The following is a 72,089-nucleotide window of genomic DNA, read 5'->3' on the forward strand; positions in this document are numbered from 1 at the left end:
AATCAGCAGTGGGTGTGGGAAGGGGTATCCTCCACGCCAGACACCAAGGCATTAGTCCAGACCGCCCCCATCTTATCTGCAGCTGCTTCCAGACTTCTTTATTATTATTATTATTTTTTAAAGTACTAGTCTGTCTCCAAATGGCAACCCACCATTTCCCCACACCGCAGCGTGGACAAGGGACTCAGCCGACTCACTCACTCGTTTCAGAATGCAGACTGCTAGTTTCACCAAACGCACGTTCCCTGTGGCTTTAGCAGACCTTGTCTGGCTGGTGCTACTCTGGAAGTGGTGTTGTGGGTCACTTTCTGGTTTTTATCTAGTGTTTTTCACGGAGGTGTTTTTTTGCTCTGTTTCACCTAGCCGCCATCTTAGGTTCTCTCTGGTATGTAGTCTTGCTCCTGATATTAAAGGACGTGCTTCTAGAGTTGCAACTGTGACCATAATGATGTTTTGGGTCTATCATGCTAAGGAGGTAGGCACTATACCTGTACTTCATCTCTTAAAAGCAAGAATGTTGGTTTGTGTTCTACAGGGACAGATACATGTGTTTTCTTATTTCATATATTAGTATAATAATTTAGTAGTTTTCCTATTGACCTTTCCTTGCATTCCTGAGAGAAACCCCATGTAGCCCATCTGTATTGTTCTTTTACTGTATCATTGATTTGTGTATGTGTCTAGTTGTACTTTCTTCCTTACATAAAATTCTCAAAGGGAACCTTCTCTGTACCATGCTATTTGAGCAGAATCCCTCCTACTGGAGGTTAATAGCTTAACTTAGAATTTTAATTTTAAATCCAGCATCTACAAAGCAAAGAAATAGCTAGACAACAATCCATAGATTTTCCTCTTACACAGGATGGTGGGAAAACTTCCAGATTGCTCTGCACTGGGAGTGATTTCTAGGAAAATTTCAAAATGTTTCAACATCCCTGTTAAACTCTTCAACTGTTGGCTCTTTTAATAGATAAGGAGATGAGAAAGAGGAAGTCAACTGTCTAAAGGGTAGTGAAACTAAATCCTATGGTGTCTAAATTGACCAACCACATTGCTTCTCTCCCCACTAGGGTGTTCTCGTAATTTATCCTTTAAACTGGGATAATTTTGAGAGTTAAAGGTGGTAATAAATGTAATTAAAATAATATAATATTTTGAAATGTATATTTTCCTGCCAAAGCAGTTCTATTCAAAAATGTGTTTCAAAAGTAAAATTCTTTGTTATATTCATGTACGTTATGGCAACAACTTAAAACAATTATTCTTGGTATATATCTATGATAATCAGTTTTTAAACTGTATCTATAATACCATATCACTGGTATTTTTGTGAAGATTTTTTTGGTGTTATCTGTCTTTGTTTTTTTTTTCAATGTGATATTATTTTTATTTTTTCATAAATTACCTGTAATCATCTTCAAAGTTGTGTTTATAGTTAATATATTTGGAATTGTCAACAGCTTCAATTGGCATTTCTCTGTAGACCTTAATATACATTAATATTATATATTATTACATAAAGGTAATATAATATAATAATATAAAAAGAAAATACTCTCTGTAGATGTTGGATACTTACCTCAGAAAAAAGTTTGGTTCAACTTCAGATAGTATTTGAGAAAATATTTCAGTAAAATTAAAATTAGAATTAAGACTATCTTTTGGCTCTTTTAGAGTAGCTTCTTCAACAGAAAATTTTATAAAATGAAACCCATGAAATAAGTTGTCTCTCTTTATAAACCTTCTAAATGTTTCATCAGATTTCCAAGCTGCAAATTTGCAGATTGTCTCCATTTTATTCTATTCTGGAACGGAATATAAGTTTATCCAAGTAAATAAAGACTCTTAACAAGTTGAGATATTCCACATGAGGCTGATTCTTTCAAAGTCAATTGATCTGTAGTTTTCAAGATTGGTTACATAAATCATTTGTTGAACTTCGGGTTACATTTACCTACCCTCTGAGTATGTGTGTATGTGTGTGTGTCCATCAGTCTGTCTGTGTTTTTGTTTGCTGGTCTATTGCTGAAAACAGGTAATATAACTTGTTCCCGGTAAAAAATAACACAAAAAGATCTATAGTGGAAAGTAGGTCTCCCTTCCACCCGTCTTCCGGTTCATAGGTCCTCTTCCTAGAAGCAATAATTATCAACTTCTGGAGTCTCCTTCAAGAAATGTTTTCTCCATATTTAAGCATCACCCTATCTGTCTGTCTGTCTATCATCTACCTATCATTTATTATCTTCGTATCATTTCTTTATATCTCTACCTATTTATATTTTTAATATTAACAAAAATGGTGCCATTCTATCAATACTTTTGAGCCTTCACTTAAAAAAAAAGGGATATTGAAGAGTGTTGCCATCTCAGAATATATATACTAGAAACTATTTAGTAAATAAAAGAGAAATTGTATCTTAGAGCATTTTTTTAAAATCCTCTAAAGGCAAATATTTATTCAAAAATATTTTTTTTGGGAAAAAAAAAGTCATCTCCAGATAGCTATTGTTAAATTGTGCTATTAAACAATGTTATTTTATACCATGCATTTAAAACCATAAATGGTTTTATAAGGCTATCATGTTCACTGTCCACAACCTCCAGATTTTTGCTTTATCAAGAATGGTTACATTTGCTGTTGGAAAAAAAAAATTAGCCCTTTGATTTCCATTGAGCATCTCAAGTCCCTGAACTTTCAGGGTACTACAACTAAACGCTGGGTATTTGTGGTATTTTTACAATATAGATATAAATGGGATTTATTCCTTGGTACTTGCTTATGTGGACCAGATTACATTAAACAGAATTGTGAATGTAGCTTTTGGATTGGAGACTCAAGTTCTTCAATCAGGCTCTTCCCTGGTACCCTGTAGGAGTAACCCTTGTACTTTTTTCCATGAAAATATTCCTATGCCTTGACCTGGAAATAGGCAGGACAACTGTCCCTTCCACTGTGGAAGACTGGGGACCACAAATGGCCAATCAGTTTCATCAGGGTCCAGTTTAGGTCCTGTCTCAGAAATTGTGGGTGAAATTTAAATGATGTGTGCAAGTCTGAAGAGGAGGCAAACTAATTCTCAAATGGGCGAAGAGCAAATATAGATGGTCACAAAACCGGGGAATGGGGGAGGGAGGGAGGGACTAAGCAGTGGATTCGGGAATACAAAAGTGGAGAGTTCTCTTAAATGGTGTGGTGTGGTTGGCTGCCTTAAAAGCACCAGAGAGAATGTAGATATGAGATTAGAGAATAATATATATACAAATAATTTTAAAAAATATTCTGTTGTCATGCATTTGTTAATTTAATTTTTTTAAAGAACTAGTGGGTTTACAGAACAATTACACATAAAATACAGGATTCTTACACACTATACTGACAACCCCCTTCATTGGTGTGGATCATTTGTTACAATTGATGGTAGTACATTTTTACAACTGTACTACTAATTGAAGTCCATGATTTAACTAACTTAGGGCCCACTATTTGTGTACTGTGGTTCCATATATTCTTTATTTAAAAACTATTTGTTACCATATATGCAATCTAACATTTTGCCTTTTAATTGTATTCAGATATATATTTCAGTGTTGTTAATTGCATTCACAATGTTGTGTTACTATCACCACCATCCATTACTAAAACATTTCCATCATTCCAAACAGGAATCCAATATACTTTAAGACTTAACTTTCCATTCCCTATCCCCATCCCATCCCCTGGTAACCTATATTCTAGATTCTTGGCTCCATGAGTTTGCTTGTGCTAATTATTTCAAATCATTGAGATCATACAATATTTGTCATTTTGTGTCTGTCTTATTTCACTCAACCTGATGTCTTCAAGGTTTGTCCATGTTGTTGCATGTATCAGAACTTCATTTTTTTTTATGGCTGAGTAATATTCCATTGTATATATCACATTTTATCTATCTATTTATTGGTTGATGAACACCTGGGTTGTTTCCATCTTTGGGCAATTGTGAATAATGCCACTATGAACATGAGTGTGAAATATCTGTTTGAGTCCCTGCTGTCAGTTATTTTGGGTATATACCTCAGAGTGGGATTGCTGGGCCATATGGTAGTTCTATACCCAGCTTTCTGAGGAACTGACAAACTGTCTTCCACAGCAGCTGCACATTTACATTGCCACCAACAATGAATTAGTGTTCCTATTTCTCTGCATCTTCTCAAACATTATTTTTCTGTTTTTTTTTTGTTTTTAAATGGCAGCCATTCTAAAAAGTGTGAAATGTTATTTCATTGTGGTTTTGATTTGCATTTCCCTGTTGGCTAATGATTTTGAACATCCTTTCATGTGCTTTCTGGCCATTTGTATCTTTGGAGAGCTGTCTGTTCAAGTCTTTTGCTCATTTTTAAATTGAGTTGTTTGTCTTTATGTTGTTAAGTTGAAGGATTTCTTTACATATAACTGATACATGGTTTCCAAATATTTTCTCCCATTGTGTAGGTTTATGATAAAGTCCTTTGAGGATTTTTATGATAAAGTCCTTTGAGGAACAAAAGCTTTTAATTTTGATGGGGTCCCATTTACCTATTTTTTTTTCTTTTGTGATTTGGGTGTAAAATTTAAGAAATCATTGCCTAACACAAAGTCCTGAAGGCTCTTACATTAAGGTCGTTGATCATTTTGAGTTGATTTTTGTATATGGTGTGAGGTAGGGGGCTCTCTCTTTTTTTTTTTCCTAAATGGACACCTAGTTTTCTCAGCACCGTTTGTTGAAGAGACTATTCTTTCCCAATTGAGTGATCTTTGCCACCTTATCAAGAATTAGTTGGAAATAAATGCAAGGGTTGATTTCTGAACTCTCAATTCAGTTCCATTGTTCTGTGTATCCTTGTGCCAGTACAATGCTCTTTTGATTGCTGTGGCTTTGTAATAAGTTTTAGGATTGGAAAATGTGACTCCTCCAATTTCATTCTTCTTTTTCAAGGTGGCTTTAGCTATTCAGGGCTCCTTTTCCTTCCATATAAATTTGATGATTGGCTTTTCCATTTCTGCAAAGAAGGTTGTTGGAATTTTGATTGGGCTTGTAGTAAATCTATAAATTGCTTTTGGTAGTATTAACATTTAAAGATGCGTGTTTTTCCAATCCATGGACATGAAAAGTCCCTCCATTTGTTTAGGTCTTCTTTGACTTGTTTTAGCAATATTTTGTAGTTTCCTGGGTACAAGTCGTTTACATTCTTTGTTAGATTTATTCCTAGATATTTGATTCTTATAGTTGTTATTGTGAATGGAATTATTTTCTTGATTTCTTCTTCCAGTTGTTAATTGCTTGTGTGTGGAAACACTACTGGTTTTTGGATGTTGATCTTGTACCCCACCACATTACTGAATTCATTTATTAGGTCTAAGAGATTTGTTTTGGAATTTTCAGGGTTTTCTTTATATGGGATCATATAATCTACAAATAGGGAAAGTTTTACTTCTTCCTTTCCAATTTGGATGCCTTTGCTTTTTCTTTCCTAATTGCTCTGGCTAAAACTTCCAGTATAATGTTGAATAACAGTGGTGACAGTGGGCATCCTTGTCTTGTACCTGATCTCAGAAGGAAAGCTTTCAGTCTTTCACCTTTAAGTAGGATGTTAGTTGTGGGCTTTTCTTATATGCCCTTTATCATATTGAGGAAGTTTCCTTCTATTCCTAGTGTTCTAAGTGTTTTTATCAAGAAAGGGTGCTGTATTTTGTCAAATGCCTTTTCTGCACCAGTTGAGATGAACATGTGTTTTTTTATTCTTTCCTTCTGTTAATGTGTAGTCACTAATTGATTTTGTTATGTTGCACCACCCTTGCCTACTAGAGATAAATCCCACCTGATCATAGTGTATAACTTTTTTTTAAAAACATACACATTTAACTTTATTTCATCATTGTCATTTAAAGCTTGATTTTATAATACATGACATTTTTAAGAAGCGTTCTGTATCACAGAAATGAAACAGTAGAAATATCCATGGTTTCATAGGTACAAGTTATATAAATTAAAATCAAATTATTGAAAATTTTTTAGCATGGCAAAAGGACCTAACAGAGCTATGTTTCATTACTGGTGTTCATTACTTTCAGGATCTGAAGAAAGATTCTGAGTATTCAGACATCTTCGGCTGTATTTTACTTTTAAATTTCTCCTTATCTCTACTCTGATTCAAGCTACTTGACCGAAATGTATGATTTAGGAAGTGCTTTAGCTTTATAGCAAAAGTTTTCCCATCTATGATTACCACATTCAAAGAAGTGCTGACAAAATCTGCTGGTTCCCTTTTGAACAACGTGCAATATGCTTTTCTGTTAATCTATTTAGCCAGACACATTAACAAGGGAATAAATACCTTACTCTCCTCTAATGCATGGTGTTAACCCTCTGGTAAGTCACATGGAACAGTTATGCACAGTTCAGTGAAGAATGTTGGTTTTCCCTATCTAAAAAATAACCAATGAAATAAAACCTATCAACTAGAGTTGATTTAGTTTCAGGAAGACCACGTTTGAGAATTACAAGTACATTATTTTCCTCTTCTCATCTGTCAGTCATTGATAGGAATTTTGTAGGCCACCGTGCTATTTACTTTGTGAATTGTAGTAGTAAATGAATGAAGACGATCTTCCTCAGAATTCGTAATAAACTGTGGTCCTGACTCTTCCCCTTTTTCAGGTACAGCCAAATCTTTGTCAGTATAAATCAGATCAAACAAACAAGAAACTTCCAATAGTGGCAGAAATGTTACTGTAGCAGTGATGTGTCTGATCACTGAATGAATTTCATCTTGGGTAGCTTTCTGAGACTTTTCTCTTTCTGCACTCTCGTCTTTTGCAGTCTTGTCACACTTAATAACAAATGGCCATCTTTCAAAGACTTCACCACTTTCAATATTTGAGATGACTACCACCAGTTTTTGAACCGAACACTTGTATAACTAATCTTTTAGCTGTTCCATATTATTTAGGTATTTTATGAGCTCAGGATCTGTAGTTACAAGGAAGGTGAGTCCATATTTCTGCACTCGAGTAAAGGTTTCAAATGGATATATGCCGAGCTCATATAAAATGCTACTGATGCCAAAAGAGAAGAACTCCACCATGATTTTGGAGCTCCTGCGCAGGGCGATGCCCTTCTCTTGGGAGAGCTGCCATGCCGTGGTCAGGTGCAAAGATGTGCTTCCACCTGGTAAACAGCAAGCACAGCGACTCCACAGCAGATCCCCGCCACTTGTTTCAAAAGTCAGTGTATAACTTTTAATATGCTTTTGGGTTTGGTTTGCTAGTGTTTTGTTGAGGATTTTTACATCTTTATTTATTAGAAATATTGGTCTATAGTTTCCTTTCTCTGCTCTTCAAGTTTTTGGAAGAGTTTGAGCAGAATTGGAATTAAGTCGTCTTGGAATGTTGGTAGAATTCCTTTGTAAAGCCATGTGGTCCTGGAATTTTCTTTGTTAGGAGGTTTTTGATTACTGATTCAGTATCTTAACTAGTAATTGGTTTGTTGCCATCCTCTGTTTCTTCTTGAGTCAATGCAGATAGTTTGTGTGTTTCAAAGAATTTGTTCATTTCATCTAAGTTATCTAAGTTATTGGCATTTAGTTGTTCATAGTATTCTCTTATGGTACTTTTTATTTCAGCAGAGTTGGCAGTCATGCCTCCCTTTTCATTTCTGATTTTTGTTATTTATATTCTCTTTTTTTTCTTCATTAGTTTAGCTAAAGGTTTGCTGATCCTATTGCTCTTTTCAAAGAACCAACTCTTGGTTTTGTTGATTCTCTTTGTTTTTTGTTTTCTATTTATCTCTGCTCTGATCTTTGTTATTTCCTTCCTTCTGCTCATTTTGGGTTTATTTCCTCTGATTTTTCTAGTTCTTACAGTTTTTAGGTTATAACTCTGATTTGAAGTCTTTCTTCTTTTTTAATGTAAGCATTTACAGCTATAAATTTCCCTCTCAGCTCTGCCTTCGCTGCATCCCATAAGTTTTGGTAAGCTGTATTTGCATCTTCATTCATCTCAAGATATTTCCTAATTTTATTTCTGATTTCCTCTTTAACCCATTGGTTGTTTAATTTCCACACATTTGTGACTTTTCCATATCACCCTCTGTTGTTGATATCTAGCTTCATTGCATTGTCAGAGAATATGTCATTGTATGATTTCAATAATTTTTAATTTCTTGAGACTTGTTTTGTGACCCAATATATGATATATCCTAGAGAATGATCCATGCACACTTGAAAAGAATGTGTATTCTGTTATTGTTGGGGTACAGTGTTCTTTTTATGTCTGCTGGGTCTAATTGGTTTAGTGAATCATTCAAATCCTGTACCTCTTTATTGATTTTTTGACTAGATGTTCTACCCATTATTTTTTTTATCTTCATTTTATTGAGATATATTCACATACCACGCAGTCATACAAAACAAATCGTACATTCGATTGTTCACAGTACCATTACATAGTTGTACATTCATCACCTAAATCAATCCCTGACACCTTCATTAGCACACACACAAAAATAACAAGAATAATAATTAAAGTGAAAAAGAGCAATTAAAGTAAAAAAGAACACTGGGTACCTTTGTCTGTCTGTTTGTTTGTTTCCTTCCCCTATTTTTCTACTCATCCATCCATAAACTAGACAAAGTGGAGTGTGGTCCTTATGGCTTTCCCAATCCCATTGTCACCCCTCATAAGCTACATTTTTATACAATTGCCTTTGAGATTCATGGGTTCTGGGTTGTAGTTTGATAGTTTCAGGTATCCACCACCAGCTACCCCAATTCTTTAGAACCTAAAAAGTCTACCCATTATTGAGAGTGTCATGTTAAAGTCTCCTACTATTAATGTTGAATTATCAATTTCTCCCTTCAAATCTGTCAGTATTTGCTTCATATATTTTTGGGCTCTTCTGTTAGGTGCACATGTATTTATAATTGTTACATCTTCCTGTTGAATTGTCCCCTTTTTCCATATGTAATGGCCACCTTTGTCCCTTGTAACTGTTTTTGACTTGAAATCTATTTTATCTGATATTAGCATAGCCACCCCAGCTGTTTTGGTTAATACTTACATGGTATATTTTTGTTTTTCCTTTCACCCTCAACCTACTTGTATCTTTCACTTTAAGGTAAGTCTTGCAGAAAGCATCTGGTTGGGTCATACTTTTTTATTCATTCTGCCAATCTCTGCCTTTTGATTGGAGAGTTTAATCATTTTACATTTGAATTCACTACTGATAATATAGTACTTTCTTCTGCCATTTTCTTATTTAGCCTTTGTAAGTCTTATACCTCTTCTGTTCCTTATTTCTGTTCAAGCCTACTTTTATATTTATTTGCTTTTCTGCATTGTGCCATATTGAGTGACTTCTCATTTCTATCTGGAAATATTTTTCATCTGTTTTCCTTGTGGTTATCATGGGGTTAAAATTTAACATACTAAATATATAACAATCATATTTACTTTGATATAAACTTAACTTCACTGGCATGCACATACACTTTTCCTATACCTCTTTGTCCCCCCAACATTTTTTTTGTACTTATTACCACCCTTTGTACATTGTATGTCCAAGAACTAGATTTATCATTACTTTTTAATGCATTTGCATTTTAGTACCTGTAGCAAATAAGAATTGGAGTTACATACCAAACAAAACAAGACAATAAATTTATAATTATCCAAATGGTTACTTTTATCACAGGTCTTTATTTCTTTATGCTGCTTTGAACCACTGTCTAATGTCCTTTCCTTTCAGTCTGAAGAACTCCCTTTAGCATTGCTTGTAGGGCGGGTCTAGTGGTGATGAACTCTCTCACCTTTTGTTTATCTGAGAATGTCTTAATCTCTTGCTCATTTTTGAGAGACAGTCTTGCCAGATATAAGATGCTTGACTGGCAGTTGTTTTCCTTCAGCATGTTAAGTATTTCAACCCACTTCCTTATAAAATTTGGCACTCAATCTAATCATGTGTCGCTTGTATGTAATACGTTGCTTTTCTCTTGCAGCTTTCAGAACTCTTTGTCCTTTGCATTTGATGGTGTAATCAATATATGACAGGGTATATTTTTCTCCATGTTTATCCTGTTAGGTGTTCTCTGAGCTTCTTGGATGTGCATATTCACATCTTTTGATAAGTTTGCGAAGTTCTCTGTCATTATTTCTTTGACTATTCCTTCTGCCCCTTTCTCTTTCTTCTCCTTCTGGGACTCCTGTAATGCATATATCCATGTGCTGTATGGTGTCCCATAACTCTCTTAGGCTATTTTTGCCTTTAATATTTCTTTTTTCTTTCTGCTCCTCAGCCTGACTCATTTCAAGTATCATATGTTCAAGTTCATTGATGCTTTCTTCTGTGAGCTCCAATCTGCTCTTGAAACCCTTCTGGGCATTTTTCATTTCGGTTGTGGTCTTCAACTCCTGTAGTTCTGTTTGGTTCCTTTTTAGAGTTTCTATCTCTTTACTAAGTTTCTCATATTACTCATTCATTGTTTTCCTGATATCCTCTAGTTCTTGCTTTGTACTTTCCTTCATCTCCTTGAGCATTTTTAAGATCATTTTTTCAAAGTCTTTATTTGATTTGTCCACATTCTCATCTTCTTTGTTGGTGTTTTCTGTATCTTTATCCTCTGACTTTGGCTGGGTCATCATTTCAATTTGTTTGTCTTGTATTCTTTTGTTGCATTCTGTACATTTTAATATTTTAAAACGTTGACTCTGGGATTTACTCCCTGGGATGTCTGTTTCTTGATTTTGTAACCAGTTGGTGATAAGACAGAGATTTTCTTGAGCTACATCCCTCCTATCAGGAAGGTTTGCCTAAGGCAAATGCAATTGTGCATGGTTATCCCTGTATTTCTGGGCCTCTGGCTTTTCATGCGTTTTTGCTCGTTAGCTGTTTTGGAGTTCCCTTGTTTACAGGAGTTTGGTTGTCCCCTCTGCTTTCTAAGAGTCAGAACTCCCTCTCCTAGGTATTTGAAGCTGGTAGATCTTTGCCCCAGACCATCCACCTTTATAGTTTTTTTATATTCATTTTGTTGTCTCATGTAGTTTTTGCCTGAAGGACAAATTCTGGAGGAGTATCACCCCAGAGAGGACTTTCCCAAGTCTGTCTTTCCATGCCAACTCAGGGCCAGGGACTCAAGAAGAGGGTGCAGAAAGTGCTCTGGGGAGGGGATCTTCTCCTATGGCTCCCCAAGGCTGAGCTTTTCTGGCCTGCCCAGCAAATGCAGCCCTTCAGCTAACTGTTCCCCCAGCCTGAGGTAGCACTATGTCTTCAAGTCTCCACTGCCTCCACCTCTGCCAGGGAGGGTTGCAACAATGGCTGCCACTGCTTTTGTCTGGGGTGAATTGAAACAATAGTTGCTCTCAGAGCCAGGATCCAGTGATATAAATTCCTTACTCAAAAGCCGTGATCAGTGATCATCTCTGCCCACCCCTGTTCTTGGGAAAGATGATTTTTACATCCCTTTCTGTCACTGTTAAGCTACCCAAGGACTGGACCCAGTGTCCTGCCATGAGGGTGGGGGTGGGTGCTGGTAGCCGTCCATGTGGAGAGAACAATTTAAAGTTCTTTACTGTAGTTTATGAGTCTTCCTCCTGCTCTCCCCGGGATACTGTACAGTGTTCTTTTGGCCTCTGGGTGTTCAAAATAGTTGTTTCAGACAGTTCGTGCCTGTTCAATAGTTGTTTTGGTGGAAGGACTGAATCCTGGAGCTCCCTACTCCACCATCTTCTCTGGAAGTTCCAATAACATATCTTTTTGAAACAACAAATACGCTTATAATGAAATAAATTAGTTTCCAAATTTGTGAGTCAATCTATAAAAACTAAATATATTCATAAAGTACATACAAGAAAGCACTAAGCCATGGAATAAACTAGGGTTCTAGAGCAACTATAAATCTTTGTGTAGGGAATAATTTTACTTTGATAGCTTAGAAAAATATTAATGGAAGATTGTTCCCTAAAACAGGATGTAAATTCTTCAGCTGTTTGACCTAATTCACACAGCCAAAAATAATACTTGCTTAGGGTTTTTTGGGGTTTAATAGTTTAGATACAAATCTACCAGGAAAATTCATGCTCAAAAATGTGTTTCTAAAAGTCAATTGACTATTATAATTATTATAGCTAGGAACTGATGTTGTTTGTACCTGGTGATTAAAATTTATACTAACAATCCTTAGTCTTGCTAAGGCTCTTCCTCATCATCTCTTTGTTTCAAATAACACAGGATTTTAAGTCCAGGATTTTCTACTCTGTCCATATCACTTTTAAAAAATTACTATATTAAATACTGCTGACGGCCTACTTATGACTATTTTTCTTCCATTCTTGACTCTTTTCTGACAGATGTGAATTAATTCAGGTATTTTCTCTCTTCTATGTGCCCTGTGTTTAGGCAGCTGGGCCCCATAGCTAGCCCAAGGGGGAAATTATTAGACTATTCCAGTTGTTCTCAACCAGGGGTTATTTTTCCCCATCCCTGGGCATATTTAGCGATGTATAGAGACATTATTGATTGTCACAACTGGTGAGGATGCTACTGGCATATAGTGGGTAGAGGCTAGGGATTTTAAACACCTACAATGTGCAAGACAGCAAAACAAGGCATTACCCAGCACAAAATGTCAATAGCACTGAAGCTGAGAAACCCTGGTCTGTTCCAACCTAATCATCACGATTCCATTCCTAAACCAGTGCTGCTTTACCCATGAGCATGTGATACAATTCTGGTCAATGAAATATGAGGCAAATCTAAGAACAGTTTCTTCTAATTAATAAAAGTATATAAATGTTGAGGAACATCCCCCTTTTCCATTGTACCTGGTCATGTTGGGATGCAGTGCATGGACTGTGGCAGCCACCTTGCTGTCATGAGGGTAGTTAGGAAGGACAAAGTCAATGTACCGGAAAGAACCTGGTGTGTGACTGTGTATGTGTGTGTCTGTGTTTCAATTTCAGAGTTACTATTTCAACCAACCTTGGAACCATCATATTTTAAAGCTTATTCAATGAAAATAATGTTTTTCCTGTCATTTATCCCAGCTGAGTCACGGTTTTCTGTTACTTTTAGCCTCAGAAAAGTACTGGCAACCTCTAATATACTTTCTGTCTCTCTGAATTTTCTTATTCTAGATATTTCATGTAAGTGGAATCATACAATATTTGTCCTTTTGTGTCTGACTCATTTCATTTAACATAATGTTTTTAGATGAATCCATATTGTAGCATGCATCAGATACTCATTCCTCTTTATGGTTGAATAATATCATATTGTAGGTATATACCACATTTAATTTATCCTTGTCTGTTGATGGACATGTGGGTTGCCTCCACCTTTTGTCTATTGTGAATAATGATGCTATGAATGTTGGTGTACAGGTATCTGTTTAAGTCCCTGTTTTCAATTCTTTTGGGTAAATACCTATAAGTAAAATTTCTGGGTCTTGCAATAATTTTAGGGTTAACTTTCTAAGGAACTGCCAGATCATTTTCCACAGTGTTTAAGCATTTTACATTCCCAAAGCAATACAAGGGTTCCAAATTCTCCATATCCTTGGAGGTGTTATTTTCTGTGTTTTTTTTTTTTTTTTTTTTTTTTTTTTTTTCAGTTCCTAGCCATCAGCAAAAATATTTTGAAGTGTAAATGTCTATTCCTTAACTTTTCCTAAAACTTAATTAATTTGTTTAATTTAAAGACCCATGTCTGTGTTCAGTTCCTTGAAGTGTTTTTTCCTATAATGTTGCTGGTTATTAATTCTCATTCTGTTCAACTTTTTCTTTCTGGAATCCTTGTTTATTGGATTTCTGACACTAATATCTATCTGTCCTTTATAATTTTCATCTCTTTAACCTCTTCCTCAGAGGTCTGAATTTCTCAGGTTTGTTTTTTTCCTATTGATTAGCTTCCTGTAGTATTCAATTTCTCATTGTCTTCATTACAGTAAAGAAGTTGGCAGTCACATTTTTCAATTCTAAACTTCTTTTCTGTTTTCAAATTGTTCTCTGTTATGACTGCACATCTTGGTTTTATGTCTGTAAGGCACGATGCCTCTGGTTGAGGGGTGCCCAGCCAAATACTAAACTTCTGAGTGACCTTAGTTTCAAACCAGCCTCTTTGTCAGGTTCCTCAGTGGCCACCTTAGCCACTCCTCACTCCATGAAGATTTCAGGTTTTACTGTGCTTCCTGGAAACTCCAGCAGAATTTAAATTTCCCTCTCCCCATCTTCCCATGGCAGCCTAGTTTTGAGGCTCCCTGGTCCTGAGCCAGGAAGGGTATTAGTGGAAACCTGCTGTGGTTCCTCCGTTTATGTCCCTCTAGGCGTTCCTTTATCTGTACTACATCATGGGCTTATCAGTCCTTCTCTTACTCTGGTTTCATCTGTGTTATCTACAGGCAATATCCCTTGAATTTTCAGGCTGGGTAAGTCTATCTTTCTGCAGTTTCCAGGGGTGTTAAATTTTTCTCTACATTCAAAGGATAGTTTAGAAGGGATGGGTAGATTTCCTAATGCAGGCTCAGGTTGTCATCTTGAACTCAAAAGTGTCCATCAAACTCACTTTAAATGGAACTTAAAATGGAATTGGATACTTGCCCAAACTCACAGTAAGTATGTGGCAGAGCCTGGTCACAAACTCACATCTTTTGAACCCAAGTTGTGTGTTCTTTCCACTAAGGGAGCCGGTGTGTGTCGTGGTTAAGAGCAGGGGCCCCAGGAAGGCTCTACCATGGGGGTGGAGTGCACTCATGGGGACTGTTTCTCCAGTGTAAACAAATACGTACAAGGGGAATTTTCTCTTGACTGCATATATCACAGCCTGACCACTGATTTTAATCTCATATTTCACATTGCTACCTCTAACATTTTCCTCATTGCCTCAACAGTTGTCATGACAACTTATTACTTAAAGGAGTCACTTGAGGAGCAGTGGCCATGGAGCCATCGGCCCCTGCATCCAGCCTCCAGTTGTCACAACCATCAGCCTCCAGTTGTGTGTGAACTCCTGATCAGTAGCTGCTGTGACTCCAGGCAAGGAAGTTCATGCAAACAGAAATGATAATAATGTTCATCTTACAGAGTTGTAAAGGTTACCTGAGAGAGAACTGAAAATGACAGAAAATGAACATGACCCTTCCCTGACATATGGGCCTCTTCTGGACTAGGTTCTCTTACAGTTACTAGAGTTACAGTTACTAGAGAAAAGACAGAGAATAAAAGGTCAAGTTGCTTTCCTTTCTGGAAGAGAGAATGAATGCAAATAAAAAATGACAGTTGGTGATGAATGCTCAATAAACATTAGCTACTCTGATTTACTGTGGTAGCTATTACTAAAATGAGCCCATGAAGCCCAGATACTAAGTAAGAAAACTATTTTTAGCAATAGAATGGATTGAGTATATGATGTAGTAGGTATTTTCCAAAAACATTATCTTTTAAAAGGGAGACTCCTCTCAAGCTGAGACAGTCTGTTTGAAACTGTATGAGTCATAATTTTAAGTACTAATTCCATTTTTGTTTTAAACAAGTTAAATTCAGTTTTGTTCTTATTCTTTGTGGCCCATCAAATTATTCTGATAAACTGTCTGCTAAGAAACCTGAAGAGCTGAGTCAATTTGGAAACTTGATGGGCTGAGCTGGAAATACTCTCTGATTCTGACATTAGGTGTCACTACAATCAAAGGAAACACAAGCAAGCAAATGAATGATGAAGTGGGAACTTTAACATGGAGGGGTAAAGATATATATTTAAATTGTGGTACAAAGTAACACTAGAGCATGTGACATTGTTATTTGAAAACTTTCATTGTCATGGTGAAAAGGGATACCACTTTATCTTTAACATATATATAGCAGTAGCATCCATTTTCCTAAAACAGTGATTAGAAACCACTACTAACCACTTTTCATATATTGTTATTTCTTCCCCTAAAAGATGATTAAAAAACTGACAGAAGCTGCCAAGGATTTCATAGCAGAATAACACTAAAAGGTCATAAATGAGAAATTCACTAGACAAGATCACTAAATGTCTAGTTCTTCTGATAAACTTAAACCTTAAACTTTAAATCTTCTTTATTTAATTCATGAGGTGTTTCAAAACTTCCTTTGTTTAATAAAGATGTAAAGAACTGAAACATTTAATGTTCTTAAATTAGAAATTAATTTTATACTTAGAACAAAGATTTTTTTCTTGTTATTAATATTTGAGTGCTAAGTTTACAATTTACCAGGTATGTCCTCATTTGTTTATTTAAGCAAAGTCATTCATTTAAAAATGATATTTATAAACAATTGGAAGGAATGGAGCTGATCTGGTTTTTGCTAAAGCTGTGAGAGTGCAAAATACCAGAAATGGACTGGCTTTTATAAAGGGGATTTATTAGGTTACAAATTTACAATTCTAAGGCTATGAAAATGCCCCAAATAAGACATCAATAGGCCGATACCTTCTGTGAAGAAAGGCCAATGGGATCTGGGGTTCCTCTGTTACATGGACGGGCACATGGCCAGAGTCTGCTGGGCCTCTCCTGGGGTTGGCTTCTGGTTTCTGTTGCTTACTCCAAAATGTGTCTGGGCTTCTGTCTTAGTTTCTCTCTCAGCAACTGTGCATCCTTGCTTGTTTCTACCAGGGCATTTCTCTCTAAGCATCTGGAGGTCCTCTTTTAGCTTCTCTCGGGCAAACTCTGGATTTCTTCTCTTAGCTCCTTTCCTGGTTCTGCTTTCAACAGCTGTCTTCAAAATGTCTCTGGGCATTTTCTCTCTAAGCATCTCTCTGAGCTCTCTTCAAAATGTCTCTGCCTTTTATCCACTCATAGAGGGCACCAGTAAACTAAGACCCACCTTTAATGTGCTGGGTCACATCTCCATGGAAATAATCGAATCGAAAGTTCCCACCCTCAATAAATTTGTACCCGTAAGAGAGGACTAAAAGAACCTAGTGTTTTATGGGGGTATATAACAGGTTCAAACCAGCACAAGAGCCCATCTAATGTTTCCTTTTATTGTTAGTCTACATGGTGAACTGAAAAGTCAGTCTTCCCAAGGGATGTTGTATTAAATGTATCTTGCCATATGTATGAATTGGCACATGCTATTGGAATAGGTTCAGAGTTTTAACAGCTGATACAGCACAAGTACTGAGGAATCAGATGAATACCAATTCTAGTTCTAGTTAGTTTGAATTTTTTTCAGATGCTGTTCTTCTGGACACCTATATCATTATCATGCTGATTCAGAACCAAGATTACAGCTGAATTACTAGGTTATATTATTCTTTGTATGCTTAAGAACTGTTAGTTTTCTATAGCAGGAAAAAATGAAATAGCTACATATGTCTAAACCTCCCTCTGCCAAACTATAGCAACAATTATTTTCACTGCTGAAAGTGGCATACAATTTAAAAATATGTGAGCATATTCTTCGGCTTTATAACTTTAAGAGTTAATGATTATCATCATGATTAGGAACATTGTCTCTGACATCAAGTACTTATTGATGACACAAGATGTGTCTTTTCACTGCATGTGAAATTAATTTATTTTAATTGCATGATTTTTCATTGTTCGTTTACCCACTTTCACTTATGTTTTTTATCAAAATGCAGTGAAACATGTATACTTTTTGTTCCAGTACCCTGACTTTCTGTTTTTAACATGGATTTTGTATATCATGGATTTGAATAGTTTGGGTTGGTTGTACTCTTGTCATGATTAGAAATTACCTTGATTCTATGGTAGCTTTCATAATACTACCAGCAAGCTATTTCAGAAATCAAAGAATGAAAGGTCTCACAGACCCAGTTACTTTTGTTACATGGTTTATTGAATCAAACACACAAAAAGCAAGAGGCAAGACATGGTACAGATGAACATGGTTAGGATAGGATGCAAGAGGGGTGGAAGGGCCACACTACTTGCTTTGTTGCACAGTAACTGTGTGTTTCATTTGGCTCTTTCTGCCGTATCAGTCTCCCCTGCTAATGGTGTGCTTCTGAGACTGAAGTTGAAGGCAGACGAGGGGGCTCTAGAAGGAAGGTGCTCGTTGCCAATACATACTTGCTCTGTCAGAGAGAAACAGGGCAGAATGCCTGGTCAGTAGCGGTCACCAAATAGCATTGGCTTTTATTTGTGTCTGGGGGAGCAAATGTGAGGGGCCAGAATAGGTGTCTCCAATCACTGGTTGATTTAAGGATGACGTTACTGGAGGGGGCATGTGCTGAACCCATGAATATATTTATTTTTACGACTTTATTCATATTCAATTTGCATAAATAAAGTGCATCCATTGTAATTTACACTTCAAGGAGTTTTGAGGAAAGTATGTCTGCATGTAATCATCCACACAATTAAGATATAGAACATAACTTCAACAAAAATTTCCCTTCTGCCCCTTTGCAGTTGCTCCCCCAACCTTAGCCACAGGCAACCAACTAATCTGCTTTTTGTCACTATAGATTAGTTTTGTCCTATCTAAATAAAATTATGTAGACTATATTCCTTTTTGTCTAGCTTCTTTTGCTCACCACAATGTTTATGAGATTAATTCATGTTGCATGTACCAGTAGATCATTCCTTGATATTGCTGAGTACTATTTCATTGTATGGGTATACCTTAATTTGTTTACACACTCACTTGTAGAAAATTTGGGTTGTTTCTACTTTGGGGTTATTATAAATAAAGCCTGCTAAGAGTATTCAAGTGCTAGTCTGTGTGTAGATGGATATATGTTCTGTGGAATGAGTTGCTTCAATAGCGCATCATGGGAACACAGGTATGGCACAGCAGAAACCTTCAGCAAATGATCTCTTTATTACTTGCAAAGAATAAAGAGTCCAGAAAGGGCAAATAATCTCGTTGTCACTTACTCAACACAAAGAATCTAAAAGAGCAGGGGAAAAAAGTCCCATCATGGCCAGTCTCCCCAGGTGGCCCCAAACGGCCCTGGGGCAGGTGGATAGATGGCATCTCCATACTCCTCACTTTGGCACTGGAAAAGAGAGACAAGTCTGTATTGCTTGAGTGTGGTTTTTGTTTACCTCGGGGAGGGGGCCCTGCCACTGAGAATTCCTGTTCTGATAAGCATCTGAGGTTGCTTGTTCCTTGTTTTCAGGTTTAAGGGCTGGTCGGGCCTTTTCCTGAGACTTAACATCTCCTCCAGGTTGTGGAATAGCACATGACAGAAAAGGAAGTGGGGTCGTAGAAGGTAGAACTCAGCATGTGTTTGTGACTTCCCCAGAAAAGGAGGTCAGGGTAGGTGAGGTCTGGGTGGTGGCTGCTTAATAGATGTCTGTTATTTCCCTTACATGTTTTCATTTCTCTCGGGTAAAAACTTGAATTGCAGGGTCATGTGGTGAATGTATGTTTAACTGAATGAGAAACTACCAAACCGTTTTCTGAAATGACTGTACCAATTTACATAGGTATCGATTGTTCTGCATACTGGTCAACACTTGGTATTGTCAATCTTCTTAACTTGACATTCCATGGATGTTAAACGGCGTTACATTATGCTGTTAATTTGCATTTCTCCAATGACCAATGATGTTGTGTATCTTTTCATGTATTTTTTGTACATTTGCATATCTTTGGTGAAAAGTCTATTAAATTATTTTGTCTTTTTTTAAAAATTTGTTGCTTTTGTTTTTATTATTGAATTGAAAGGGTAATTTTATACTCTGGATACAACTTCTTTGTCAGAGAATACTTTCCAATGTGTAGCTTGCTTTTTCATTTTCCTAATTATGTCTTTTGGAGAGCAGAAGTTTAACTTTTCATGAAGTCCAATTTATCATTTTTTAGTTTTTTTGTGTGTTCTCTGTTTTACTTTCAATAAATCTTCACCTTTATCAATATTGCAAAAATTTTCCGTATGTATTCTTCTAAAAATTTTACGTTTTTTTACTTTTATGTTTAGGACTGTAATCCACTTTGAATTACAGTTATCTATTTGTTCCAGCACCATTTGTAGCAAAGATGAACCTTTCTCCATTGAGATACCTTGGCACATTTGTCACAAATTAATTGACCATATATATGTGGTTATATTTCTGGTCTCTCTAGTCTGTTCCATTAATTTCTACGTTCATCTTTATGCCAATATCATAATCTTTCAATTACTTCAGCTATATAATAAGTTGTGAAGTCAGGCAATGTAAATCTTCTTTCCATTAAGGATGTTTTGGCTATTCTAGGTCTTTTGTCTTTACATATAAATATCAGAATCAGTTTGCCAATTTACACAAAAAAGTCTGTGGGGGATTTGATTGAGAATGCATTGTGCCCATGGATTAATTTGGAAGGAACTGATATCTTAAAAAATTGAGACTTTTAATCTATGAATATTGTGTATCTCTTCATGCCTTCAAGTCTTCCTTAATTTCTCTCAGTGATGTTTTGTAGTTTTCAGTGTATAAATCTCGCATGCACATTTTTTTTAAAACTAATCATGATGAATTTCATATTTGTGGATGCATTTGTAAATATTTTTTTAAAATCAGCTCATTTCCAATTATTGTTAGAATATAGAAATATGATCAATTTTGGATATTGTCTTTATACCTCATGACATTGCCAAATACACTTATTAATTTTTTTCTTTAGTGATCACTGGATTTCTACCCATACATATTCCTGACATCTATGAATAAAGATAGTTTTAATTCTCTCTTTCTAATCTCTGTTTTTTTATTTCTTTTTCTTCCTTAGTGTTTCTCCAGTGCAATTTTGAACAGTTGTGGCAAAAGCAGAGATGTTTACCTTTTTCTCCATCTTAAAGCATTCAGTATTTTATGATTAAGAGTAATGTTATCTGTAGGTTTTTCATAGTTGTCTTTTTATCAAGTTGAGGAACTACCTTTTTATTTTGCTGAGAGTTTTTATCATGAATGAGTGTTAAGGTTTTTGAAATGCCCTTTTTTATGCATCTTTGAGATGATCTTTTCTTCTTTCTTCTGCTAATATGGTACATTTTCCTATGGCTGTCATGACAAAGTACTACAAACTGGGTGGCTTAAAACAACAGAAATTTATTCCCTTACAGTTCTAGAGGCAAGACATCCAAAATCAAGGTGTTGGCAAGGCCATGGTCCCTCTCAGAGTTATGGGGAAGAATTCTTCCTTGCCTGGTGTACTGTACTGGTTTGGATGTATTATGGCCCACAAAACGCCATTATCTTTGATGTAATCTTGTGAAGGCAGACATATTAGTATTGATTAGGTTGGAACCTTTGGATTAGGTTGTGTCCATGGAGATGTGACCCACCCAAATGTAGGTGATAACTCTGGATAATTTCCATGGAGGTGTGGCCCCGCCCACTCAGCATGGGCCTTGATTAGTTCACCGGAGCCCTGTAAAAGCTCAGACAGAAGGACCTTCAGCCATGAGAGAGCAACTGAGAGTGACATTTGAAGAGGAGCTGCAGATAAAAGAAGACAAAACACCCCAAGAGAAACACTTTGGAGAACACCATTTTGAAACGTCACCTGGGAGCAAGCAGACACCAGCCACATACCTTCCCAGCTAACAGAGGTTTTCCGGACACCATTGGCCATCCTCCAGTGAAGGTACCAGATTGCTGATGCCTTACCTTGGACACTTTATGGCCTTAAGACTGTAACTGTGTAACCAAATAAACCCCCTTTTATAAAAGCCAATCCATTTCTTGTTTTACAAAACAGCAGCATTAGCAAACTGGAACACCTGGTCTTTGTCTCTGGTGGCCTCAGGCATTCCTTCACTTGTGGCAGCATACTCCAAACTCTGCCTCCATCTTCACATGACCATCTTCTCCCTGTGTGTCTGTGCCTTCATGTGGTATCCTCCTCTCTGTGTCTCCTTTTTCTTATAAGGACACCAGTCATATTGGATTAAGGGCCCACCCTACTCAGCATGACTTCATCTTAATTTAACTAATTACCTATGCAACAGCCCTCTTTCCAAATAAGATCACATTCCAAGCTAATGGGGGTTAGCATTTTAACCTATCTTTTGTAGGGAGGACCCAATTCAACCCTTAAAATATGGTAAATGACATTGAGTTTCAAATGTTAAACCAATCTTGAATTCCTGCTAATATATTTATAGGGACTTTTGCATCTGTATTTACAGGGGGATTTTGATCAGTAATTTTATTTCCTTGTAATGGCTTTTCTGGTATTGGTACAGAATAATACAGCCTCATAAAAAGAATTGAGAAATGTTCCCTCTTCCTCTATTTTGTGAATGATTTTGTGAACAATTGGTACTATTTCCTTATTTTAAATATTTCATAGAATTCACCATAAAGTCATCTGGATTGGAATTGTCTTTGTGGAAGGCTTAAATTTTTTAAACTTTCATTTTGAAATAACATATATTCACAAGAAGTTGCAAAGATAGTACAGAGAGTTTGCATCCAGTTCCTCCTATTGGTTACATCTTACTTAACTAATAGTACAATATCAAAACCTAGAGACTGACATTGGTGCAAAGTGTGTTTATGGTCCTATGTCATTTTATTACATGTGTATATTTATGTAACTGCTACTACAATCAAGATACAGAACTGTTCCATCACTAAAATGTTTCCCTCATGCTATCCCTTTATAGTCACACCCACCCCCTTCCCCCATCCATTCCTAACTCATGATAACCACTAATTTCTTCTCCATCTTTACATTTTGTTATTTCAAGAATGTTATGTAAAAAGAATCATACAGTATGTGACCGCTTGAGATTGACTTTGTTTTGCTCCACATAATGACCTTGAGATCCATTCAAGTTGTTGCATGTGTCAATAGTTTGCAGCTTTTTATTGCTTACTTGTATTGCACGGTGTGGAAGTATCACAGTTCGTTTCACCATTTACCTGTTAAAAGCCATTTTGGTTGTTTCCTGTTCTTGCCTATTACAATTAATCTGCTATGAACAATCAAGTACAGGTTTTTGTGTGGGCATAAATTTTCATTTCTTTAGATAACTGTCTTGGGGTGTACTTGCTGGGTTGTATGGTAAGTGTATATTTAGTTTTTTTTTTTTTCTTGGTAAGAAATTGCTAAACTGTTTTCCTGAGTGGCTTTACCATTTTACATTCTTACTGGCAATGTCATGAGAGATCTAGTTTCACTACATCCTTGACATTTAACATTGTCACTGATTTTTATTTTAGCTGTTCTAGTAAGTATGTGGTAATATCTCATGATCTTAATTTGCATTTCCCTAATGGTTAGCAGTGTTGAACATCTTTTAACATGCTTGTTTGTCATCTGTACATCTCCTTCAGTAAAATGTCGTTTATCTTTTGCCCATTTTCTAATTGGATTGCTTGTCTTTTTGTCTTTTTATTGTTGAGTTTGAGATTTCTTTATATATTCTGCCTGTGAACAGCGATGTGGTTTGCAAATGTTTTCTCCTGGCTTGGCTTTTCATCCTGAGGTGGCACTCGGACAGTTTTGCATGAAGAGAGATGTTCATGCTCAGAAGGGAACCTCCCAGAGGCAGTGGTGCAAGACCAAACCCAGAAGGCGAGCAGGGTAAGGGAACTGCCGGGACCTCCGGGAATCAGAGAGGGTGCTCATGTGTCTAGGTGATGCTGTTCAGCAGCATGGTGACAAGACTCTGTGTAAGAGAGCTCTAGAGGGCAGGAGTGGTTTGGAGTTTTTTTTATAGCCCTGGAGTTTTCTTACCTATAGCTAATAGATGTTAGGTGCAGTTTTGTGGGGTATGCAAAGCAGGCAGGTTCTAAATGGCAGATTCTAAATGGTTTATTTGGATGATACTTAAGGTAATCAGGAGTGTAATAATTTGAATCAGGCACTGGAGGGCTACGGGCTAATGATTCTAGCCTGCTGTGAAGCTGTAAAAATCATAGAGGTCAATACCCAGGGGCCATCACTCGCCCATTTATATAACTCATCCTCTCAACAGGACTTCTGCAGAGCAAAAGTTTTTTAATTTTGTTGAGGTTCACTTTATCAGTTTTTCATTTTAAAGATCATGCTTGCAGTGTCATATCTAAGAATTCTCCCAAAAGCCCGTGGTCCCCCAAATTTTCTCTTGTTATCTTCTGAGAACTTTATAGTTTCAAATTTAATGTTTCAATCTATTATCCATTTTGAGTTAATTTTTGTATAAGATGTGAAGTTTAGGTCAAGATTTATTTATTTATTTATTTATTTATTTACTTACTTACTTACTTACTTACTGTGGAAATCCAATTGGTACATCACCATTTGCTGAAAATACTATAATTCTTCCATTGAACTTCTTTTTCATCATTTCCAAAAATCAGACGGTTCTTCTTGAATGGGACTATTTTTTAGGTTCTCTATCCTGTTCCACTATTTCAGTAGCACACAATCTTGACACTATAACAATATAATAAAATTTGAAATCAGACTGATTCTTCCCACTTTATTATTCTTTTTCAAAATTGTTTTAGCTATTTTAGTTCCTTTGCTTTTCCCTATATATTTAGAATCATCTGGACTATATTTACAAAATATCTTTCTGAGATTTTTATAGGATTTGTTTTAAATCTGCAATAAATTTGGGAAGACTTGATGTCTTTACTATGCTGAGTCTTCCAATCCATGGACTCAATTTGCTCTCCATTTATTTAGATATTCTTAGGTTTCTTTCATCAGAGTTCTGTAGTTTTCAGGAAGAAAAGTCCAATCATGCTTTGTTAGAGTTACACCTAAATATTTGTTTTTTTGGGAGAGAGAGATTATAAAAGTATCATTCTTTTATATAGTACTGAATTCTATTTGCTAATGTGTTAAGAATTTTTGCTTTTATATTCATGAGGGACATTGGTCTGAAGTTTTCTCTTTTGTACTGTCTTTGTCTGGTTTTAGCATCAGGATAATGCAGGGTTAATGAAATGAGTTGGGAGGTGTTTCTTCCTCTTATATTTTCTGGAATAGGTTGCACAGAATTGGTATTAATTCTTTAAATGTTTAGTAGGATTCCTATGAAAACATATGGGCCAAGAGATTCTTTTTTCAGGAGTTTTTAAATTATGAATTTGATTTACTTAATAATCACAGATTTATTCAAATTATTTCATATTGGTTCAGTTTTGGTATTTGTAATTTTCAAGGAACTGGTCCATTTCCTCTAAGTTGTCAAATTTATGTGAGTGGAGTTATTTGTAGTATTCTTCTCAGGGTCTGTAGTGATATTCTATATTTCATTCTTGTTATTGCTAATTTATGTCTTCTTTCTTTTCTCTTTTTCAGTCTTCCTAGATGTTTGTCAATTTCATTGATCTTTTAAAAGAACCAGCTTTTGTTTCATGGATTCTCTTTATTGTTTCCTATTTCCTCTTATTTTTATTATCTCCTCCTTTCTGCTTGTGTTAGGTTTATTTTCCTCTTCTTTTTTCTGGGTTCTTGAGCATGAGATTACATCACTGGTTTTAGACTGTCCCTCCTTTCTAATGTAAACTTTTAGTACTATAATTTCCCTCTTAGCACTGTTTTAGCTGCAGCTCACAAATTTCAATAATCATTTTCATCCAGGTCATTTTTAAAAAATTTCACTTGAGACTTCCTTTAAATACATCATTTATTTAGAATGTATTGTTTACTTTCCAAGTGTTTGGAGATCTTCCTGTTATATTTGTTGTTGATTTTGAGTCTAATATGTATTATGGTCAGACAAGACATTCTGTAGGATTTAAATTGATTTAAATTTGTTGAGGTTTGTTTAGTGGCCAAGGATATGCACTATCTTGGCATATGTTCCATAAACACTTGAAAAGAATGTATGTTCTGCTGCTGTTGGATGGAGGATTCTATAAATGCAGATTAGGATCTTTTGGTCGATGATGATAAGTTCTTATAGATCATTGCTGATTTTTCTATCACGTTGTTCTGTCACATGTTGAGAGTGATTTTTTTTTTCCTCCTGTGTATTTGTCATATTTTCTGCTTCCCTACCTGTCTGGTCATTTTTTTATTGATGACAGATGTTTTAAATTTTAGATTTTTAAATTCATTTAAAGGGTGGAGGACTTTTTCCTGGAAGGCTTGGTCATTACAAGTTTTGTTTTTGAGCTTTGAAAGGTGACTTGAGTAGTTTTTACTCAAAAGCTAGTTTAGCATCACTATTAAGGTCTCTTCTTTTGGGGGTTCCTACTGAATACCCCATTATTCAATGAGGTCTCTGCACTCTGGGTGGTGGAAACTCAATTCCTCATCTTGTATGAACTCTGGGAATTGTTCAGCTTATAGATCCTTGGTAACTGTTCTTTCCTGGCCTTCTGGAAATTCACTTTGTGCAAAGCAAGTCCTATGCGTATTTCTGGAGCTCTTTTCCTGTATAGCCCTTCCTCTCCAGTATTCTGTCCCACAATTTCTAACCCTTTGGCCTCCCTGAACTCTGATCCCTTTCTTCTAGAAGATGTTCACAACTCTTTTTAACTTATCCTGTCCCTGGCAAGGTGGAATTATGCTTTGGGTCAAGGGCATAGTTATTATTGTTAAAGTACTAAGGAACAGAGATTTCTTTGTGAAGCATAAAGAGGTTAAAAGCGCTACAGTTTCCTCATGGTACACTCTGTTTGGGTTACCACTTTTGTGGTGTTTACATGAAGCAAATGTGGGAAAACAGCACAAGCTGCTGCTTTTTAGGGGAAAGCCCTTTCAAGGTAGCGTGTGTTAGCTGGCTTAGCTGTTCTTCTTTTTTTATTACCTTATTTTAATTTTCTTGTATTTATCCTTCTCTGACTCTTGATACTACAGTGGCAAAATGCAAAGGGCCAGGATATGGCTACATATCTGGAGGTCAAAGATCTCATTGGCCAAGACTTTTCTAGGCCTAAGTTCAAGGCACCAAAGCAGTTCAGTACCTCACCAAAGCTTTCCAGTCCGTGAAAGACTGATTTCAGTGCCTTATAGTAATAAAAATATGCAATAACTGGGGTGTCCTCTCTGGAAATCTTCATAAACCCACACTGGTGGCAGCAGGTTGGTCAAAGATTTAGGATTCCTGGACTCTGTTTATCTTAGCTTTTTCCACTTGGCTGACAAAGCAAACCCCTCACAGGGACTAGAACTCTGGCATCAGAAGCAGCCTCTGCTGTTAATACCACAACACACAAGTATTGTAATTGGAGGGGGTACAGTTAGTGAAATCTGGACTGATGAAAACAGTGATTCTGAATCTTTAGGTCAAAGTTCCATGTGGAAAAACAAGAGTTGGCAGCAGAGAATATCTTGATGCTGACTATTATTAGTGGAAAAATGGCTCCAGGTGACCATTTGTTTGGCCAGAAAAGGCTTACCTCAAACTAGGGAGCTTCCATTTGCAACTTTATGGATTTTGGATTGATGGTGCTATGATTGGTAGGTTGTACGGGGCTCGCTAACCTGGAGATTCCATTTCAGCTTCAGATTCAGTTTCCTTTATGCCAACACCTGCCAACATCTAGGACCAAAGAGGCAGCCATGGGACAATAGCTTCCTGAATTTACCCCACTCCTCCATGAGTTATCAATTTAATTCTGATGTATTTCTTGGATATTTTCTGATTTCTGGAATTTTGTACGTGAGTGTATCCAAAGCAAGAAGAAAAATGATCAAGTCATGGTGGTCTGAGTGATTTGACCATGTGATATTCATGAACACCCTTGCTGTCAGGGATATTCAGTGGACAACCAGTAAGGCTTGCTCATGGTTGACATTTCAGGGACTCAGAATGTAGGTCAACTCCTGATAGATAATGGCACTGATCAGTGAACAGATAAAAAGACTGAGAGCTTTTTTATGTGGGTTGTTAAACTAAGAGTGGAGATGGAAGAAAAACTCCTTTCATCATAATTCTAACCATTGCAGTTAAAACAGGCTCTGTAGGAAAAAAAATAAAGTGGAAGAAGATAGACTGAGTAAACAGTGTTTGCACAGTCCAAGAAGTAAGTTAATGTTTTTTAAAAATCAACTCTGAACTAAAAAGATGAGAGATATGCCAGAATTGAGTATCAGAAGAAAAGCTCAGCCTTGCTGCTGCAGAAAAAAGAGGTCTGTTAAAGTTATGTGTTTGTGGCCATCAGTGAGGTGGCAAGTATGAGGTCAGAAGAATTCAAGAACTGCGGAGAGCTGGAACTTTGAGGAGGAACATTCCACAAAGGACAATTTGTTTTTCACCAGGCCCATAGCAAAAGATGCTTGAGAGGGACAAAAGTAGGGCCTACGAGGATATTAACTTTTTTTTTTTTTTAAGTGCCTGTTAAAAATCGGAGTAATTTGCTCCGAAGTGATTGACACAGGATTCCTGAATAGAATCCACTGTCAACTGAATATTGAGGTAGCTGAAATGCAAGAGTCACAGTTACCAGAAAGACAAGAAGGATTTTTAATTATACAGAAAGAATATTAAAGGCAGACAAGCGAATTTGGGAAAGAATTAAGGATTAGTGTTGCCACCATTGCAAATCCCAACTTTAAAAGAAAACTAGTGTATTTCAGATACAAATTCATGAAAACACCTGACAATGGAATTGTTTTCTCAGATAAGGTGAATTTAAGATCATATTTTACCTCTTGATAGGAGAATTCTCTAGGTCCAAGTTCATTTTAAGTTTACAAATGGAATACTAGAAAACTAAGATTGGTAACAAACAAAAACATTTTGTCTTTTTTCCCTCTCTTTTCTCCCTGGCCTCTTCTCTCAGAACACGGAGACTCTGTGCCATCGTGTCTTGTTGGCACAATGTTCTGCATCCAGATTAGTGATGGTAGCCAGGCTGCACGAGTGCCACCATGCCTCTGTGCCCTGCCTGAGCAGACATTGCGCTCTGACCATGGCTTCTGGTGGTGTTGGGTGTTGGAGAGGACCCCTCTGGCTCTGAGCAGTGCCCTCCTCCTCAAGAAAGCTGGGGTGCCTAGATCTGCCGGGCTGCTTTCAAGTGCTAGTTGGCTTTTGCTATTTACGTTAGCATATTAAGGCCTTTGCAATCAGGAGAAGATGCTTCTGAGGCTCAATTCTCAAAACCCCAGGTGTTTTTTGTTTGTTTGTTTGTTTGTTTTTTTAGACATGAGCTTTTATTCAGGGGCTACTTACAGGAATAGAATAGGAAGTCAGCCAAGTTGCTCTGAGTGGCAGGTAGCTCAGAGCTCAGTGTGAAAGTACTCCGCATTTTGGGGGAAACTGGTCAAGCCAGTTATAAGGGCTTGAGACAAAGACATACCAATGGGTATGAGAGCATAGTGTGGCAATGGGGAGGGGGTGTCTTGTGGCACAGGGAAGGATTGATTGTATTCAACAGGAAAGAGGGGAGGATTATAGGTTACCTTGTAGATGACAACAAGAATAATAGCATCTCAGGGAGTTCAGGAAGGAGGTAAGCTATAGATTACATTTAGCACAGGAGGCCTGGATTTACAAGGAGGGTAGGTTAAACCTTAACTGACCTAGGTCATGCAGGCTGCTGTGTGCACAGCCCTCGAGGCCCTTAGGGAAGCCGTGGGCCTGGGGTTCCCGCAATCCACCCCCATACAGCAACTTGTGTTGACCATAGGAAAGATGTTGCATCCATAATCCAAAAACAGCAGTAAACAACAGAGTACAAGTAAACCAGTACATACAGACAGTAATCCTATTAATAAGTGGCCAAATTAAAGAATTAAACCATTTGGACAAAGGATCATCAGGTAAGTGTTCAATATTTTTTATATGATTTTGCATGTGATTAAGAGCTTGTGTTACATTTCGTGAGTTATCAGGTCTATATACCCAGCATTGAATGTTAATTAAAGCACAGGTACTGCCTTGGGCAGCAGTTAAAATATCCAGAGCCATTCTATTTTGTAAGACTACTTTCCTAAGTTGTGTAGCTTCATCATTAAGCAATGTTATAGCTAGTTTTGACTCATTGAGCGCTTGTGTGGTGTGGTCAGCTAAAGCAGCTACCTGTTTTTCATTTACTATGGCAGTGCCACCTGGGGCTAAAATAGCTAAAGGATAAAACCACCAGGCCATCTACTTTATTCTCTATCTAGTTTTTACCTTTTCCCAATTGCTGGATGTATGTGGTAGAGTGTCATAAAGGGTAGCAGGCATGTAGGGTTGCCCCAATCCAATCCTAGGGTAGGTAGGGCCAGCCCACAGGTCCAGAGCCATTCCTTAGGGGATGGATAAGCTCTGTGGCAAATGTTAACATTTTGTCGCTGAAAATAACTATTCTTTTGTAGGTGAATGGTCATGCCACAGAGTTCAGGGGTGCAGCAATCCCATTTCTCTGTATCCTTTAGTATGTTCCATACAAACCAGAGCCACTTTATCTATGGTTACAGTCTCAGCAGTGAGCCATCCTAAACCATCATTTACTGAATACCCAAATATAGGCCAGGACTTATTAACTTGCTCCTGGACCAGGAAATATATGTAAGAATAAGGTTCAGTCTCAAGGGAAAAAACATTTGGTGATGCAGAGAAGGGGAAGAAGTCTCTCCACACTTGCCATTGGTGAGTGTGCTGCACTCCAGCATGGCGTCCCAGGTTGTCTGGTTGGCAGGAGTGATGGTCCAGGGGAGGCCGGTGGCACCGGATGACAGCAATTCTGTGCATACCCAGCACTGAGATCTGTTATGTGCAGAGGTTACTGCAAATGCCCACTGTAGAGATGTATTTCCTACAGTGCTATGAAAGCCACAGTTTTAAGTTTCTGGCTATTTGGGGTGTAAATTATTGGGGAAGAATAACTGGAAGACTAGTGAAAGGTAGTATAAAGTCGGACAGGGATTAGCCTGTGTCAACTTTGGTGACTATTATAATTTGAACTGAAATTAAGGTGTACCCTCTACTACTTCCATGATGTTGTTATGTGTCATGAAGTAAATTTAAATCATAGGTCTGTAAGTCAGAGTTGTTTTGGTCTTCACTATGTTACCACAGCAATTTCTGGGAAGCCGTGACTACTTCCTAGAGAGAGTTGTAGAACCGGCTATGACATTGTCACAAGTGTTAAAATGTGTGATGGAACTCACCATATGTGATGGGAATAGAATGGTCCAGAACCTTCTGCTACTCTAGAACCCTAGTATCTTCAGGAATACTTAGTATTTGGTTGGACTCTCTGTGCTGATAATGAAGTCAGGAGAGTTGTTATTACAGCGGGCTCAGCCTTTCCCCGGGGTTGACTGAGCGGGACACTGGATGTATAGCTGCTCCCTGTGGTCCAGATGTGGGCTCTCCTCGTGGGGTCAGCTTGTATCCAAATCAAAGAGAGTTGCCTAGCGGCGAGCAGCAACGTGCTGAGAGAAAACGCCAAATACTCAAGGGTCAAGGAAGGAGTTGCAAATGACGACCCAACGTGGAGAAGGGTCTGCCTGAGACAAGGGAACCACAGGGAAGAGGTCTCTGGTGTTGGGCGTCTCTGAAGAACTTACAAAAATGACCGTACAAGACAGAGTCAGCCCTAAACTTCTGCCAGATCCAGAGAATTGGAAGCCAACTTAAAACAGTATCATTTCAGGCATTTCTCATCCACTTTCCATACTTCGCTCTTTCTCATCCCCTATTTAAGTCCCCCCTTAAATACATACACACTCAGGAGGAAGAAGAAACTGGTTGGGAAACAGTTAATGGGGAGGAGAGGGAGAAATGTACAAGTGGGGGAAACAGAGGGTCCAGCTGCACCTCCTTTTCCCATTCCTGTCTTTACCTGCAGCCAGTCTGAGTCAGGGAAGGGAGAAAGTTTGGATGTTCAATCTAAGCAGAGGTTTTGATTAATATTTTGTACTGAATGGTTTAATTTAATTTGGTCTTATTTGCAGAACTGTATATTACCCAAGAGCAAAGAGAAAAGGCTTGGGATGTGATGCTGATCCAGGGACAAAGCAGGATTACCCCCACTGAACAAACTTTCAAGAGTGATAGGAGAAAAAATAAAGTTGTTTTGAGTATGACATGAGTTATGCTAGGTCAACATAGAAGAAATAGTATCAAAGGGAAGAAAACTGATGGACCATGGTGCTGGGGTGGGGAAGGCAGTGTGAGAAATGGAGTAAGTAGTAAGCTGTGCTTTGGTGTGCCAGGGCTCCTTGCGTTTGTCCTTGTTCCGTTTTGCTAATGGTGCTGGTAAGCAAAACACCAGAAATGGATTGGCTTTTATAAAGGGGGTTTATCTGGTTACAAAGTTACAGTCTGAAGGCCATAAAGTGTCCAAAGTAAGGCATCAACAATGGGGTACCTTCACTGAAGGATGGCCAATGGTGTCCAGAAAACTTCTGTTAGCTCAGAAGGCTAGCATCTGCTTGCTCCCAGGTTGTGTTTCAAAATGGCATTCTACAAAATGTTGCTTTTGGGGTATTTTGTCCTCTCTTGGCTGCAGCTGCTCTCCAAAATGTCACTCTCATTTGCTCTCCAAAATTTCACTCACAGCTTCTCTGCTTCTGGGCCTGTGTGGCTCTTTTTAAAGTACTCCAGTGATCCAATAGTGATCCACGCTGAAAGGGTAGAGCCACGCCTCCATGGAAACATTCAGTCAAGAGGTCACACCCTAATCAAAGTTGTCACTCACAGTTGGGTGTGTCACATCTCCATGGAAACACTCAATCACAAGGTTCCAACCTAATCAACACTAATACTTCTGCCCCCACAAGATTGCATCAAAGATAATGGTGTTTTGGGGGACATAATACATCCAAACTGGCACAGTCCTCATGCTCCCTCCAGTGGGACTTATGAGATCTGACTTCCTCATGCATGAGAGGGTTCCCTGTCCTGAGAAATCCAGAGAGAAGTGTCTCATCATAGGTGTGTCCTTACTACTGTTGAAAAGGCAGATGTCAAGGGTTAATATTCGGTGTGACCTCTGGTAAAGGAATCTTTGTTTTTTTGTGTTCAAGAGCAACAAAATGGTCCAGTCCAGCTAACTAGGGTCCATCCTGGGCACCTGTCGTAAAACCTGATCAAATTTATGTAAATAGTGTTCACGTGCCTGAAGTGTCCTGTCTCCTTCTGGGTGGTGGGGGCATTAGCTGACCCAATGGGAATGTGGAGGGCTAGGTCCCCATGATGAGTCCCCAGTTTATCTTCACTGTGGAGATGACAGACACTTTTTTTAGAGAGGGAGGGAAATACTCTTAAACTGTGTGGAATGTGTTACCATATAACATTTATCTGTCATTACATAAGATTTGTCTATCTGAAAAACATAGACTGCTTACTTTTATACATTATTTGCTTTTTTATTCATTATGTATCTTTTTCCTTAGAAAAGAGTCATAGGCAAACTACTGCTTTTTCCCCTTAACAGTTCAGAAAAATATCTGATCATGAAAAGGTCAAATTGAGAGTATGCAAACATGTACTTCTTTCTTTGCTGCAGGACAGAGTGTCTCATTGGTTTAGGCTCCTTTTGTTCACACAGTAAATAGCGTCTGCGTTATTGCTTTGTTTTAGGTTGCCTTTTGTTCTGAATGTGGTTCAAGGTCTTTGAGACAGAATGACTCCAGGAGATTACACCTTTCATTCCTCATTTCCCCCAAACAGAAAAGGTCAAACTTGTTTTAAGCTTTGAATGAATTGTGGATATAAGCAACTTTTAGGCGTTAAATGAAATTAGCCTTTTAGGGTCATCTGCATGTTTTAGGGCTTAAATTATCTACCTTGATATTCATCTAGTTAACCTATTTTTGAAATGTCTTTTCAAAAGTGCTGGAAATACCTTAGCACCAAGAAACTATGTGCAATATGGGGGCATTGTGTCCAGGATATGGGTTTGGGAGGAAGTTGGAGCTCATTTCCCATCCTGGTTCTGTGCCTTACAGGTATGTGTGAGTAGGCAAAGAAGATAACTTACTTTAGCCTCAGTTTTCTCTTTGTAAAATGGAAATAATACCCCTTAAGGTTGTTAGGATTAAATTAGAGTCTGTATGTGAGCACCTATCAAAGTGCCTATCCACAGGAAGACTTCAATCTATGTTAGTTAATAATAATCAAGATAATGTTCTAAGGCAGTTGCTATGTGGTATTTGAATTGAATTTCTTAGAATTTCAGAATTTTGGAGATAGTCAACTAATGCCAAAAGTTGTGATTTTTTTTCCAAGTACGAACTGGATACCACAAGTATTATGATTCTAAGTTTCCTATGAATAAAGGGATTTTTAAAAGTGGTCATTAACATCTCTTTTTTAATGTCAGCAATATGTTGGCAGTGCCATCTGCTGATTGAAATACCACCTGGAATATTTTGACAGGCAGGAACTATAATTAAAGTCCTCTTTTGTGTCATTTTCGGCAAGGGTGGGCCAATCTGTGAATTTCTTCCCTTGGGGAATTTAATTTTATTGAGGAGCTTCATGAAATATACCTATAACATTCTTTCTTTTTTTTTTTTTTTTTTTCTCTTTTTGTGCCTGGCTTATTTTGCTCAGCATTATGTCTTTTTTTTTTTTTAATCTGCATTTTATTGAGATATATTCATATACCACGCAGTCATACAAAACAAATCGTACTTTCGATTGTTCACAGTACCATTACATAGTTGTACATTCATCACCCAAATCAATCCCTGACACCTTCATTAGCACACACACAAGAATAACAAGAATAATAATTAGAGTGAAAAAGAGCAATTGAAGTAAAAAAGAACACTGGGTACCTTTGTCTGTTTGTTTCCTTCCCCTATTTTTCTACTCATCCATCCATAAACTAGACAAAGGGGAGTGTGGTCCTTATGGCTTTCCCAATCCCCTTGTCACCCCTCATAAGCTACATTTTTATACAACTGTCTTCGAGATTCATGGGTTCTGGGTTGTAGTTTGATAGTTTCAGGTATCCACCACCAGCTACCCCAATTCTTTAGAACCTAAAAAGGGTTGTCTAAAGTGTGCGTAAGAGTGCCCACCAGAGTGACCTCTCGGCTCCTTTTGGATTCTCTCTGCCACTGAAGCTTATTTCATTTCCTTTCACATCCCCCTTTTGGTCAAGAAGATGTTCTCCGTCCCACGATGCCAGGTCTACATTCCTCCCCGGGAGTCGTATTCCACGTTGCCAGGGAGATTCACTCCCCTGGGTGTCTGATCCCACGTAGCGGGGAGGGCAGTGATTTCACCTTTCAAGTTGGCTTAGCTAGAGAGACAGGGTGTGCCGGTTTGAATGTATTGTGTCCCCCAAATGCCATTATCTTTGTGGTCTTCTGGGACAAACGTTTTGGTGCTGGTTAGATTTGCTTGGAATGTGCCCCACCCAGCTGTGGGTGGTGACTTTGGTGGGATACTCCCATGGAGGTGTGGCCCCACCCATTCAGGGTGGGCCTTGATCAGTGGAGCCATATAAAACATGCTGACTCAAAGAGACTGAATGCAGTGCAGCTATGAGTGATTTTATTTGAAGAGGAGCAAGCTTGCTAGAGAGGAATGTCCTGGGAGAAGACATTTTGAAACCAGAACTTTGGAGCAGACGCCAGCCACATGCCTTCCCAGCTAACAGAGGTTTTCCGGACGCCATTGGCCATCCTCCAGTGAAGGTACCCGATTACTGATGTGTTACCTTGGACACTTTGTGGCCTTAAGACTGTAACTGTATAGCCAAATAAACCCCCTTTTTATAAAAGCCAATCCATCTCTGGTGTTTTGCATTCTGCAGCATTAGCAAACTAAAACACAGGGCCACATCTGAGCAACAAAGAGGCATTCGGGTGGAGGCTCTTAGGCACAACCATAGGGAGGCCTAGCCTCTCCTTTGCAGCAACCGTCTTCCCAAGGGTAAAACCTGTGGTAGAGGGCTCAACCCATCAAACCACCAGTCCCCTATGTCTGTGGTCATGTTAGCAACCATGGAGGTGGGGTAGGCGAATACCCCTGCATTCTCCACAGGCTCCTCAAGGGGGCACTGCATCTTTTTTTTTTTTTCCTTGTTTTGTTTTTTTTGTTTTGTTTTGTTTTTTTAACTTTCCCTTCTTTTTTAAATCAACTGTATGAAAAAAAAGTTAAAAAGAAAACAAACATACAATAAAAGAACATTTTAAAGAGACCATAACAAGGGAGTAAGAAAAAGACAACTAACCTAAGATAACTGCTTAACTTCCAACATGTTCCTACTTTACCCCAAGAAAGTTACCTAATATAGCAACATTTCTGTGAACTTGCTCCTACTATATCCATCAGAAATTAACAGACCATAGTCATTCCTGGGCATCCCCAGAACGTTAAATAGCTTATCTGTTCTTCTTGGATTATTGTTCCCCCTTCCTTAATTGCTCTCTATTGCTAGTTCCCCTACATTCTACATTATAAGCCATTTGTTTTATATTTTTCAAAGTTCACATTAGTGGTAGCATATAATATTTCTCTTTTTGTGCCTGGCTTATTTCGCTTAGCATTATGTCTTCAAGGTTCATCCATGTTGTCATATGTTTCACGAGATCGTTCCTTCTTACTGCCGCGTAGTATTCCATCATGTGTATATACCACATTTTATTTATCCACTCATCTGTTGGAGGACATTTGGGTTGTTTCCATCTTTTGGCAATTGTGAATAATGCTGCTATGAACATTGGCGTGCAGATATCTGTTCGTGTCACTGCTTTCCGATCTTCCGGGTATATGCCGAGAAGTGCAATCGCTGGATCGAATGGTAGCTCTATATCTAGTTTTCTAAGGAGCTGCCAGACTGACTTCCAGAGTGGCTGAACCATTATACAGTCCCACCAACAGTGAATAAGAGTTCCAATTTCTCCACATCCCCTCCAGCATTTGTAGTTTCCTGTTTGTTTAATGGCAGCCATTCTAACCGGTGTTAGATGGTATCTCATTGTGGTCTTAATTTGCATCTCCCTAATAGCTAGTGAAGCTGAACATTTTTTCATGTGTTTCTTGGCCATTTGTATTTCCTCTTCAGAGAACTGTCTTTTCATATCTTTTGCCCATTTTATAATTGGGCCGGCTGTACTATTGTCATTGAGTTGTAGGATTTCTTTATATATGCAAGATATCAGTCTTTTGTCAGATACATGGTTTCCAAAAATTTTTTCCCATTGAGTTGGCTGCCTCTTTACCTTTTTGAGAAATTCCTTTGAGGTGCAGAAACTTCTAAGCTTGAGGAGTTCCCATTTATGTATTTTCTCTTTTGTTGCTTGTGCTTTGGGTGTAAAGTCCAGGAAGTGGCCGCCTAATACAAGGTCTTGAAGATGTTTTCCTACATTATCTTCTAGGAGTTTTATGGTACTTTCTTTTATATTGAGATCTTTGGTCCATTTTGAGTTAATTTTTGTGTAGGGGGTGAGGTAGGGGTCCTCTTTCATTCTTTTGGATATGGATATCCAACTCTCCCAGCCCCATTTGTTGAAAAGACCATTATGACTCAGTTCAGTGACTTTGGGGGCCTTATCAAAGATCAGTCGGCCATAGATCTGAGGGTCTATCTCCGAATTCTCAATTCGATTCCATTGATCTATATGTCTATCTTTGTGCCAGTACCATGCTGTTTTGGCAACTGTGGCTTTATAATAAGCTTCAAAGTCAGGGAGTGTAAGTCCTCCCACTTCGTTTTTCTTTTTTAGAGTGTCTTTAGCAATTCGAGGCATCTTCCCTTTCCAAATAAATTTGATAACTAGCTTTTCCAAGTCTGCAAAATAGGTTGTTGGAATTTTGATTGGGATTGCATTGAATCTGTAGATGAGTTTGGGTAGAATTGACATCTTAATGACATTTAGTCTTCCTATCCATGAACATGGAATATTTTTCCATCTTTTAAGGTCCCCTTCTATTTCTTTTAGTAGAGTTATGTAGTTTTCTTTGTATAGGTCTTTTACATCTTTGGTTAAGTTTATTCCTAGGTACTTGATTTTTTTAGTTGCTATTGAAAATGGTATCTTTTTCTTGAGTGTCTCTTCAGTTTATTCATTTCTAGCATATAGAAACATTACTGACTTATGTGCATTAACCTTCTATCCCGCTACTTTGCTAAATTTGTTTATTAGCTCTAGTAGCTGTATCGTCGATTTCTCAGGGTTTTCTAGATATAAGATCATATCATCTGCAAACAATGACAGTTTTACTTCTTCTTTTCCAATTTGGATGCCTTTTATTTCTTTGTCTTGCCGGATTGCCCTGGCTAGCACTTCCAGCACAATGTTGAATAACAGTGGTGATAGTGGGCATCCTTGTCTTGTTCCTGATCTTAGAGGGAAGGCTTTCAGTCTCTCTCCATTGAGTACTATGCTGGCTGTGGGTTTTTCATATATGCTCTTTATCATGTTGAGGAAGTTTCCTTCAATTCCTACCTTTTGAAGTGTTTTTATCAAAAACGGATGTTGGATTTTGTCAAATGCTTTTTCAGCATCTATTGAGATGATCAATTGATTTTTCCCTTTTGACTTGTTAATGTGTTGTAATACATTGATTGATTTTCTTATGTTGAACCATCCTTGCATGCCTGGAATAAACCCCACTTGGTCATGGTGTATGATTTTTTTAATGTGTCTTTGGATTCGATTTGCAAGTATTTTGTTGAGGATTTTTGAATCTATATTCATTAGGGAGATTGGCCAGTAGTTTTCCTTTTTTGTAACATCTTTGCCTGGTTTTAGTATTAGATTGATGTTAGCTTCATAAAATGAGTTAGGTAGTGTTCCATTTTCTTCAATGTTTTGAAAGAGTTTGAGTAAGATTGGTGTCAGTTCTTTCTGGAAAGTTTGGTAGAATTCCCCTGTGAAGCCATCTGGCCCTGGGCATTTATTTGTGGGAAGATTTTTGATGACTGATTGGATCTCTTTGCTTGTGATGGGTTGGTTGAGGTCTTCTATTTCTTCTCTGGTCAGTCTAGGTTGTTCATATGTTTCCAGGAAATTGCCCATTTCCTCTACATTATCCAGTTTGTTGCCATACAGTTGTTCATAGTATCCTCTTATAATTTTTTTAATTTCTTCAGGATCTGCAGTTATGTCACCTTTTTCATTCATTATTTTGTTTATATGGGTCTTCTCTCTTTTTGATTTTGTCAGTCTAGCTAGGGGCTTGTCAATCTTGTTGATCTTCTCAAAGAACCAACTTTTGGTGATATTTATCCTCTCTATTGTTTTTTTGTTCTCTATGTCATTTATTTCTGCTTTAATCCTTGTTATTTCTTTTCTTCTACTTGGTTTAGGATTGGTTTGCTGTTCATTTTCTAGCTTCTTCAGTTGATCCATTAGTTCTTTGATTTTGGCTCTTTCTTCCTTTTTAATATATGCGCTTAGTGCTATAAATCTCCCCCTTAGCACTGCTTTTGCTGCATCCCATAGGTTTTGGTATGTTGTGTTCTCATTTTCATTCGTCTCTATATATTTAGCAATTTGTCTTGCTATTTCTTCTTTAACCCACTGATTGTTTAGGAGTGTGTTGTTTAACCTCCAGGTATTTGTGAATTTTCTAAGTCTCTGATGGTTATTGACTCCTAATTGTATTCCATTGTGGTCAGAGAATGTGCTTTGAATAATTTCAATCTTTTTAAATGTATTGAGGCTTGTTTTATGTCCCAGCATATGATCTATTCTGGAGAAAGTTCCATGAGCACTAGAAAAGTATGTGTATCCTGGTGATTTGGGATGTAATGTCCTGTATATGTCTATTAAATCTAATTCATTTATCAGATTGTTTAGGTTTTCAATTTCCTTATTGGTCTTCTGTCTGGTTGATCTATCTATAGGAGAGAGTGATGTGTTGAAGTCTCCCACAATTATTGTGGAAACATCAATTGCTTCCTTTAGTTTTGCCAGTGTTTCTCTCATGTATTTTGTGGCACCTTGGTTGGGTGCATAGACATTTACGATTGTTATTTCTTCTCGCTGAATTGCCCCTTTTATTAGTACGTAGTGGCCTTCTTTGTCTCTCAAAACATCCCTGCATTTGAAGTCTATTTTATCTGAGATTAATATTGCTACACCTGCTTTCTTTTGGCTGTAGCTTGCATGAAATATTTTTTTCCATCCTTTCATTTTCAGCTTCTTTGTGTCCCTGTGTCTAAGATGAGTGTCTTGTATGCAACATATTGATGGTTCATTTTTTTTGATCCATTCTGCAAATCTATATCTTTTAATTGGGGAGTTTAATCCATTTACATTCAACGTTATATCCGTGAAGGCATTTCTTGAATCAGCCATCTTATCCTTTGGTTTATGTTTTTCATATTTTTCCCCTCTGTCTATTAATATCCTTTATTGTACTCATACCGAATCTCTTTAGTACTGAACCTTTCTCCAAGTCTCTCTGTCCTTTCTTTGTTTCTCTGTCTGTAGGGCTCTCTTGAGTATCTCCAGTAGGGCAGGTCTCTTGTTAGCAAATTCTCTCAGCATTTGTTTGTCTGTGAAAAATTTAAGCTCTCCCTCAAATTTGAAGGAGAGCTTTGCTGGATAAAGTATTCTTGGCTGGAAATTTTTCTCACTCAGAATTTTAAATATATCGTGCCACTGCCTTCTCGCCTCCATGGTGGCTGCTGAGTAGTCACTACTTAGTCTTATGCTGTTTCCTTTGTATGTGGTGAATTGCTTTTCTCTTGCTGCTTTCAGAACTTGCTCCTTCTCTTCTGTGTTTGATAGTGTGATCAGTATATGTCTCGGAGAGGGTTAATTTGGATTTATTCTATTTGGAGTTCGCTGAGCATTTATGATTTGTGTATTTATGTTGTTTAGAAGATTTGGGAAGTTTTCCCCAACAATTTCTTTGAATACTCTTCCTAGACCTTTACCCTTTTCTTCCCGTTCTGGGACACCAATGAGTCTTCTATTTGGACGTTTCATATTATCTATCATATCCCTGAGGTCCATTTCGATTTTTTCAATTTTTTTCCCCATTCTTTCTTTTATGCTTTCATTTTCCATTCTGTCATCTTCCAGGTCACTGATTCGTTGTTCAACTTCCTCTAGTCTTGTACTATGAGTGTCCAGAATCTTTTTAATTTGGTCAACAGTTTCTTTAATTTCCATAAGATCATCCATTTTTTTATTTAGTCTTGCAATGTCTTCTTTATGCTCTTCTAGGGTCTTCTTGATTTCCTTTATCTCCCGTACTATGGTCTCATTGTTCATCTTTAGTTCTTTGAGTAGCTGCTCTAGGTGCTGTGTCTCTTCTGGTCTTTTGATTTGGGTGCTTGGGCTTGGGTTATCCATATCGTCTGGTTTTTTCATATGCTTTATAATTTTCTGTTGTTTTTGGCCTCGTGGCATTTGCTGAACTTGATAGGGTTCTTTTAGGATTTGTAGACCAATTGAAGTCCTTATCTCTAATTTATCAGATCTACAGCTTCATGGAGTACACTTTCTCTAACTAACCAGCAGGTGGCGTCCACGAGCCACCTGTTCTCCACAAGCCAGTTCTCCCCTGCTTAGCCTTTTTGGTGAGTGGGGGAGTGAGTCTTGTGGGGTCCAATTGGTGTACCAAGCTTGCGTGTGTAGTTGGTGTTGCCTGCTCTGTATATGGGGCGTGTTTCTGGGCAGTAAGGGGGGGGGTGGCTCTGACAATCAAATCTCCCTGGTGATCCTAGAGTTTTAAAGCTGCTGCAATAGTCTAATCCTTCAGTTCAGTTCTGCCACAGTTTGTCTCTGCCACTGACCCACAAGTCCTTGGTATTGGCGTATGGCTCCTGAGACTTGCAAGTGGGCCCTTCTTCCAGGCCGTGCACCCCGGGTCCTCTGTTGAGGGATGACTGTGCTATGTCACAGGTGAGTGCCGTCCCCCCAGGGCAGTTCTGGGCTGCTGGGCTGTGTAGGGAGGCTCCCAGTCAGCTGAAATGATGGCTGAATGGGGCTTTGTTAATTCACACTGCTCTACCTTCCCAACTCTGGGACAATCAGCTGAGGTTGCAGGGAAGGCTAATGTCCACGCCCAGTTTTGTGGTGTGTGCCTGTTATTTGAAGCACTTCCATCACACTGGGTTGTCTGGGGCAGTTCTGGGCTATGGGACTGGCGATGGGCAGGAGTGTTTCCTGTCCACCAGGATGATGGCTGTGAGCATACACCCCCCTTTTCTTGGGAAGTTGTGGTGTTTAGTGAATTTTCTCAGCCACTGGATTATTGCGTTTTGTCTCAGAGCTCTCCTAGTTCTGTTCTTGACTTGACCTGCCGAAATAGCAAGTCTTTGAAGCTTTCTGTATTGGGCTTCTTAGAGTAATTGTTTTAGAAAAAGAAAAAAGGATTAAAAAAACAAAACAAAACAAAACAAAACAAAACAAAACAAAAAAACAAACGGGCCCTCCTCAGAGATCTAATGGGTTATTGAAATGCTAACAGACAAAGCAACCAGGGCCATTAAGGAAAGGTCCACAGGGCAGAGAGATCAGCTTTTCTTCGGGATTTGCATATGCGCCTCCGGGCCCTTCCCCTTTCTATGTTCACCAGAACTCCAAAAATCCTCCACTTTTATTTTGGAGTTTTTCGTGTTGTTTTTTTTCTATGCCTGTCTCCTCTCTGCTGGGCTGGCTGCTCTCAGATTCTCTGGTGTCTGGTCTCAGTCTATCTGTGGTTGGAGTTTGAATCAGTAGAATGAGTTTCCGATAAGGGCTGCCACTGCAGTTCTCCCTTCTCCTTCCCGGAGCTGACAGCCCCTCCTCCACCGGGACTGAGCCTGGCAGGGAGGGGCGCGGGTCCCCTGGCCGCAAAAACTTACAGATTTCGCTGATCTCAGCAGTTCCACGTTTTCATGAGTGTTGTATGAAGTATGCCCAAAGTCAGATTGCTCTGTGGTGTCCAGTCCACGCAGTTCCTGGCTTTCTACCTACTTTCCTGGAGGAGTAACTAAAACATACAGCTCACCAGTCTGCCATCTTGCCCCGCCTCTCACCTATAACATTCTTTCAAAGTATCAGTTACTGTTTTTAAAGAAATTATTCCATGATGACACCCTCATTAACTTCTCAATCCACTTAGGGACTGACTCCTATTATCAAGAGATCAATGTCTTTAACATTTCTTGATCTCACTAAAATTGTGAAATAGAAGGCCGGTGTGAGCTTAAATTTCAGAGCCCAGGATGAGCTTAACCTAGAAAGATGCCATCAGTTGGCTTTCTATTCCTGTTTATAAAATGAGCTATAAATTTTAGTAGAAGGCTGTGTGTAAAGCCTGTGTGTAAAGCCCATGTGTAAAGGAGACCTGGATTTGACTACGGAAGACCATGCAGAGGCACCTGCTTGTTACACACCCAGGCTGGACCCTTGACAACTGAAGAATAGCCTTTGGGGCCACTTGGGGTCAGAGCAGAATTTGAGGTGTCTGCTGGCATAACCATAAGTTGAAGGGAGTATATAAAATGTGGCAATGATTTTTTTTATTGTGGTAAAATTTTCATAACATAAACTTCACCATTTTAACCATCTTAGGGTGTACAATTCAGTAGCATTTAGTATATTCACAAGATTGTGCAACCTTCACCACTCTCTAGTTCCAGAACATTTTCATCACTCCAAAAAGAAACCCCATACTATTAAGCAGACAGTTCCAGGTCCTGTCTCCCCCAAGTTCTGTGGCAACCAGTAATTTGCTCTCTGTCTCTATGGATTTGCCCATTCCGGATAGTTCAAATAAACAGAACCATACAATATATGTCTGGCTTTTTTCACTTAGCATAATGTTCTCAAGTTCCATACATGTTTTGGCATGTATAGGTACTTCATTCCTTTTTATCACTGAATAACATTCCATTGTATGGCTATACCACATTTTGTTTATCCATCAATCAGTTGGATGTTTGGGTTGTTTTCACCTTTTGGCTTCTGTGAATACTACTGTAAATGTTCATGTATGGTTTTTGTTTGAACACCTGTTTTTAATTTTGGGTGCACATACCTAAGAGTGGAATTACTGGGTCATATGGTAATTCTAGGTTTAACAATTTGAGGAACTGCCAAATTGCTTTTCACAGTGGCAGAACCATTTTACATACCCATTAGCAATGTACGAGGGTTCTAATTTCTCCAATATCTCCATATACTTGCCAACACTTTTTTTCTGCTTTTTTGATTATAACCATCCTAGTAGGTGTGAGGTAATTTTTATGGTGGTTTTGATTTGCATTTCCCTAACGACTAATGATGTTGACCATCTTCTCACGCGCTTGTTGGCCATTTGTATATCTTCTTTGGAGAAATGTCTATTTAAGTCCTTTGCCCTAAACGATTTTTAAAAATGGGATCAACAGGGTGAAACTAGAGTACAGAGAATCATGATTAGGCTTTTTAAGGTTGTAAAGAACAAAACCCTACTCAGGTCATCCAGGGTGAGGAGTGGTTATTGTAAGGCTACAGGGGAGATGCCTTTAAGGACTCCGAAGAACCCATCTCAGCAGCTGGTTCAGGAGAACTGGAATGTGGTTTACTAAGGTTCATCAATAGTTATTTAAGGGCACCCTGTAGTGGGCTCTTGTAGCACTGAGGACCATGATAAGAGTATGGCCACATGATCTCCAGGAGATGGCATCTACTATGCCTTCTTCTATTGACTGTCCTACTTGTCCTTTAGCTTTTCTGTCTTCTCTTTCTCTTTTATACCCCCATTCCTTTCCTTGAGCTTTAAGTGCCTTCTTGGTTGTCTTGCATTCAAAACTCCCTGAGAGAAGATTTAATTTTCTTTGTTAGTCACTATCCATAATGAAGATCTCATGGAGCAGATTTTTGTAGCCTCTGGATGACTCCCGTTTTCTAACTATATGTAGTCCAATCAGATGTAGCCAAGTCAACTGACAGCTTATACATGAGGAAGCAACTCTGTGCACTGTGCTCAGAAAGGGGTTGAGGGTGAGGCAAACATTGCAGGTATTCCATGAGCTGATTACTATAATGTTTAAAAAATTTTTACAAATATTCAATTGGGTCTGTATTAGTTTTGCTGTTACTGCCATAACAAATTACTATACATTAGTGATGTAAGACAACACATATTTATTGTCATATAGTTCTGGAGGTCAGAAGTCCAAAATGAGTCTTATAGGGTTAACATCAAGTGTTAGAAGGGATGCTTTCTTCTGGAGGCTCCGGGTGAGAATCTGTAGTTTGCCTCTTCCAGTTTCTAGAGGCTGCTGCATTCCAGTGCAGCGCTCCAATCTCTGCTTCGTTATCACATTGTCTTCTCCTCTGTCTGACCTTCCTGTATGCCTCCTGTAAGGACCCCTGTGATTACATCAAGCCCCCAGATAATCCAGGATAAACTCTGTATCACAAAATCTTTGACTTAATCACATCGGCAAAGTTCCTTTTGCCACGTAAAGCAACATTCACAGGTTCTGAGGATTAGGATGTGGACATTTTGGGGACACTATTATTCAGCCTACCCTAGGATCACGAAAAAGAAAACCTGACTCTGGCTTAGACCAACGGGTTTTAGTCTTCAAAGCATTAGTCGAAACAGTTCAGGAAAGTGAAAGTAATTCAAAGATGCTGGTGTTTCCTTTAGTGTTTTATTTGTCAGACTATGGTGGGCAAACAATGTTGTTGCCTGGATGATAACATTTCGGAAATGAGCCAAGAAAGGCTGAACACAGAGTGAGTATTGCTTGGCAAAATTGCTGAAGTGATTACTCACAGGAATTAAGCAGTTTTAAAAGCAATTAGGCCTCACTGGGGGTTCTTTATAACTGTGAATTCATTAATATTTAACAAATCATGCTGCAGGAGGCATAGAGTTTTACTTTAGATCTGTATGCAAAAGGAAGATCCTCCTCTCTTTCTGAAATGGCCAAATAGACTTAGATCTTGGAGGTTAGAACTGTGTAATCCTGGATCTCAGAGGTTAGAGCTGTGTAGTTCTGAATCTCAGATTTGTTCTAAGCAAATCATTCTCCATATCTCCATATGATTTTCCTTTTTCACCAGATAGACCAAGCCCCCAAACCATGCAGAGATGGGGTCAAATTATACAAATAGTACAATATTCCAAATAGCATTAGACTTAGACATTTTCTAGAACCAAACTATTTTGGAGAAATGGGATAGGGTGTTACCTGTACAAGGGAGATTAAGCACCTTGGTTTTTTTTGTTTTTGTTTTTGTTTTCTGTTTGTTATAAATATTTGCCTAGGGAGTAGGCAGGAAATGTATTTTACCTTAAATATCTTATAAGTTCAAATGTTTCTCTGGTGGATTTGTGTTTCTACTATGGAATTTATGTAGGACTTCCAGCCCAACGTAAATGCTTTTTTAACATATACACACATGCACACACCCTGTCTTTTCAGATTGATCACATGATTCACCCCCTCCACTGCTCCACCTATTAACCCCAAGACCTGCTCATTCAGAACTTTCCTTTATCTCTGATAGAGAAATGGTTGTAGACTTCATTTGGTCTCTAATCCCATCTTGCTGACAGTCTGAGATGCCATGTTGTAAAATCAACATTTTTCTCTGCTTTTCTTAGGTAAGAGCCATTTCCCCAAGCAATATAACTCACCCTTTGAGACACTCCCAACCCATCCTTCCCTTCACCTCAAAGCAGTCTCAGTTTTTCACAGAATGGGTCTGCCCCAAAGCCAAGTTCAAATTTTCCTTTCTGGCAAGTAAGTTAGTTCCTGTTCTTTCTACTATCTCTTTTGAGGTGTTAAAGATTTTAGTCAGAGCATAAGTTAAAGGAAATTTCTTCATTTTTGGAGTTTTTGCATGATAAATGTTGGTTCTCAGACTGGGAGTTGGGAGCTAAGCTTGAACCCCACTGCTTTTCCCCATCCCATCCCCATTCATTAGACATGATGGCAGTATAATGATAGTTGCTGAAATTTCTGCTGGAAAGAGGTCTACAGGGATGTCTCCAATGACTGGCTCATTGGCTGACTACATATAAGCTTCATTGTTACCATAGTTTGGGACCTGCTCTTGAGCTTTGAAGTCTTTAATATCCTTTCAGAGCTAGACTTGAGGGAACTGAGTCTGAAACAAAGCTCATGAGAGACTAATGTATAAAACCAGAACATCTTTTCATTATGTTACCATGAAAAAAAAATTAGCATCTCCTAAGGTAAGTTAAGGGAATGGGCTTTGGAATCAGACAGACCAGTGGTGGCTCTGAGCAAGGTAGCAACTTTTCCAGGCCTTATGTTCTGGTTTGCTAATACTGTCGTGTTGTAAAACACCAGAAATGGATTGGCTTTTATAAAGAAGGTTTATTTGGTTACAAAGTTACAGTCTTCAGGCCATTAAGTGTCCAAGGTAAGGCATCAACAAGAGGGTACCTTCATCGAAGGAAGGCCAGTGGCATCCAGGAAAACCTCTGTTAGCTGGGAAGGCACGTGGCTGGCATCTGCAGATCCCGGGTTGAGTTCCAGCTCCTCTCTCAGTTCCTGTGCGTTCTTCAAAATGTTGCTCTTGGGGCATTTGTCCTCTCTTAGCTTCTCCGGAGCGAAAGTCTGTCTTCAAACTGTCTCTCTAAATTGCTCTTCAAAATGTCACTCACAGCTGCCCTGAGCTCCTTCTGTTTGTCAGCTCCTCCACATGGCTCCAGTGATTTAATTCAGACCCAACATGAATGGGTGGGGTAACCCCTCCATGGAAATTATCCAATCAAAATTCTTACTGGCAGTTGATTAAGTCTAATCTCCATGGAAACTACCCAAATCCAAAGGTTGCAACCTAATCAAGACTAAATACATCTGCCCCCACAAGATTGCATCAAAGAACATGGCGTTTGGGGGGACATAATACATCCAAACCAGCACACCTTGGTTTATTCAGATGGAAAGAAGAGTAGTACCTACATTCTGGGGTTATGTGCAAACTGTTGCAGAGAATGCATGCAGGGGGTCTTAGCAGCACCTGACTGATGGGTGATTCTCCATAAAAAGGGTAACCATAATCATGGTCATTATTTTCATCATCTTGTAATTGAGGGAACTGAGGTTCTAAGAGTAATCAATTAACTCCTGTGATGGTTTGAAGCTATATATACCCTGGAAAAGATCATGTTCTTTTAATCCATTCCTGTGGGTGTAGACCTATTGTGAATGGGACCATCTGATTAGGTTATTTCAATTGAAATGTGACCTACCTCATTCAAGGTAGGTCTTAATCCTCTTACTGAAGTCCTTTATGCAAGGATAAAACTCAGATAAGGTCTCAAAGAAGCTAAGAGAGACAAAAGCTAAGCTCAGAAAGGAAGCCACCAAAGCCAGAAGCTGAAAGCAGTGGAACCCGGAGAGAAGGGAGAAAACAGCAGACGACACTACGTGCCTGTCCATGTGACAGAGGAGTCCAAGATTGCTAGTGGCCTTTCTTCAAGGAGAAGGTGTCATTGTTGATTCCTTAATTTGGACATTTTTCATGGCCTCTGAACTATAAACTTGTAAGTTAGTAAATCCCCATTGTAAAAGCCAAGCCATTACTGGTATACTGCATTTTGTCTGCTTTAGCACAACTCCCAAGTGGCAGAGTCTGGTTGGAACCAGGTTTTCTGACCCTTTGTTTCTGAAAGAGCCCTATAGTCCTGGATCTCAGAAGCTAGCTTCATGCTGAGAATCTGCCCACTGTCCAGAGCTGCCTCTGATTATCCTGCTTTGCCTTAAGCTAAAGCCCAGTTATAACTTTTCAAACATAACTGCTCACCAATCTGGGGAAAATAGTTCCAGAATTTCCATCTCTTTTGAATCCTTTTGCTACTAAATATAAAACCTTCACGTCAGTTGTCTTTTTATAGACCAAAGTGTTTTTCTCACTTCAGCATTTGTGATTAAAAGGATGTGTAGTAATTGAAGTCAACATTGATAGAGTTTCAGACTTCCCCACTTCTTCCTTCTTCATAGCCTTGAAACTCTCAATTCCCCATAGATGTCTTTGTTTAAAATATGACTTTAAAGTATAACTTCTATGTCTTTTAAGTGTTCCACCCCCCCCCCACGCCTTTTGATGACTATATACAAATAAAAGCCAAATATAGATAATCTTTTCTGGACCCACTTTTCCTTTGGAAAATTTTCATCTAATTATATTTTCCTGTTTTTGTAGGGTATCAGCCACTTCAGCTTTGATTCCTGTAGTACATGATATTAGAATATAGAAGGTGGTGGTAGAGAATAGTAGGAAGGAAACTGGGTTAGAATTCAGGGGATTTGGTTCTACTCCCAGCTCTCCCTTGCTCTGCCTGACCTTGAGCAAATCATTTTTCCCCTTTCATGCCAGTTTCTTCACTTGTTAATTAGAAATAATGTCTACTTTATCCAACTTGCAGCATTCCTGGGAGTAAAAATTGAAATACTAGACACCGTAGTGTTTTGAAAACTATAAAGTCATTACGAATTGCTGCAGAGCAAAGCCAGCTTGGCTGGATGTAGTCCACCCCTTTCCGCCGCTAACAAATGATGTATCCTCTCTGCGAGAATCACGATCTCCTAAACTCTAAAGGGGGGCTGTGAATCACTGTACATCACAGCATTTTTGTAAGACTCCATGATGGAGAAAAAAGGACCTGAAAGCAGTCTGTAAACTGCAAACTACCGCGTGAACACGAAGGAGGAATCAGAGGACTTGGCACTGCCTTGCTCTGTGTCCTCCGGGTGTTCAGGACACGGTTCTACTCTGGTGCCTCACCTGGGCTGAGGGACACTTCTAATGGTTGTCTGTAGAAACCCGTGATGCTGACATCTGTATATGTGTTTTTTCTTAACAAGAGAAAAAGTTCTGTCTCTTACAACACAAGTGCATTGTGACATTTCTTCAACTTTAACGGCATTTGTTTTTGTTTCATGAAAACATGAAGTAATTTCTTTTTAATTGCATCATGAAATTGTGTTTATGACTTACAGAAATGAGTTTTAGACAACACTCTTTGATCCTAAAATGATTACAATTCCTAAAATACTGAATTGATTCTGATCAATTAAAATTTGTTGTGATTTTGTTTGCCAGAATTGAAGTGGGGCATGAATTGAGTGGGAGGGGACGGGGATGGGTGGTAGAGACTGAGGCTCTAGGAGACGTTCTTTGAAGCTCTGTTTTCAGGCTAATTGTCTTTATCTAAAGTTGCCCAGCTCTCCTCCTCTCCTTCCCTTCAGCACACGTTTTGTTTTGTAACCTGGGAAGGGGGTGATGTAATATTATTTTTCTTGGGGTTTCACCATCTTGAGATCAGAGGCCATATTTTCTAGGCCTCGAATCTTGTTTCTTAATTAATTAAAAAATAGATCAGAACAAATTCAAAAGACTGTTTTGGGTTACAGTTCCACCATTTCAATTCTTTTCTTCTAGCTATTCTAATACCCTATCAACTAAGAAGAAGAAAATTTTATAGAAATCCAGTATTCATAATCTTTTGTTAAATTTTATCTTGTCTGTTGCTACTCCTTCCTCTAGTTTAATCACTTTCCCAATCTTCGGGGATGTTTCTAGGCAGTGACCACCCTAACTTGTTCATGTTGAAAAGAGGTGTTGACTTTATTTGGAAAGGGGACACATCTGGTTGATGTTCTTGAGGAAACTACTGCCTCTGGGTTTTGAGACTTCACTGGCATAAGAGTTCTCTGGAGGATTTAAGTTTCTGAAGAATATAATGAGTGAAACTTTAGGTAGGGATCTGGGTATTCTTTAGGGTTTTGGGGACTACTGTTGACTTGGGCCTATCATACCGTCGCCATTTGGCAAATCTTGCTGAAGCTTGCATGGGAATATATGTTATATTTCACAATAAGGAAATAACTGAAACTATGGTACTGTAACTCATAACATTTTTGGAAATTTCCTATATAACTACTTTTGAATAATATTTTGAAAGATGCTACCTTTCTGCATATATGTTATTTCATAACAAGGAAATAACAGACTGGAACTGTAACCCATAACATTCTTTGAAAATTGCTCTCTAACTACTTGTTAAATTGCACTTAAAAAGTTATCGCTTTTATGTATGCATGTTATATTCTTCAATAAAAATATGACTAAAGAATAGATCAGGTCAGATGTCAGTGTGAAAAATCTTTAAACAGTATGTGGGATGAGAGATGTTCTGATGCAATACTGAGAATAGTGACAATTCATCTCCTTCCTTTTCCTAGGTTAAGGTTGCTCAATTAAGTTGGGTCATGCCCCAGAAACAGGAATATGCTTCTATAGTTGTGTAAAAGGAGGCGATGTTCCAAAGTTTTGCCTATATTTTTAGTTCCTTTATATCATTACACCTATTTGCGATAATCTAGTACGTACATCGATCAGTACGCATTAGTGCCACATTTGAGACTTCAAACCACAGCAGTGATTTCTATTCTTTGGTTAAATTTTGGAGAAGTGCAACAATTGTTTTCTCTGAGTCATTGACTTCATCTCTCAAGTGTACTTAAAACGTGTCACTGTCCATAAAAAGAGTTGGTCAAGTCTTTGGGTAGAACTTGGAATCAATGACATCTTGGCAGACTTGTAGTCTCTGCATGGGCCACGTGGTGGTGCTCGTGACAGGGCCATGTGCTCTCCTAAAAAGACCCAAGTCTTCACAGCTGTGACGTTTTAGTTCTGCTTTACTGAACAGAAAGCAGTTCAGTTCCAAATTTAATCCCAAATTCAAAACCACAGCGTACTATAAACATTGAACATTCCTGTGAAAGCAGATTAAGGTGGAGTTCGTTTGCACAGTTCCAGAACAATCTTATGTCAACGGCCTCTTCTGACCGAATTATAAATTTAATGTGTGGCTAAAGGTATTTAAACATGTCAAGTTCAAACAAACCATAACTAGTAATCTAATGACCTTCTATAGATGGAGAAATGGTCAAAAAATTGAAGAATGAAGTTCATGAGGGGCAATGAACACATTTCCTTCCCTGCTTAGCAATTCTAGTGATGGTGAGAGGGATTCAGAAACCCTAGGAACATAGGCAAAATATCTCTCATGAATGAGGTCTGTTTAAGAAAACAGAATGTGCATACCCATGGAAGTCTGAAAATGATTTTAACTTATTTCCAAGTAAATGTTGGACCCTAGAATTCATATATTTATGCATGTATTCATATCCATAGTGGCTGTTGGCTTGTTCTTATCTGTCTGTGTTACATAGTTTAAAAAAAAAAAAGAAAAAAAGCACCCCCCCATAACACATTTTCTATCAACTTTCCATGAATATCCTAATCCTTCTCCACACAGAAGCCAGTGATTTTCTTTTAAAGGAACACCAGATAATACCCTGAATAAAATGGCTCCACAGTGGCTCATAATAAAATCCAAACTCCCAGTCAGAACTTCAAAACATAGCTTCTGCCTATTTGTCCCATCTCGGCTATCAGGAACTTCTCATTCTTCAGGCTACCGCCTCACCAAGTTTCCTCAGGATCCTCCAATCTGCCCAGCTCCTTTAGGCCTCAGACACACGCTGTTCCTTTCTCCTGAAATGCTCCTGCCCCAACTCTTCCTCTATCTAGTTCTTTTTCATCCTTCAGTTTTCAGGTGAAATGTTTCCTCAGGGAGGACTTCCCTGATGGCCTCATCTTAACAGAACCCCCGGTTAATTTTAGACCTTTATTTGTTCTCTTCACAGCATTTATCCACTTTTCAAAGCAGGTAATTTTTGTTACTTTTGTTTCTTCATTTTTAAAAGGGATTTTATCTTGCTTAGTGTGCCTGGGTTCAAATTATGGTTGTACATATTATGAGCTGTGTGGCCTTGAACAATTATGTGATTACTTACATCAGTTTCTTCATCTGTAAAAACCCTCAAAGGATCGTCATGAGGAATAAACAAGTTAATACACTTAAAGTGTGTGGAACGCTACCTGACACAGAACAAGCCTCAGTCCATGCTAGCCATCATTACTGCTATCATAATCACCACTGGGAGGAAGGCCCGTCCTCCACCCGATAACTGCTTCATTCCCTCTTTTTCCCTCTTTCCTTGTTCTCAGGGAAGTCTTCTCTGACCATCCTATGAAAACTAATGCCAGAACCCTCAGGATGCCATTCTCAGTTTCATTTGCTCTGATTTATTTTTTTCCATAGCTTTTCTCACTTTTCATATATTTGCATTTTGATTACTGTTATCTCTTTCTTGCCCTAATTTAAGCTCTATTTAAAATAAAAAATGTTATATGTTTGAAGGAAGACAAAACAAAAAAAAATAACTACATTTCAAAGCTCCAGTAGAGTGCCTGGCCAGTATTAGGCACTCAACAAATATTGTTGTATGAATGAAGAATTGAGAAATCATTACCATTAACATCTGTCTCCCTCTCTAGAAAGTGAGATGGAATTATGTCTGCCTTGCTTATGTATATGTGCCTGGCATGAAACACAGTTCCCAGCACAAAGTGCTCTAGAGATATTTGTTAAATGAAGGAATTTAAAATGAGAAAACAGAGTTTCGAAACTTTGCTGAAATCTAGACACAGGACGTCTTAGCAATAAATGCATTAGTGGTTACTATCATTTCATTCTTGGGTTGTAAATGTGATGTTTTGTGGTCAAATTAGTTTTATAAAGAACTATATCAATTTTTAAAATACTATCAGCTAAATTTTATATTTGTGTATTCACTTTCAGTCCAATTTGTGTATGTATAGAGAAATTCTCTTTCATTTAACATGCTTGGTAGTGTCCCAGGCAAACTACTTACCGTGTCATGATCTGATCCTTTTAGACTTACCAAGAACTTGGTGCAATGCCTATACTTATTTTTTCATAGTTTTCTAAATCTCTCAATTGGATTCAACTGAAGTAGTAAGTTTGCTCTCTGGACATCTTTTGAACATCAAGCATTATCTTCTTCATTTTAAAGATGCCTTTACAAGTAAAATATGTTTCTCCATTAACATTTTAAGGGATACCAACACCAAAGGAACACATTTCCTTCTACATCTACATAAAGGCTGATTGTTTAGAAATAGGAGACATATTCTTTGTCCCTGAGAAGCTCCAAGTCTTTTGGTGAGAGTTCAACCCCTGCCCAAGGAGAGTTAAACATGGTAAGCAGAACACTCAGGGTGCCAAAGAGTTAGTAGAGAAAGTAGGTGTAATGCAGTTTAGAAAAGGAAGCAGTCCACCAACTTCTTTGACCACACTTTGTCATCCTCAAGCAGGGTTACCAGCAGCTGGTGTTTGTAATTTGTTGTCTGACTCCACCAGTTCCAGAACCTCTTTTATAAATGAGAGTGTTATTTTCCTATTCTGTTCTTTAGAAATCTTATTTATGAATTCCCTATGCACTCTTCTGAAAATCCCTTCCCAATGTGATTTGCCTCTTTGGTTCTCACTATCAGGTAACTTGACGATGTCACAGGAATTACTCCCCAGTGGTTTCTTTCTATCCAGCTGTTCTTCACCTTCATTCCAAGCCCTCAGAATGAAGTCCTTATTTCAAATACTTTATTCCAAATTCCATCCTTTGTTTATTCCTAAAGTCTTGCATTAACAGATATAATTCATTATTCTTACTAGAAAGAAGCATCATAGGGAAATGATCCAATCATTTTTCTACTAAACAGTTGAACTATTAAGAAAGATAAAATTAACACTCTCTTGGAAGTAGATGCATGAAGAATAAGAGAAAAGATTTTTGATGTTTACTTTTCTTCTTCCTAAAAATCTTCAATTTATTTAGGGATCATACTTTTTACTATCTTTGCTTTCTGATTGTCACATTACTTTCCAGATGCTTTAAGTTTGCCACACACAAGATTTAGAATGAGAAAGGAACTATCCAATGATGTGATAGAAGCAAAAATTCTTTCATATAAAATCAAAATATTTTCTAAAATTTACTATAATTATAAATATTTAAAATATTAACATATTTAGGTATATGTTGAGATGATAAATTCATTAATTTTCTTCTCTTGATAAGTTTACTTTTCTTAGCCTTAGAAATAGGCATATGTAAGCTTATAAGATGGTTATGAATATAAAGGCTTGAAACAAAAAGAATATAATTTTTTTATTTAAGTATTTCCACTCGTTCAGAGTGCTTTGAGTGGTTGAGGCATGTTTGCTTTTATGGAGAGCTTTTTTTCTTTTTAATTTTTTAATTTAGTTTTTTTTAAATTAAATTCAGTTCCTCTGAGACACATTCACATACCACACAATCATCCATAGTGCACAATCAACTGTTCACAGTACCACCACATAGCCATGCATTCATCACCCCAATCTACCCTTGAACATCCTCCCCACACCGGAGAGAAAAAGAACAAGAATAAAAAGTAGAAGTGAAAAAGAACATCCAAATCATGCCTCCCATCTCACCCCACCCTTCATGCAGTCTTCGTCCCCACCCCTCCACTCATCCATCCACACACTGGACAAAGGGAGTGCGATCCACAAGGTCCCAACAACCACACTGTCAACCACTGTAAGCTACACTGCCACACAATCGTCTTCAAGAGTCAAGGCCACTGGGCTGCAGCTCGACAGTCCCAGGCATTCACTTCCAGCTATTCCAATACATCAAATCCCAAAAAGGGTTATCTGTATAGTGCATAAGAATGTCCACCAGAGTGACCCCTTGACTCCACCTGAAATCCCTCAGTCAGTGATACTCCACTTAGCCTCATTTTGCATCCCCTACCCCCCCCACCCCACCCCTCCCCCACCGGCCAAGAAGATGTTCTCAATCCCAGGACACCGGGCCCAGACTCATCGCTGGGAGCTGTATCCCACGCTGCCAGGGAGATGCACACCCCTGGGAGTCAGGTCCCACTTAGGGGGAGAGGACAGCGAGCCCACCCGCCAAGGTGGCACCCGGGGGAGACTCTTAGGCACAATCACAAGCAGGCTATCCTCTCCAGAGAGCTTTTTGAAACACCGTTTTTCCTGGTGTTCTTTACAATTGCTTCCCTGTAAAGGGAGGGTATTCTCCTGCCTTGTGACCAGGCTGCCTGGGGCCACCTCGAAGGGCAGAGCTCTGCCAAAGCTGTTGTTTGGCAAAGACAGTCCAGTGGGAACAGTTATCTGGGATGACAGCTGAAGGTAGCAGCAGAGACCTATTGTGGGTGAATTTTTGCCTGATATAACTTTTTTGTAGCTTTCTGCAAACAGTCCTATATTACTTTGATTTATGTTAGAAACAGGAAGTAAAACAAAAAAAGGGAATCCATTTCTACTTTACTTGTCTCAGGAGGAATGTGGCTTGTGTTTCTCAAAAAGGACAGGCAGGGCTGGTTTCTCTTTATGCAAAAGGGAAAAAAAGAACAAAGAGAATATGGCTTCCACCTCAGCAGAACAACAAACTGTAAATAAAGCCCTAGGTGAGCTAAAGCATTGTAAAGTCATATTAGTTAAGCTTTTTTTTTGAAAAAATTCTACTTAGGATGGTGAGATCAAACGAGGAATGGCTCTTCAGTATGAGGAGCCAGGGGGCCTTTTATATCCTTTATGGGTCCTTGTATTGGTTTTCTTCAGTTGTTTCTCAACTTTGAGTAACACTGTGATGAGATTAGATGTAAGTACCCCCAAACTCTATACACTTAGGGCTCCTCTGGGTTGTCTTCTGGGTCAGAAAACATTGTCAAAATTGTCAGTTGGACACTATCATGGTACCGTTTTTCCCAGGTAGAAAACCAAACATGCAAACAACAACTGTTTCAGCCACTCGGCATGGAAATGACTGCCCGTTCCCGCCTTACACCTTCAAGCATCTACACCTGGGCTGGAGGACTGTTTAATCTGTCTCCTAGGTAGATGGTTGTGGGTTTGGAAACTGCGCAGTTACTTCCTCTGCTCTACAACCTCTTCCCACACCCTCTTTATTCCTTTTGAGCTGCTTCCCTTTTTCAGCCGGTTTCCTCTTTCTTTTGGTTCTCCCCCAAAGTGTAATTACTTTCTTCCTCCATCAATAATGTTTGACCATATTCTGACAACATACTCTAACTTTGCTAAAATTGGCAAATATTATTTTTGTTTCCTCAGAATTCCTACTCATTAACTAGGGAGTTCACTGCTCTCCAAAGAATATTTAACTTATTTAAAATAAGGCTGCTGTTGGGATGTTAAAACACCCACTCACTTATATTAGATACTACCTTAAAATAACCTGCCACTTCTGATTCCTTTTGGAACACTGGGAAGCAAGAGGATGCCCTGCTTGCTTGGCTGTGAAGGTGGTACCACATGCGAACTGTTTATGCACATTCACATTTCAGTAGTCTTAAGGTCTTAATCAAAACAAACCTCTTTTCTGCTTTTTAAGGAAGAAAATCAACATTCTCACATAAACAGAAGATGCAAATGTTTACTCTCCTCTGGAGTATTTTCCCTCCCTTTTGTATGACTGATTAATTTTCCTTATATGTGTGCTTAGTGTCCTGAGCTACCGATGCCCCTTGTAGAGAATGCTTCTAGGAGGGTAACATACTTTGCAACCTGGCAAGCAGGGAAGAATGGATTTTCCCGCTTGTTGTTGTTGTTGTTGTTGTAGTTTATATTATCATAAAGCTATAAAAGAAAATTATTACTTCATAAATAAATTATCAGTGCTACTGATGACCAACGCTTTTTCTCATTCCTCCCAGGCTTATCCTTGACAGAACTTGGACCCAACTCTTTGCAGTTCCCGTGGGCTTTTTCACACTTACCCTCCCACACAGGTCACAGGTGACTACATTCAAAGGGCTGGAGGACATTTGGGCCACTAGAGTGTGCAGCTGTCCCTGCCTCTCTCTCTGACCATGAGCTGGGTGGGCTCTTCCTGCCAGTGTTGTCTCCCTCTTTTCTCTCCCCAGCACACAGTTGCTCAAGACATTTCTTTTGCATCCCCACCATGGTACTTAATATTCACACTACGATTTCAGAACAGGGTATTATTGTGGGGGGAGTATGTTAAAATACAGATGCCTGCGAGATTCATTTTTTTTTTTTTTAAATCTCTTGTAAAAACTGATTTTATTCTTTCAAGTTCCAAGTTTGCAAAGCATTTCCAATTATCTTATACTTTTGCAGACCATAAAGCTCAAGATCTCAAGCTCATTAAAAACATACAATTTTAATCCATTATAAGAATTTTTGCAAAGGTACTTCATTTCGGGGGTAAATTAGCAAAAGAAGAAGAATTTCAGAATAAGTCACACAGTTTTTATTTAAAGGAAAAGAAAAACATTCTTTGATGATTCCTAGCCTAGAAACTACAAACCAAATTTCCTCTGCATTTCCCAAAGAGCATTTTCTTGCTTTAAAATACTCAGAAATTTAGCATTTTCATTGTGTCTGACTTTGCAGCACTAAATAATGATTATTATTATTTGGAAATCTTAATTAAAATGACAACATTTGCTACAAATCTCAGCAAGAGACTTTTATGTCCGCCTTGTAGCTGCAATTTGTCTCATGCTTTAGGTTCATAGATAATATCTGGGTGGCAGTAAGCTGGATCCATTAACACTGTTGTCACAAAAGATAGTTTTGGAGAATGGTAATCGGCCTCTGAGCCATCCACCTCTGGGTCACTAGTTCAAATGAGGCTCAGGCTAAGAGTGAATGAGTCTCATTATTATCCAAACACTAAGAAGAATGTTCTCTAGGATAAATCTGCAATGTCTGGCCAATTTCTGGAACAAAGAGGTTCTAATTTCAGTGTTCTATTGCTTGATTATCTCTATTTAAAATGATAACAACTCTTTGGAAGTTAGGCGAAAGAAATTATGCACATTTATTTTTGATGAAATGGAACCAAATCTATTGACATTTACTCTCCAAGTTAGCAAACTTTTTTTTTGAACTTTAATAATAGATTTTATTTAACTCAATATACCCAAAATATTATCATTTTACATGTATTCAATATAAAATTATTAACGATATATTTTACATTCTTTTTTTATATGAATTCTTCAAAATCCAGTGTATATTTTACACTAAAAGCACGTGTCAGTTTGGACTGGCCACATTTCAAGTGCTCAATGGCCATATGTGGCCATTAGTATTGGACAGCATAGCTCCATACCTTTCTGTTTGCTTGAAATATTTGCAAAGGAAAAAGAAAACAGCAGCAATAATGGGGATAGAGAGAAGTGTTATAGAAGTAGAATTTGTAACTTTGATACCAGTTGGATATGGGAGGTGAAGATAAGAGAGAAATTAAGAACTCTGGATTCTGTTTTCAGGTAGTTACAAAATAATTTGTAATTACCTGAAAAAATTCTAATATGTAAATGAAACTATTCTATTGCTTTAATCCAGTATTTCTCAACCTCAGTATATTTCACATCTGGGGCCAGATAATTCTTTGTTGTGGGGGGCTGTCCTGTGTGTTGTAGGATGTTTAGCATCCCTGGGCTCCACCCACTAGATGACAGTAGCACTCTGTCCTATCCAGTCATGACAATCAAATATGTCTCCATACATTATCAAATGTCCCCTGGGGGTGAAACATCACCCCTGCTTGAGAACCACTGCTTAAAATTTATAGTTCAATTATTCAGACTCACTTCTATCTTTGAGGTGTATATATTTTTCCCAAGAGTGATGAACAACTATTACTTAGCTTCCCAGCTATACAAAAGTAACAGATGAATATTGAAAGATTTGCAGTGATGTTAGCAACATAAAAGGCTGATTTAAAAAGTGAGCTAATATATTTCCACTATTAGCTAGTCTTCAAGTCTCAAGGCTTCTTAGTTTGCCCGTTTTTAAGTAACCATATTACAAGGTAACTGAAAACAAAAACTGAGCAATAAAAAGATGTTGGATTTCCAAAACACAATCCTGGGAGAAAGTGTATCTGTCAAACACAAAATTGTCAGCACTTCCCAAAATAAATGGTTTAATTTTAAAACTATTTCACTAGAACTCCAGCTCCTGGTTTACTTACTCAATTTTGAGCTATATAAGATAATTACCTCAAAATCATCATGAAAAAAATTCTAATTTTCAATTGATTTGTCAATGTTCATGTTTTATATGTGCAATGCACAAAAGTTGGGTATTTTACTATATACTAAATTAAAATATGATTTTTAAAAACTGTAGACACTTTTCTTTATCATCTATTCTTTTTTTTTATCTTCATTTTATTGAGATATATTCACATACCACGCAGTCATACAAAACAAATCGTACTTTCGATTGTTTACAGTACCATTACATAGTTGTACATTCATCACCTAAATCAATCCCTGACACCTTCATTAGCACACACACAAAAATAACAAGAATAATAATTAGAGTGAAAAAGAGCAATTGAAGTAAAAAAGAACACTGGGTACCTTTGTCTGTTTGTTTCCTTCCCCTACTTTTCTACACATCCATCCATAAACTAGACAAAGTGGAGTTTGGTCCTTATGGCTTTCCCAATCCCATTGTCAGCCCTCATAAGCTACATTTTTATACAACTGTCTTCGAGATTCATGGGTTCTGGGTTGTAGTTTGATAGTTTCAGGTATCCACCACCAGCTACCCCAATTCTTTAGAACCTAAAAAAGGTTGTCTAAAGTGTGCGTAAGAGTGCCCACCAGAGTGATCTCTCGGCTCGTTTAGGAATCTCTCTGCCACTGAAGCTTATTTCATTTCCTTTCACATCCCCCTTTTGGTCAAGAAGATGTTCTCCGTCCCACGATGCCAGGTCTACATTCCTCCCCGGGAGTCATATTCCATGTTGCCAGGGAGATTCACTCCCCTGGGTGTCTGATCCCACGTAGGGGGGAGGGCAGTGATTTCACCTTTCAAGTTGGCTCAGCCAGAGAGAGAGGGCCACATCTGAGCAACAAAGAGGCATTCGGGAGGAGGCTCTTAGGCACAACCATAGGGAGGCCTAGCCTCTCCTTTGCAGCAACCGTCTTCCCAAGGGTAAAACCTATGGTAGAGGGCTCAACCCATCAAACCACCAGTCCCCTATGTCTGTGGTCATGTTAGCAACCATGGAGGTGGGGTAGGCCAATACCCCTGCATTCTCCACAGGCTCCTCAAGGGGGCACTACATCTTTTTTTTTCCTTGTTTTTCTTTTTTTTTTTTTTTAACTTTCCCTTCTTTTTTAAATCAACTGTATGAAAAAAAAGTTAAAAAGAAAACATACAATAAAAGAACATTTCAAAGAGACCATAACAAGGGAGTAAGAAAAAGACAACTAACCTAAGATGACTGCTTAACTTCCAACATGTTCCTACTTTACCCCAAGAAAGTTACCTAATATAGCAACATTTCGGTGAACTTGCTCCTACTATATCCATCAGAAATTAACAGTCCATAGTCATTCCTGGGCATCCCCAGAACGTTAAATAGCTTATCTGTTCTTCTTGGATTATTGTTCCCCCTTCCTTAATTGCTCTCTATTGCTAGTTCCCCTACATTCTACATTATAAACCATTTATTTTACATTTTTCAAAGTTCACATTAGTGGTAGCATATAATATTTCTCTTTTTGTGCCTGGCTTATTTCGCTCAGCATTATGTCTTCAAGGTTCATCCATGTTGTCATATGTTTCACCAGATCCTTCCTTCTTACTGCCGCGTAGTATTCCATCGTGTGTATATACCACATTTTATTTATCCACTCATCTGTTGAAGGACATTTGGGTTGTTTCCATCTCTTGGAAATTGTGAATAATGCTGCTATGAACTTTGGCGTGCAGATATCTGTTCGTGTCACTGCTTTCCAATCTTCCGGGTATATACCGAGAAGTGCAATCGCTGGATCGAATGCCAGACTGACTTCCAGAGTGGCTGAACCATTATACAGTCCCACCAACAATGAATAAGAGTTCCAGTTTCTCCACATCCCCTCCAGCATTTGTAGAGATTCATTTTTAATAGCTTGGATTTGAAGTAATCCCAGAAGATACTTTATCACCAAGTGCTCCTGGTTGGTTGAGTCACAGCATGCATTTTGTGAAAACCTAAGTTAGCAAACAACAACAAAAAAATCAGATTTCCCAGTGACAAAAGAGTAAGCAAAACAATAAAGAATATGTCTATATTGAAAATATGATACAGATACCTCCCGTATATGTAAACCTTATAAAAATCAAGTAATTCATATGCCAAATTACAACAATTCCAAACAATACCACATAAATAATGCATGTAATTGGAAGTAGCAACATGATCAAAATCAGGAGCATTCCCTTCTGGTTGTGATTTTTGTGACTTCCTCACAGAGCTCAGCTTTTGAAGGCTGCGGTGGTGTAAATGTCAACTGTGCCAAGATTTTGCCTCTCCTAGGTGCCAGGGTCACACTGGCAGGTAAGGACATGTCAAGGCCACATTTCCCTGTGCTGCCGTCTTCTGAGAGTCAGGAAGCAGGAAGAAAACTGCTTAGGTAGGTGAAGGCAAGGGTAAGAAGATTTATTCACCCTCAGGTGATGAAGCAATAAATCAAGCTAAGGAACAGATGACATGAATGAAGTAGATCTGGTTAAGACTAGGGCAAACTGGGCCAAAGGGTAAAGGTCGAAACTGACTGTGTTTTAAAACTTCAACTTCCATATGTGAGACCAAGGGAAGAGATGTTCATTTAGTGAAGGATCTTTATTTTCTAAACAGTGTAACTCTACAGTCAGTTTGTTCAAACACCACAATTACATGGATCTTTGAATAGGAAGGAAGATATGGTAGGTTTGTATAGGTTAGAGTGAAACAGTGACACATCCCAAAGTAATTTGGGCAGAGAATAAAAGTATATTTGCAGGGCCCCCCGGAGGAACTGGGGGAAAATGTGGATGTGTCAGGCTTCCTCACCTGGATTGTTGCTGATGTACTCACAAACATTGAGGACTGGTGGTTTGATGTGCTGAGCCCTCTATCATGGGACTTGCCCTTACGAAACTCATCACTGCAAGAGAGAGGCTAGACTTGCATATAATTGTGCCTAAGAGTCTCTCCCTGAGTGTCTCTCTGTTACTCAGATGTGGCCATCTCTCTATAGCTAAGCCACCTCGGCAGGTGAACTCACTGCCCTCCTCACTACATGGGACCTGACTCACAGGGGTGTAAATCTCCCTGGCAACGCAGGATATGATTCCTGGGGATGAATCTGGACCCAGCATTGTGGGATTGAGAATATCTTCTTGACCAAAAGGGGGATGTGAAATGAAACGAAATAAAGCTTCAGTGGCTGAGAGATTCCAAATGAAGTCGAGAGGTCACTCTGGTGGACATTCTTATGCACTATATAGATAACACGTCTTAGGTTTTAATGTATTGGAATAGCTAGAAGTAAATACCTGAAACTATCAAACTCCAACCCAGTAGTCTGGACTCCTGAAGATGATTGTATAACAATGTAGCTTACAAGGAAGGGGTGACAGTGTGATTGTGAAAACCTTGTGGATTGCACTCCCTTTATCTAGTGTATGGATGGATGAGTAGAAAAATGGGACAAAAATTGAATGAAAAATAGGGTGGGATGGGGGGAATGATTTGGGTGTTCCTTTTTACTTTAATTTTTTATTCTTATTCTGATTCTTTCTGATGTAAGGAAAATGTTCAAAAACAGATTGGGGTGATAAATGCATGACTATATGGTGATACTGTGAACAGTTGATTGTACACCATGGATGATGAATGATATGTGAATATATTTCAATAAAACTGAATTTAATTAAAAAAAGAACAGATGACAATTGAACAAGGCAGAGCATAGAGGGGTTCAATGATTATTTATTGGTTATTTAAAATGGTGGAGGTTCTTTGTGTATTTTTCCTTTGGGGTATTGTTTTCCTCTTTGCATTATCCCTCATTCATGTCCACCTACTGCTCATTTGTTGTGGTTTTCTCTCAAACTCCAACCCTTCTCTAGGAGCTTTCACCAGGCAGGTCTCCATTTTGTCTACAACTGCTGGTTTCAAGTCCTGCTCATGTATGTACATTCCTACACACAGGAAAGACCTAGAGGTAAAATGTAAATGCCTATATTTGTATACTTCAGTAAAGGAAATCAATACCTACCAAGCAGAGAAACTCACAAGCTATTTAGAAAATATAACTTAGGCCCTCATTCTTAAATTTGAAAAACACCCCAACTATATGAAGAAATAAGTAGCATGAAAGAAAAAAGCCAAGAAAAAGAGATAAGATAGATCCCAACAGAAACAGATAATTCAGGAAACAGAGGATAACATACCAAAAAAATAAAAAAATCAATAAGCTATAAAAATTAGAGAACAAGAAAGGCCTTTAGACAATAAACATGCGTTTACTAAAGTAAAATCTTCCATAGAAGATGGAAATCTCCTAGAAAATAAAGCAATGACAAAAATAAAGGAAACTTGAGAGAGAAGATAAAGTCAATGTAAGAGTTAAAACACTGGAGGTCCAGAAATGGGGAATAAAGAAAGGAATGGGGTGGAAATTTTCGAAGAAATAAGAAAGGAATTCTTCACAGCTGAAGAGAGAACTGAGACTTCAGAGTAAAAGGGCCTACTGATTATTAGAGAAAATGAAAAGAACACGCATACTTGAATTCACATTTGTGAAGTTTCACATACTAAAGATAAACAGAAGAGCTTAAAACCTTCTGGAGAGTCAGGGGAAAAATTCTCACTATATAGTGGGATGAATCAGAACAGCATAGGATTCCTGGATGCCAGAAAAAGAACAGATCAATGCCATAAAAAGTCTGAGACAAATTGAACCTAGAATTTTACACTCAGCCAAGCTATTAATCAACTGGGAAAACAAAGTAAAGATGTTCTCAGAAGCACAGGGACGTAGAACGTGTACTTTCCACATACCTTTATTCTGAAGAAGTGACTTGAGTGTATACACTAAGAAAAAGAGAGAAGAGAGAAAGAAAAAAAGAGAAAGAGAAGAGGAAAGCAAAAGAAAGAAAGGAAAAAAAGAAGAAAAGACTTCAAAGGCTACAATAAACAGGGGCACTAATCCAGGAGTTTGGTTTGAGTTACTCCTAGAATGACCATTGTTTCCAGCAGACCTGGAAAACAATGAAAGAGTGCATCAGATGGTTTTAAAGAAGAAAATTGAAAAGGCTATAATTAAGATGTTGGATGACGTTAATAACATGGAAACAAAATCATATGTTAGTTTTCCTCAACAAGATAATAGAATGGCAGCAAAACTCCATGAAAAGCAAAGTATTGGCTCAAAAGTGATGCTAACAACAATGGGGCAAGCTTATTGAGAAAGGGATGTGGAATAACAGAATGTTCCTTTTGAGTGGCATAGAGGAAATCATGATAGACCTATGGAGAAGGAAATGTCCTCCTAACGCATTGCTTGGCTCTTCTGTGAATGAAATATACATACACATGTGCAGTCAGGTTTTGGTGTGCAAAAGCACTGAAAAGTATATTATATTAGACAATATGGGTTTTAATGCAGGGAATAGGTGCATGCACAGTCTTTGGTTGGATTTCCAGGTCTGGAAGCAATTGCTCTCAAGGTGAGAAAGCTTTGGGAAACCATCATAGAAAACACAATGGTGCTATAGCTCAAACCCAGGGGCTGGCATGGGAACATGGAATTTGGCTGGCTTCTGCAAACACTTGTGTTGGCAGCAGCTCTGGCATGCAGTGCTACCTCTGCCAGAGAAAGAACAGCTTCTGGCTCCTTTCTTCCTTCCCACATCTCTCTAAAACGCATTCCATTGGAAGACTCTAAATTGATTCTGGAATCTTCTCGGCACATGAGTGTCTGGGAAATGCTGTGGCTCCCCTGCAACATCAGGGAGTATTTAGAAGTCAGTGGGAATAAATGTGGATTGCCAATATACAAAACCCACCAATGAGGATATCAGTTAATTTGTTTGCAACTTTTAGAATCAACCTCTCAGCAGAATATGGAAGACGTAAAAAATACCTACAGCTTGGAACATAAATATTATCAGTGTTTAAACAGAACAGTAACAAGAGATGTAACTGTACTATTAACAGTCACAAAGGAAACTAATGGAGGAACTAAAATAATTGCAATAAAAAATTAAGGGGAGAGGAGTGGTGGTAGGTATAAAGTAAGCTAAAATTCGATCAGAGCAGAGGTGGACAGATAATGACTTTAATAGTTAAGACATTTTGCTATAATCATATTATTTTGAGTAGGAAAGGGAACCACTAGAAAAATTAAAAACAGAAACGGTTAGAAGTGGGAAGTGGTATAATGGGAGGTGGGTGGGTAGGGGTGGGGCTCGAGACAGGCTTTCCATTTGAAGATACTTTTATAATGCTTGGATTTTTTTTTCATCATATGCGCATACTACTTTAAAACAAACATTTAAAAAGGCTGTTTTATTTTATCATGGTCTTTAAAGATGTTGATTAAATATTTTAAAAAACATACTTAAGAAAATTTACCCCTTATGAATTCTTGCTCTGTTGGATTATTGGACTATTATGCTCTATATCAAAATTATCAGGATCTTGTGTTTCATTAGTACTGAAAATAATTCCAATTAGTTATTCTACCTACCTTTTGTGCCATTGCATTTGCCCCCTGTTCCAGTTTGCTAAAGCTGCCATTATGCAAAAAATCAGAAAGGGGCTTTATTTGGTTACAAATTTACAGTCCAAAGACCATAAAAGTGTCCAAACTAAGGTATCAACAAGAGGATACCTTCACTGAGGAAAGGCCAATGGTGTCCAAAACACCTCTGTCAGCTGGGAAGGCATGTGGCTGGCGTCTGCTTGTCCTTTGCTCCCGGGTTGTGTTTCAAAATGGCTTTCTCCAAAATGTCTCTGGGATTCTGTCTTAGCTCCTCTCTCTCAGCTCCTGTGCATCCTTACTTCTTTCTCCCAGGGTGTTTCTCTACAAGCATCTGGGGGTCCTCTCCTATCTTCTCTGGGACAAACTCTGGGCTTCATCTCTTAGCATCTCCAAATGTCCCTCTGTCTGCATTTCCAAGCATCTCTAAGCATCAGTGTCTGTTTTGGACCTTAAGCTCTCTTAAGGACTCCAGCGAACTAATCAAGACCCACCCTGAATGGGCAGGGTCCACACCTCCATGGAAATAATTCAATCAGAGTCCCTACCCACAGTTGAGTGGGTCACATCTCCATGGAAACAATCAAAAGTTTCCACCCTAATTAAAAGACTAATAATTCTGCTCTCACAAGATTGCATTAAAGAACATGGCTTTTCTGGGGGACATGATATGTCTAAACCGGTACAGCCCCTTACCTGCAGGTATGTTGCTGACATGACACCCAGTTTCTGAGGTCTGCCTCCACGGCCATTTGTTTTTGGGAAAGCACACATGGCAGGCAGAACTCAGGCTCCTATTTGAAGCAATGCAGATGGAACCAGGGTCTGAATGCACCCAGTTAGGTCTGATATCATCTGAAGGTATTTGAGGAAGCAAGTTTTTTTTGTTTTTTTTTTTTTCTAAGTTTTACAGAGCTTTATTACAGCCAAATAGTTAAGCGTTTGCATTAATACACTACCTCTTCATGAACATCAACACTGAAAATACATACAATACTGCTAAAAAAAGGAAAAGAATATGAAATTTATACACAATTATACAATTGTGAATTGTGTACAAATTTAAGCACAATTATAATATACTGTCAGGAAGAAAGTTTAATCAGGAATTACTTGTTGAAATTTGTGTGCCTGAATTGTTTTACAGTGAGCGTGTATTAATTTATAAAAATAGCAACAAATAATAATACAGAGAAAAATAACAAGCAGAATATATTTGTCCAAAGCCTTGTCAATGTGATGTATTTCCTTTGGTTTTTCTTCCACATAAGATGGATTTGGTTGATTTCTACCTTTTCTGTCCCAACCAAGTAAAACTGCTGGGATCTACAAAACTATGCTAAAGAGAAAAAAGAAGCATCTTTCACAAAGTGTACATCAAAGGAGAGTTCCAGGTCAAACAAGTTTAGAAAATGCTGGTTAAACACAGGTAAACGGGCTTCTTTACTTCAGGTTTTCTCAGGAGTCAGTTCTGATGTGCCCTGTGAATATCTAAGACAAAATACGTGGCATTTCTCAATGTTACTTTCACTAAGTAGCTCATAGGATGAAGAATATGTGAAGTATGTTTCAGAAATTTGTGAGTTTAAATTAGGCAGTAATGAGAACAAAAGTAGGCTAGGAAAGGAAGGGTTATATAACATTTAGGCAGAGAAATTGAGGTTTTGGGAAATAACTGAAGAAGGGAAAAAGGTTTTGGTAAAAACTGATTCATTCATACATTACAGGATGGATTCAAGAGGCAAGGAAGAGAGGAGGCAAAACCCAGTGTAGCAATTCTGGGTAAGGTGTTAAGTTAGAATTCAGCATAATTGATACAAAAGATGTTGCTAAGGAAAATGACAGGTCATGAAAACCTTGTAAAGGTGAGAAGGAAAGTGGGTATGTTTGGAGGTTGGAGCTAGGGGTTCCACAACTCTAAGAATGGTGCCAAAGCCCTGCACGCCCTGAGGAGAGCAGCTACACAGGCAACACTAGTTTACATGCTGATGCTATTTTTCTCAGAACAAAAACAAGTGATTTAATTCTGACGGTGCCTAATTTTTAATTATGTAGAAATGGAAACTCTTCCTTCTGTGTAAGACACCAGCAAAAAATATTATTTGGGCTGAAATTTACATGCTTCACAAAAGGGAAAATATCTGTTTCTAAAAAGAACTTCAATTAAAATAGTAAAATGGAATATTATGCAATTTATGTGTATATATATGTGTATATGCACACACACACACACAGAAGCATGTTACTCTCTTGTGAATAATAAAAAGAGACATTGTTCCCCCTAGTATTTTAAACCCAACACATTTGTTCTATTGGTATGTAGGGGACTTCTGAATACTCCGCCACAGTTGAATTTCCATTTACACTCTTCTGGGCCTTATGGAAACTTTTAGTCACGGTCTATTTAGAAATCTGTTTACAGTGGTAAGTTTGTTTTTATCCTCAACAATAGTAATACTTCAGAGTCTTAAATTGCCATGAAAATGCTTTATGGTGGGCTTTCTTCAAATTTAATGACTCTTAAAAATTGCTATATGAAATCTTAAATACAGACTTGAAACCTATAGTCAAAAACCTACAGAGATCATTTCCAGACTTCTTTTTTTTTGTATTAGAGAAGTTGCAGGTTTACAGAAAAATCATGCCGAAAATATAGAGTTCTCACACCCTCCACCCCATTATTTAAACTTTGCATTAGTGTGGTACATTTGTTACAATGGAGGAAAGAATATTATTATAATTGTGCTATTAACTGCAGGCAATGGAATACATTAGGGTTCATTGTATTGTACAGTCCTATGATTTATAAAACTTTATTCCAGTAACATACATACAAACTAAAATTTCCCCTTCTCCTTTTAACCACATTCAAATACACAATTCAGTACTGTTAATTACATTCACAATGTTGTGCTACCATCACCACCATCCATTTCCAGAACTTTTCCATCACTCCTAACAGAAACTCTGTACAATTTAAGCATTAACTCCCCATTTCCTAACCCCACCCTGTCTCCTAGTAACCTGTATTCTAGTTTCTGACTCTGAATTTGTAAATTTTAATAATTTCCTATCAGTGAGAGCATATAATATCTGTCCTTTTGTGTCTGGCTTGTTTCACTCAACATGATGTCTTCAAGGTTTGTCCATGTTGTTGCATATATTAGGACTTCATTCCTTTTTACAGCTGAATAATATTCCATTATATGTGTATACCACATTTTGTTTATTCATTGGTTGATAGACACGTGGTTTGCTTCCACATTTTGGCAGTTGTGAATAAGGCTGTTATGAACATGGGTGTGCAAACATCTGTCTGAGTCCCTGTTATCAATTATTTTGGGTATATACCTAGATATGGGATTGCCAGGTTGTGTGGTAATTCTATATCTAACTTTCTAAGGAACCACCAAACTTCCTTACAAGCAACTGCACCACTTTACATTCCCCCCAATGATGAGCCAGTGTTCCTATTTCTCCACATCCTCTCCAACACTTGTTATTTTCCATTATTTGAGTCATAGCCATTCTACTGTGTGTGAAATGGTATCTCATTGTGGTTTTAATATGCATTTCCCTAATGACCAATTATGTTTAGCATTTTTTCATGTCTTCTGGGACCATTTGCATATCTTCTTTGGAAAAATGCCTGTTCAAATCTTTTGTCCATTTTTAAATTGGGTTGTTTGTCTTTTTTGTTGAGTTGTAGGATTTCTTTATATGTTCTGGATATTAAACCCATATCAGATATGTGGCTTCCAAGTATTCTCTCCCATTCTGTAAGTTGTTTTTTTTCTTTCATGCTAAATACTTTGATTCCCAAAAATTTAAAATTTTTATGAGGTCCCACTTATTTTTTATTGTTGTTGTTGCTCATGCTTTGGGTATAATGTCCAAGAAACCGTTGCCTAACACAAGGTATTGAAGATGCTTCCCTACATTTTCTTCTAGGAGTTTTATGATTCTGGTTCTTAAATTTAGGTCTCTGATTCTTTTTAAGTTGATTTTTATATATGGTGTGAGGTAGGGGTCCACCTTCATTCTTCTGTATATGGACATCCAGTTTCCCTGCACCATTTGTTGAAGAGACTTTTCTCTCCCAATTGAGTGGGCTTGGCATCCTTGTCAAAAGCTAGTTGGCCATGGATATGAGGGTTGATTTCTGAACTTTCAATTTGACTCCATTGGTCTATATGCCTCTTCTTGTGCCAATACCTTGCTGTTTTGATTACTGTGGCTTTGCAATAAGTTTTAGAATTGGGAAGTGTGAGTCCTCCAATCTCATTCTTCTTTTTCAAGATGCCTTTGGCTATTTGGGTCCCTTACCCATTTGATTTTGATGACTGATTTTTCCTTTTTTTTTGCAAAGAAGGTTGTTGGAATTTTGATTGGGATTACATTGACTTTGCAAATATCTTTGGTAGAATTAATACCTTAAAAATATTTAGTCTTCCAATCCATGAACATGGAATGTTCTTCCATTTATTTAGGTCTTTGGTATTTTAGTAATGTTTTATGGTTTTCTGTGCATAAGTCCTTCATATCTTTGCTTAGAGTTAATCCTAGATATTTGATTCTTTTAGTTGCTATTTTGACTTGATTATTTTCTTGATTTCCCTTTCAGATTTATAGGTTCATGATATAGGATCATGTCACCTGCAATTAAGGGAAGTTTTACCTCTTTCTTTCCAATTTGGAATCCTTTTTTTCTTTTCTTGCCTAATTTCTCTGGTAAGAACAAGTATAATGTTGAGTAATGATGACAGTAAACGTGCTTATCTCATTCCTGATCTCAGAGGAAAAGATTTCAGTCTTTCATCACTGAGTATGGCATTAGCAGTAGTCTTTACATGTTTTTTTTTTTTTTTTTAATTATGTTGAGTAAGTTTCCTTCTATTACTATTTTTCTAAGGGTTTTTAGTAAGAAGTGGCTCTGGATTTTGTCAAATGCCTTTTCTGCATCAACTGAAATGATTATGTGTCCCCCCCCCCTTCATTCTGTTAATGCAGTTAATTAATTTTCTTACATTGAACCACCTTTGCATACCTGGGATAAATTTCACTTGATCATGGCGTATAATTCTTTTAATGTGCCATTGGATTCAGTTTGCTAGTATTTTGTTGAGGATTGTTGTATTTATACGCATAAGGGATTTTGGTTTTTAATTTTCTTTCCCTGTGGTACCTTTATCAGGCTTTGTTATGAGGAAAGAGGCAACATTATTAATCTTTTTGGAGTCTTAACTCCTAAAATTTTAATTATGTCTAAATAAGCTCACACACGTATATGGCAGGGTACTTAAAGTTATTGTGTTCTGTTTTGTTGTCTGCCATAGGAATCTGGAGGACATACAAAGAATTCTCGCTTTTGTATCCCATGAAGGTAGCCAAACGTTGAGCTCTAAGATCCTTACATTGGAGTGGGTATTATTTATGATTTCTCTGTTGACAGATTAAAAGCAAAAGTTGCCGGTAGCCAGAAGTTAATCTCCTAAGATTTTGTTTTTAGAAAAGCCTAGACTGAGAGATACAAAACCAGGCCACCCTTAAAAGGAAATATGTTTTTTATAGTTTTTTTTTTTCTTTTTTTCTGATATTTGGAAATTTTCTTGGGGGGTGGGGATGGTTGGATAAGTCAGAGGACAGTTCATGAAAGATAGTGTGGTGGTTTAGAGTTATGTACCCCAGAAAAACATTATTAATCTCTTTTTTTTTTTTAAATTCAGTTTTATTGAAATATATTCACAAACCATACAGTCATCCATGGTATACAATCAACTGTTCACAGTATGATCATATAGTTATGCGTTCATCACCACTGTCTATTTCTGAACATTTTCCTTACATCAGAAAGAATCAGAAT

At 38.0% G+C, this 72,089-nt stretch overlaps 1 protein-coding gene across 1 annotated transcript; it reads right to left on the bottom strand.

The window, feature by feature from the left end:
- Positions 1-6,549: 6,549 nt before the first annotated feature.
- LOC119535427 (mitotic spindle assembly checkpoint protein MAD2A-like) lies at positions 6,550-29,975 on the bottom strand. Its single transcript, XM_037837788.1, is given in 2 exon segments — positions 6,550-7,187; positions 29,408-29,975. Coding segments are annotated over 2 exon segments (1,206 nt in total).
- Between the last annotated feature and the right edge of the window lie 42,114 nt (positions 29,976-72,089).

This window comes from Choloepus didactylus, chromosome 5 (genome assembly GCF_015220235.1).
Source record: "Choloepus didactylus isolate mChoDid1 chromosome 5, mChoDid1.pri, whole genome shotgun sequence".
NCBI lineage: Eukaryota > Metazoa > Chordata > Mammalia > Pilosa > Megalonychidae > Choloepus > Choloepus didactylus.